General features: G+C 45.7%; 1 protein-coding gene across 2 annotated transcripts; it reads right to left on the bottom strand.

Moving 5' to 3' along the window:
* Positions 1-2,634: 2,634 nt before the first annotated feature.
* CFAP53 (cilia and flagella associated protein 53) lies at positions 2,635-36,643 on the bottom strand. 2 transcript variants are annotated; one of them, XM_077463015.1, is made up of 9 exons: positions 36,591-36,643; positions 31,645-31,742; positions 27,815-28,044; positions 23,080-23,253; positions 19,946-20,249; positions 9,662-9,880; positions 8,332-8,548; positions 5,969-6,071; positions 2,635-4,156 (listed from the first exon to the last, which is right to left on the bottom strand). In XM_077463015.1, exons 2-9 carry the CDS (start codon positions 31,720-31,722, stop codon positions 3,916-3,918), a joined length of 1,566 nt encoding a protein of 521 aa, XP_077319141.1. In that variant the 5' UTR covers positions 31,723-31,742; positions 36,591-36,643; the 3' UTR covers positions 2,635-3,915. The 2 variants fall into 2 exon arrangements, with proteins under 2 accessions (XP_077319141.1, XP_077319140.1); XM_077463014.1 differs by having other exon boundaries at positions 36,534-36,634.
* Positions 36,644-51,754: the final 15,111 nt, after the last annotated feature.

Raw genomic sequence — 51,754 nt, forward strand, 5'->3', positions numbered from 1 at the left:
TATTAACGTATATAACACGCACCCTAATTTTGAGAGGGAAGTTTTTTTTAAATACAACTTTGAAGCAAATTAAGGGCCAGTGCCCATCAATGTCCATCTGCAGCCTGATTAACCGCTTCCCGACCAACCGCCGCAGTTATACTGCGCCAGGTTGGCTGCCCTGCGCAAGCCTTCGTAGCTATATGTCGCGGGGTCGGGATAGCAGGCTCGCGCGTGTGGTCACTGCACAGCGGGGGGTGCCGACAGTCGCGATGACTGCCAGCCACGAGCGGTTGTGAGCAGGAGAGACAGAACAGGGAAGTGTGTGTAAACACTTCCCTGTTCTGTTAGGAGCGACAGATCGTGTGTTCCTATTAGCTAGGAACCACAATCCGTCACTTCCTCCAGTCCCCTCCCCCATTAGTTAGAATCACCTCCCAGGGAACACGGTTAATCCCTCAAGCGCCCCCTAGTGTTAACCCCTTCACTGCCAGTGACATTTTTACAGTAATCAGTGCAATTTTATAGCATTGATCGCTGTATTAATGCAAATGGTACTAAAGATGTGTCAAAATTGTCCGATGTGTCCGCCATAATGTTGCAGTCATCATGAAAAATCACCACCATTACTAGTGAAAAAAAAAATAATAATCAAAATTCTATAAATCTTTCCCCTATTTTGTAGACGCTATAACTTTTGTGCAAACTAATCAATATATGCTTATTGCAATTTTTTTTACCAAAAATATGTAGAAGAATACATATCGGCCTAAACTGTGGAAAAAAAAAAATGTTTTTTTTTATATATTTTTGGGAGCTATTTATTACAGCAAAAAGTAAAAATAATGCGTTTTTTTTTTCAAAATTGTCGCTCTTTTTTTGTTTATAGAGCAAAAAATAAAAACCGCAGAGGTGATCAAATACCACCAAAAGAAAGCTCTATTTGTGGGGAAAAAAGTACGCCAATTTTGTTTGGGTACAACGTCGCAGGACCGCGCAATCAATTGTCAGTTAAAGCAACGCAGTGCCGAATTGCAAAAAGTGCTCTGGTCAGGAAGGGGGTAAATTCTTTCGGGGCTGAAGTGGATAATGTCCTCAATGCAGCCTGATCAATGTCCTCAATGCAGCCTGATCAATGTCCTCAATGCAGTCTGATCAATGTCCTCAATGCAGTCTGATCAATGTCCTCAATGCAGTCTGATCAATGTCCTCAATGCAGCCTGATCATCATTTCATCAATGCAGCCTGATCATCATTTCATCAATGCAGCCTGATCATCATTTCATCAATGCAGCCTGATCTTCATTTCATCAATGCAGCCTGATTAAAGTGGTTGTAAACCCTTACAAACCACTTTGACCTCCGGGAAAGCCTAGATTAAGGCTTACCTGTAGGTCCAAGAAATATCTCCCAAACCTATACGGTTTAGGAGATATTTACCAAAAGATAGGCACCGCTGTCTACGGCGCATGCGCACTGAGCAGGCTGCAGATCACTGCGATATGCCGCTCATGTCGGCTCCCGTGCGCATGCGAATCACAGCGCCGGAGCAACGAGACCCGGAAGTCACTCCAGGATACATGGCAGCAGCGAAGATGAAGACGGAGGACCGCTTCATTCTCAGGTAAGTTATTCATAATGAGCTAGTATGCTATGCATACTAGCTCATTATGCCTTTGCCTTACAGGGTGTGTGTGTGTTTTATATTGCCTTTACTTCCTCTTTAATGCCATTTTTTAGCCTAATTAGCCTCACTATTTCTCATAAAAGCAGCCTGAACATCAGGAAATCACAGAGCCGTCATCTCCTCTCCACTCGGCTCTCACGTCACACACACACACAGTCCCGACTCCGCCATCGCATTGGACCAGCTCCTGCGATAGGTAGAACATTGGTCCAATGCCAGTGGTGGGACTGTGTGTGTGTGTGACGTGAGAGCCGAGTGGAGAGGAGATGACGGCTCTGTGAATTCCGGCGGCGCTCGTCCCACTCCGAGGTACGCTGACGACGTATAACACACACCCCTGAATAAATAAATAAATAAATAGCAGGCTCCTGAAATGTTTGGCGGGATAAAAAAAATATTTTTGTCAACAGCAAGATTGCAATGAAATATAATTCAGCTTTTTATTTATAGCTTCTGGTCCCTGGCACACAATACTATCCACAATGGTGTATGCGTTCTTTACATTTAAAGATCTCCTTTCACTTACAAGGCAGGGCAGTGACATCACTGAAAACCTCCCGGTGCCATTTATTTCCTTTATGCTGTTAACAGGAAATATTCTTGAACTATTTACTAAAGGAGGAGAGAAAGGGATTTGCTAAAACTGAAGTTACTCAGAATCTGGTGCAGATATGCATGGTAGCCAATCAGATTCTAACTTCAGCTTGTTCAATTAAGCTTTGACAATAAAACGTGGAAGCTGATTGGTTTCTCTGGACAGCTGCACCAGATTCTGCACTCTCCAGTTTTGGTAAATCTCCCACATTGTGTCAATTCACTCATAGCTCAACTCCAATCAAAACTTTATTTTTTAGTATTGAGCAGAGTTCTGCTTTAGCGCTTTGCGAGTTACCAAAGACACAGACACAGCTTTATCTGCCGTTCTACTATGACATCACAGGGACAGAGAGAACAGATAGATACTTGGATTGTGCAGGCATGGAGATATTTATTAAATAAAAATCTGATATCACTGCCCTGACTTACAATGTTGAATTTGGCTGAAAAGTAGATTTTTAAGTATAACTCGAGCCAAAACCTTTTGTCTAATGCCCCGTACACACGAGAGGGATTAAGTCTGACAGACCTCCAAAGGAGTTCCGCCGGAGTTCCGCCGGAGTTCCGACGGAGTTCTGGCGGACTTTTCGACCGAACGGACTTGACCACACACCATCACACCAAACTCCGACGGAGTCGAACGTGATGACGTACGACTGGATTCGACGTAGGAAGTTCCTAGACAGTAGCCAATAGCTGCCCTAGCGTCGGTTTTAGTCCGTCGGAGTAGCACACACACGAGCGGATTTTTCAAAGGGGACCGGGTCCGGCGGAGTTCCGTCGGGAAAATTTAAAGCATGCTTCATTTCTAAAGTCCGTCAGACTTTAGCTTCGCTAAAGTCCGTTGCAGCCCACACACGATCGGATAGTCCGCCGGACTCAGTCCGTCGGAGTTTGGATGTCGAAAAGTCCGCTCGTGTGTACGGGGCATTAGTTCTGGATAGAATGGGAGTGGTTACAACCTCTGTCAGCTTTTTTTTTTCTTTCTGTGTTTGGGAATTTTTTTCTCACTTCCCCTCTCAGTGACAACTGTTGTCATTGGGATTGCTTTTAATTAAAGTGGAACTAAACCTTCCTATTGTTTTCAGCCAAGGAAGCTGCCATCTTGGCCGAGGTTTGATCTTCAACTGCCATGGTGCTGCACATGTGATCAGTTATGACACTGGCCTTGGTTGAGTCACATATATGCGAATTGGATGCGTTTTGAACCGTCTGCAATTCACGACAATCAGCAGCCTTCTCTATGGAGCCAGTTCACATATCTGCGGGCCGGCCGCAGTGCGTTTTAAAAAAAGTCTGGGCAATTTTCAGTCTGGTTCGATATGAAGTAAAAATTTGCATCTAAAATCGCACCTGAACAGTGAAACACTGAAAACTGCACTGGATTCCCTTTTAAAAATTATGTTTAAACCGTGGCCAGACGTGTGTGTGTGTGTATGTGAACCAAGCCTGAGAACACAATACATTTTTAGATTTAGATCTGCTTTAATGTATTTGCCCTCTTGGGAGATTAAATATCACTACCTGTCCTGGTAACAATATCAGCAACAAAATTCTGACAAAGGTTCTAACTTTTCCCTACTCTATCCAAAAGGGGAAAAGAAGTGTGGGTGGAGTTGCACTTTAAATGCAGTGTGATAGGATGGGCAGGATTACTGGGGTAGCCAGTCTTTAGGGCTGGAGAGGCGTGTCCTTCTCAGGGGGTGGATGTGCTCCTGGCGGACGTACGGTCTGGACAGAATGTCTTGCAACTTCTGCTGGTATGATTTCTCCACCTGTAATCCAGATTCATACTCTCGGCGCTCCTCATCCTTCTCCACCTCCCGCAACTGTTGCTGGTACGCCACCTGAGAGAGAAGCTGCTGCTGGTAGTGTTGGGCCGTCTTCACCTTCCTGTAGGTACAGTCATCAAAACAACATCAATATAACCAAGATATATGGAATTCCTGCTGCCAAAACCAACATAAAAAAAAGTTACAAATACAGGCTTTTACACTTTTCTCAACACTTGCATTACCAGTGCTAGCTGCATGGAGTTTGTAGACTTTCACTACTCTTTGAGGAAATGCTCCTCCAGAGGAAAGGGTTCAGAGAAGGGCAAACCATTTACTAAGTGCTATGGAGGATCTCAGCTATGAGGAATGCTGAACTGAATTTTTTGATTTACTGTATTTATTCATTACAGGTGCTAAGTGCCGTGAATTTACAAAGTGCCTTACATATATAGGTGCATCTAAAAAAAAATAGAATTTCATCAAAAAGTTAATTTATTTCAGTAATTCAATTCAAAAACCTGTATATTATATAGATTCATTACACACAGAGTGCTATATATGTCAAGCATTTCTTTCTTCTGATTTTGACGATCATAGCTTACAGCTAGTGAAAACCCCAAATTCCCATTGAGATGCACCTGTATGTAGTACATTCCCTGCCCTCAAGGAGCTTACAGTCCAAGGTCCCTAACTCACATTCCTACATACATATACTAGGCACAATTTAGACAGGAAACAATTAACCTACCAGCATGATCTATTGCTCACGCGAAACTGTTGCTTGCATTGGTGCCAAGCAGGCTAATTAAACTGAGCCTGTGCTGTGCTTTAGTGCTGTCTTGTATACAGCGTTCCTGTGCATACCTGAAACCTGTTACTCTGCATCTGACTACTGTACCGACCCGGCTTGTCTTGACTACTCCTGAACTCTGCCTGGGTTGATCCCAGCTTGCCTCTGACCACACTTCTGCCTGTTCACCTTGCTGCTGCTCCATTGATCTGTTACCGACTCAGCCTACATCCTGGTATTGCTCCTGCCTACGCATCTGCACCTGATCCGTCTGCCTGTATATGACCCGGTTCGTCTGATATTTCTTCTGTCCCCATCGATGCTGTACTGCCTGCTGCGAGCCTCTGCCTATATTCCACTGTTGCCGCTCACCGCCTGCCTGCTACCAGCCTGCTCCTGTCTCCTGCTCACTGGTGTCCATTAGGTACTCCTGCTCTGCTGTGGTCTAATGACGGACTTCCCCTGCTTGATCCCGAGAGTCCGTCCAGCCCTACTGTTGGCAAGACCAATAGACACTTGTGCCACTCTGTACTCCTGCGCTACCTGTCTGCTCTATCAGGGGACCAAGTCAGAGGTGTAAGAGAGGCCTTCCTCATCATATCAGGCTCTTTCACCAGGTATGCGACACCGGGAAAGTTCTTTTGGCACCCAATCCCACTGACTTTAATTAAGCGGTATGCACGGTAGTTTGGAGGCTGCATTTAACATATTTTGCATTGCGCTGTGTTTCTTTGGATGCAATGAGGTTGATTTACTAATACCGGAGAGCACAAAATCTGGTGCAGCTCTGTGGAGAAACCAATCAGCTTCCATATTTTTTTCTCAAAGCTTAATTGAACAAGCTTAGGTTAGAAGATGATTGGCTACCATGCACAGCTGCACCAGATTCTGTGTACACCAGTTTCAATAAATAAACCCCAACATGTCTTACTAATGTGTCTTTATACTGCAGGCAAAGTATGACAAGTACAGCCTTTACTGCCCTTTGAATGCATGCATTCAAATGAAAAATGTTACGCTGGGCTAGAACGTCTGTCGACATGACCCCTTATCTGGCACTAAATAAATATGAAAAAATACATCTACACAAACACAAGATAGATCTGATGCTCTAATTTAATTTTTGTTCGATGGCTCTACCTGGTATTCCTCTCCATCTCAAGCTCTTTGTGTTCTGCCATGGCTTTTTCCAGAAGTTCCTTATCCTGGGCCAGTTCTTCCTGTTCTCTGGCATTTCTTTCCACTAGAAAAACAGAAATAGAAATGTTCAGTAACCTGCGACGCGTTTCAAGAGCAGAACAAAAGCAGTACTGTCATTAGGAACACAATCAGCCAGTGAAATAGCCAACGATTATTGTAATTGAGGAAGGACTGGTTCCCAGATGAGCAGGCGCTTTTCTCACCTAAGGGCTCAGCTGTCACCACTCTTCATCTCAGTATACATGTCATCTGCTTTATGACACCCTTAAAGTGGTTGTAAAGTCAAATCAAAATGTTTCAGTATTTGTACCACACCTCCTCCCCCCCCAAAAAAACAAGTTTACCCAAGTCCTCCCTCAATCCAGTGCTGTCCTATTTGCAGCAGCGTTCCCCTCTCTTCCTCTTCTCAAAGGACAGAGAGGCAGCAGCAGGAGCCATTGGCCTCTGCTGCTGTCAATGAAATCCTTTGAGGAGGGAGCAGGAGGCATCAATGAATGCACATAGCCCCACTTGGTAGCATGCCTGCACTAGTGCCCCCGCAGCATAGGGCTTGCCTTCTCCTCCTCAGAGAAGAGGGGGAGAGGAGAGCATCAGTGGGGAACCCCAGTAAAGGAGGTAAGGGGTGACCCTGCGCAGTGCTATTAATGCACAGAGCAGGCAAGTATAATGCCGTGTACACACGACCGGACTTTCCGGCAGACTAGATCCGACGGAATCAGTCTGTCGGACAATCCGATCGTGTGTGGGCTAATCTGATCATTTTTCATTTAAAAAAATCAGACGGACCTAGAAATAGAACATGTTTCAAATCTGTCCTATGGACTCAATTCCTATCAGGAAAACCGTTTGTCTGTATGTTGGTCCAACAGACCAAATACGACACAAGGGAAGCATTGGCAACTGGCTATTGAACTTCCTTTTTTAGTCCCGCCTTACGTCATCATGTTCAAAAGGAACCGATTTTCAAACGGACTTAGTCTGTTCGTGTGTGGCCAAGTCTGTTCGTTCGGAAAGTCCATCGGAACTCCGCCAAAAGTCCGTCAGGAAGACCGTCGGACCTAGTCTACCGGAAAGTTCAGTCGTGTGTACACGGCATAACATGTTTATTATTTTAGGAAAAAAAATGAAATAAATTACCTTTATTTAAAAGTAACAATAAAAATTTGGTATGACTGGGGAAATATGTGCCTAAAGGACATCATACATGATTTAATGGTCTCTCGTTCAGCCCACGGGCTAAAGAAGGAAAAAATCTATTGATTCCTCCATTCAGGCCAACATGTGGATGGAGGAATCTGCACTTCCAGCTATTGTGTTTAGGCAGCTGCAGCACCCATGGCTGCATAAATACAATGGTGCTGTCAAGAAGTGACTGCATCTGACATCTGACAACCATTGTGTTGTGCAGGAATTGGTATTTCATTGGAGAAATACCAATGTGTGTGCTGGAGGAGGGATATGGGTAAAGACCAGTGTTGGTGTGCACTGAAGGAGGGATACAGGTTAAAGACCATTGCATTGTGCTGTAATTTATATTTTACTGGGGAAATAACGTGTGTTGGAGGAGGGATATGAGTAAAGACCAATGTGTGTGTGCCAGAGGAGTGATAGAGGGTAAAGACCAATGTGTGTGCTGGGGAAAGGATATGGGTAAAGACCATTGTGTTGTGCTGAAAGTGGGATTTAACTGGGGAAATACCACTATGTGTGTGTTGGAGGAGGGATATAGATAAAAAATCTGAGTGTGGGGGAAACTGTGGTTGAAGTGTCATGTCACTAGGGAAAGACCAGGAAAGACCAGAACTTAGAAATTGTATACTACAGGATATACTGTATAATAATTAGTCATAAAGTTATTGTCAAGTAAACCAATGCATACTGACGTTGGTACATTTGTCATGGGCAACTTGGCGTTAAAGTGGTTGTAAACCCTTACAAACCACTTTGACCTACAGGTAAGCCTAGATTAAGGCTTATCTGTAGGTCAAAGAAATATCTCCCAAACCTACACGGTTTAGGAGATATTTAGTAAAAGACAGTGACAACTGTCTATGGCGCATGCGCCGTAGACAGCGGCACTCAGGTGCACTATCGCCGTTAGCAGCATGCCGCTGCTAACGGCGAGATGCCGTTAGTGGCGGCTCCCGTGCACATGCGCGGGAGTGACATCATCGCTGCTCTGGCGCTGTGAGTGGCCAGAGCAGCATCAGGGTTTCCTTCCTCTTTAATGACATCTGGTCATGAAAAAGTTAAAAACAGGGAAACACAGATAAAGACAGACTATAGTCAATGTATTTCCTTACACTTCTCATTGATCTGGAGTCTTCGGGTGGCCATGACATCCTTCATCAGCCGATTCCTGGCCTCCTTCTCCAGCCGCAGCTGCTCTGCCCTCTTGGCCCACGATTTTTCCAGCTCCGTCTCGATCAACTTGTCCATCTCCCTCTCCTGTCTCTTCTCCTCCTCCAGCTGTTGGGCCAGATACTGCCGGTAGATCTGCTGTTCTTTCTGCAGCTCCATCTAAATATGAAAATAAAAGTCACTTATTACAGCACTCTGGCAGGCAGTGAGCAGGCAAAAGAAATCTGGAAAATGTAAGCAGAAAGAAGTGTAGACATCTTCCTGGTTTTGTTGTCCGAGTTGTGTAAATAATCAGACTGGCTAAACAGAATATATATTCAGGTGAAGGAAACACACGGGCCGAGCAGGCTTTTCAGGTTTGCCCATCGGCAGTGGTGGCCGGTGCTCAAATTTTTTTTTTGGGGGGGGGGCGCAAACTGGAACATTCTGAAAGAAACCCCATCAATTGCAGCCTCACTGTACCATCAATCGCAGCCACTGTGCCATCAAACGCAGCCACTGTGCCATATAAAATGCTCCCACTGTGCCATCAAATGCTCCCACTGTGCCATCAAGTGCTCCTACTGTGCCATCAAGTGCTCCTACTGTGCCATCAAGTGCTCCTACTGTGCCATCAAGTGCTCCTACTGTGCCATCAAATGCTCCTACTGTACCATCAAATGCTGCCACTGTACCATCAAATGCTGCCACTGTACCATCAAATGCTGCCACTGTACCATCAAATGCTGCCACTGTACCATCAAATGCTGCCACTGTGCCCATCAAATACAGCTACTGTGCCCATCTTATGCAGCCACTGTTCCCATCATATGCAGCCTCACTGTGCCCCATCATATGCAGCCTCACTGTGTCCCATCATATGCAGCCTCACTGTGCCCCATCATATGCAGCCTCACTGTGCCCCATCATATGCAGCCTCACTGTGCCCCATCATATGCATGCTCCTACTGTGCCATCAAATGCTGCCACTGTGCCATCAAATGCTCCTACTGTACCATCAAATGCTGCCACTGTGCCCCATCAAATACAGCTACTGTGCCCATCTTATGCAGCCACTGTGCCCATCATATGCAGCCTCACTGTGCCCCATCATATGCAGCCTCACTGTGTCCCATCATATGCAGCCTCACTGTGTCCCATGATATCCAGCCTCACTGTGTCCCATGATATCCAGCCTCACTGTGTCCCATCATATGCAGCCTCAGTTACCTTACAGGCAATGGATGGGCCTCCACTGCCCATCGGTCTTCTTCAGTATAATTTAAACCTCACCTTCCTCTGGCGCTTCTCTTCTGTATCGTCATGAGAGTCCTGCATGATCTGCTCCATGATCTTCATGTCAAGTGCTAGTTCCTCCTGCTGGTCTCGAGCCAATCGCTTCATCTTCAGGCGGATGGAATGATCCAGCATGTTCCTGACCTGAGACTGTTTCTGATGCTTTTCCCGCAAAGCGCGTTCATCCTCCATCTTCATTAGCTTCCGCTGCTCCGCCTGTCACAGGAACATTGGTATAATTGTTACTGCTATCTCATTGCTGAGGAAGAACTCCACTGTTAGAGTCGGTTCACCCAAAAAGAAAAACAAAATGCTCCAATCCCCTAAAATAGTATTAGCTTTGTCTGATGGTGGAGAGCACTTATCTTGTATATTATCTACTCTCCCACTGCAAGAGAAGATGGTAAAAGTCTGCTAAAGCTACAATTAAGTAGAATTCCAGGCAAAACTAACTAGTCTTAAAAATGCCGCTTTACCCTTACTAACACCTATGCTGACTAACCTGTGTAATAAAGATGTATATACGTATATATACCTACCTATTTTCCACCCGCTCTGGTCTGGTCATGTGATCCCCTATGTCAGCCAGTAGTGGCTGCCGGTATATTGTCAAATAGCGTCCTCCATCAGATAGTGTCCCCTGCGTACTGCGCATGCGCAGTACACAGGAACACAGATTCCGAAAATTGCAGAGGATGAACGGCGCCTGCGCCGTGAGTCCAGGTTCTATCCCCACTATCCAAGTGGACATAGAGTTAGAATAAAAAAGAGCCGAGCGCAGCGAGGCTGAGCCCGAAGCGTGGCGAGCGAAGCTCGCCCGCGAGGGGCCCTCTAAAATTCACAACCCTATGTCCGCTTGGATGGTGGGGCTACCTCCTCCACTCACGGCGCAGGCGCCGTTTAGCTTCGGAGATTTTCCGAAGCTTCGTCTGCTCCGTACTGCGCATGCGCAGTACGGAGTGGACACTATGTGATGCCCGGACTCTATACGCCAGAACACCGGGAAGAGGAGAGAGCACTCAACAATGGCTGGAATTCCTGGAAGAGGTGACATCACCCATAGGATCCTAGGCCCATCCATTGTTGGCCCTCCCTCCTCTCCCCTGCAGCTGTCACTGGCTGACACAGGGGATCCACATCATGTACTAGATCAGAACGGCCTGAAAATATTATGTCTATATTTCTCTCTTATATAGGTTAGTCAGCACAGGTGTAAGGAGGGGGGAGGGAGCATTTTAAGACAAGTTGGGTTTCGGGGGCAGTCTACCCTAAAGATTTTACCTCTTTGTTTTAAAGTACACTGTCTATTTTAACCACTTCACACCCCTTAAGGACGAGAATCATTTTTACATTTCCACTATGGGCCTGTTTATTCAGCAATAGCTTTGTCATTACTCAAGATAAAATGGAAAATTTATATCAAATACTTACCGTAATTTTCCTTTCCTGATGGGCTCCATGGCAGCATACGTGTGGGTTAGCCCCGCCTCCATAATTACCCAATAGGACCTCTACTCCCATAAATCTTTGCTCCAAGCTGCTATCCGTGTTCCGTAACTAGCCTACTCCAACATTTGGGAGGGAACTCCTGCTGCCATGGAGCCCATCAGGAAAGGAAAATTACGGTAAGTATTTGATATAAATTTTCCATTTTCCTGACAGGCTCCATGGCAGCATACGTGTGGGAAATAACTCGCCAAACACACCCGGGTGGGCTAAAAATGTTGAGCAAAGAAACTAGAATTTTATTTTTCATTGTCCACTGACAATACTTGTAAACCAAAATTAACAGAAGAAAGAGCAGCTGGCTCTACACAATAATGGGAAACAAAGGTATTAATTGAAGACCAGGAAGCTGCTCTACAGATAACTTCTGGTGCGACATGTCGAACTGCTGCCCAAGAGGTCGAGATGCCCCGAGTTGAATGAGCCGTCACTGCCTCAGGAGGAACCATGCCCTTTGCCTTGTATGCCCTTTGAATCGTTTGGACCACCCAAGATGAGATTGATCTTACTGATGCTCGCATCCCTTTATTTTTGCCATGAAGAAGGACAAAAAGAAAGTCTGTTCGTCTGAACGAGGCTGTAGCGTCCAGATATTGTTTCAAGGTGCGACCAACATCCAGGGGATGAATCTCTTGGTTGTCTGACATTCTAAACATAGGTAGCACGATCTCCTGATTTTCGTGAAATACTGATGTGACTTTTGGATTTGATCCAAGCATAGGGATCAGGACCACTCTGTCCGGAAAGAAAGTTAGAAATGGTTCAACTGACCCAAGATTCCTAATTTCCGACACCCTTTTGGCTGAAGTTATTGCCACCAGAAACACCGTCTTGATAGTGAGATCTCCTAAAGACAGGGGAGCATCCAAACCTTTCCCAAGATCAGAAAGAAAGTCCAATACTAACGGAAGGTCCCATTTGGGAAACCTGGGTCTCTTTTGAGGCCTAAGCCTGATAGCTCCTTTAAAGAATTGTTGAATTAAGGTGTGATTCGCCCACGAAACTCCTGTAAAGGCTGAAATGGCTGAAACTTGTACTCTAAGAGAGCTAACTGCCAGAGACAAGTCTAACCCTGACTGAAGGAAAGACAAGATATCTTGAACTGCTGGAGAATTATATGAATTTGACCTAGAAGACATGTGGCCCATAAACCTGGCCCATATACGTTCGTACACTTTATTGGTACTCTTCCGTCTGGCACTAAGAAGGGTTGGAATCGCTTCTTCTGGGCAACCTAGAGCTTCTAGCCTTCCCCTCTCAAGAACCATGCCCTGAGGTGTAGACAGGATGGGCACGGGTGTAACAGCGTGCCTTGAGACAGTAGATCTGGCCTGAGAGGCAGGGGAACTGGGTCCTGATAGCTGAGGAGCAACAGCAGAGGAAACCAAGGCCTGTTGGGCCAGAATGGTATTATCGCAATGATTTCCACCTTCTCCCCTCTGAGCCTCCGAAGGAACTGTAGGATTACAGGAACTGGAGGGAAGGCATAGGCTCTCTGGAACTTCCAACAATCCGTGAGAGCATCTATCCCGAACGCCTGAGGATCCCTGAACCTCGAGTAGTATCTGTGCATCTTGCGATTGTACGGCGAAGCGAACAGATCGACCTCTGGAGATACTCCCAGAGTCAGAAGCCACTCGAAGACATCCCTGTGAAGGGACCACTCGTTGTTGTCTATTTTGACCCTTGACAGAAAATCTGCTTGAACATTCTGGACTCCTGGGATGTATACAGCAGAAATGTTGACCACATTCTTCTGAGCCCAGATCATTATTGGTTCTACTTCTCGTAATAGAGACCAACTGCGAGTCCCTCCTTGTTTCTTTATATAGGCAACTGCAGTTGTGTTGTCCAGTCTTAACATTACTGACGACCCTGCCACCAGATGGTGAAATGCTATGAGTGCTCGAAAGGCTGCTCTCAACTCCAGGATGTTGGAGACCACATACCGCGACGGGAACGACCACCTTCCTTGAGCTACTTCCGTAAGGCAATGGGCACCCCAACCTTTGTTGCTGGCATCTGAGGTTACTATTATCCAGGAAATGGGGACTATCGAATGATGGTTGCGTAGATTCTTCCCTTGAAGCCACCAGAGGAGAGACATCCTCATCGCTGGTGTAAGGTGTATGCGCTGTGTTTGATTGGACGAGTCCCACTGTTGCAGAAACCCTTTCTGGAAGGGACGAGTGTGCCACTGGGCCCACTTCACCATAGGGATGGTGGCCGTCATTGTGCCGATCACTTTCAAACATTGTAGAGCCGAAAGATGAGATGATTCCCAAACCTTGAGAATCCTGTCCCGGATCACACTGATTTTTTCCTCCGGCAGGGAGATAGTGCCTTTTAATGTGTCGAACTGAGCCCCTAGAAACACGATCACTTGAGTTGGAACCAGATGGCTCTTCTCTAGGTTCAGGAGCCAACCAAACGTCTGCAGAGTGGAGATGACTAAACTCTTGTGTTCCAGAATTTGATCTCTGTCCTGAGATAATAGGAGCAAATCGTCCAGATAATGATGGAGACGAACTCCTTTGACTCGTAAAAGAGCTACTATCGCTAGGAGTACCTTGGAGAAGACCCGAGGAGATGTCGTCAACCCGAATGGGAGACAGGTAAACTGGAGGTGTTGATCGCCAACTGCGAAACGAAGAAATTGCTGGAAATCCCTTGCTACTGGCACATGAAAGTATGCGTCCTTCAAATCGATTGAGATTAACCAATCCCCTAGCTGCACTGACTGTTGGATTGTAAGAAGAGACTCCATCTTGAACTTTTCCTTGCGAATGAAGGAATTGAGGTGGGTCAAATCTATCACCGGCCTCCATGCGCCATTTCTTTTCTGAACCATAAACAGAGGAGAATACATGCCTTCGCCACGTTCGTCTTCTGGCACGGGCACGGCTGCACCTTGATCCAGCAAACAACTTACGTAGGTCAATAGGACCCGTTTCTTTTCCTCTGAGCCTGGAATTGTTGTGGGAATGAACCTTAACCTCGGAGTGTTGATGAAAGTCCACTTGTGACCCGAGGAAACCGTCTTGACGGTCCAATAATCTTGAATTGAGGCCGCCCAAACATGTCGGTAGTGAAGAAGGCGAGCCCCCACTTGACATGTTTGAGCGGGCCCAATTTCAAAAAGATTTGGTAGAATCTTGATTACCTGCGGAAGCCCCCTTTGAGGTTTTCTTAAGGGAGGATTGTCTGGACCTCCAAGATCTAGAGAACTCCCTGCCAGGCCTATAACTGCGCGCTTCTCTAGCGCGATCCGAGGTCTGCCTTCTTGAGAAAATACGTTTTTGGTTTTGAAGACGTCTGTCTTGAGGGAGGAACCCAGACCTCCCACCCGTGGCCCGGGATATGGCGCTATCTAGTTTATTACCAAACAAGGAGGTACCCTCAAATGGTATACGGCACCATGCCTGCTTAGATGTTGGATCCGCCAACCAGGGACGGAGCCACAAAGCACGGCGTGCCGAGACTGCTGCCAACATAGCCCGAGACAGAAGGCGGGTAATGTCAATAGATGCCTCCCCCAAAAAAGCTGATGCCATTCTGATCTCCTGAATAGGAGAGTCTTTAGCCGTATTCACTGAGATACCTCTCAAGAACTCTTCAACATTGTCGGCCCATATTTCAATAGCCTTTGAGACTGCAGCTAAAGCCAAAGTTGGTTTACAAGCCATCCCTGAAGTTAGATAAATTCTTTTCAGATCTGAGTCAATTCTTCTCTCTAACGGATCTTTGAAAGATACCGTGTCTTCCAAAGGGAGAGTCACGTATTTAACTAAACGCATAAGTGCTGCGTCTACCAGAGGAGCTGATTCAAGGTGCTTCACATCATCCTCCTTAAAGGGGTACAATTTAGACACCTTTGATTGCATGGAGCTCTTCCTATCAATCTTGCTCCACTCTCCAGTAATGATTTCTCCCAATTCAGATAGGAAAGGAAAATGTTGCCGTTCCTTTTTGAGTTGTTTGAAAAACTTTCTTTGTTTGGGGAGGGGGGAAGAAGTGGGTTCTTCCCATTTTAAAGCTTCTTTCACTGCCTTGACAAGAGCAGGTACTAAAGCATAATCAAATCCTACTCCTGGATCCTCTGGATCCGATTCGCTGTCAGACAAGAGCACAGAGTGGTGGCTTGGTTGAGAAGATTCCCCAGTCTCTTGTAAGAGCCCTTCACCTCCTGAAGGACATAATGGGTCTGAGGGGGATTCCATAGCGTGATGAGCTTCCCTCTGCTGCAGGGATTCCTTTACCACTCTTCTCACCATAGATTCCAAGCGTTGATCCGCACCATCTCTTTCATCTGCGACTTTAGAGAAGCAATGATCACAGAGCGATTTGTCTGATGAAATGGGCATCTTACAGCCCCAACATGAATTATCTGGTCCTCTGCTTGAGTGCGAGTGACCACTGCGTTGTCCAGATCTGGAAGACCTGCGGTAACCAGACTTTGACGATGATTTGCGGTGGTGCGATTTTGACGATCCACTGCGACTATGCGCACTGTAATGCGGTTCAGACCTAGAAGGGCTATAAGGAAATATACAAGAAAGAGAGAGAGATACAGACCAGGCTGGTATCAAATGCTAAGGAATACTCCACAAATACACAGCAATCCAGCCATGCACATACCTGTTACAAGCGGGCAGGTCACTAGTAGGCAGTGAGGCATCCATGACTAAGAACGCTGACTGTAACAACAATAGACCCTCATAAGCAGCCATACAAAAACACAGGAGCAACAATACATCAGAGCAGATCGTAACCTACCTTACACCAACCAGAGAATGGCCCCGGGAAGTCGCTGAATTTTCTGCAATCATTCCCAAATTCTGACATCTCTCACTGTGTTTTAAATATGGCGCCCATGACATCATCAGCGGCGTCAGACGCGAGATGCCCGCGCGCATGCGCGGGAACCAAGCCTCGCTTTGGATTTGGGTCCGCGCATGCGCAGAACGCAGCGCTGGACCCGGAAACAGGGGGAGAAAGGCTGCTGGAACGCGGAAGCGTCAGCGCCTATGCACAAGAACCAGCTGGCATATGAAAAGACACAGATAGAAAAAGAAAAACACATAAACACTGCTGCCATGAAAAACGGAATTTTTACAGCTCACCACTCCACCAACGATCGTCTGGCCGAACAGGTTCAAGCACACACCACCGATCCACCGGGCAGATAATGGCCACCTTACATAGCAGGTAATAAGCCGTGCGCACTTTATCTTCGGACAAACCAAGCCTTCAGCGCTACTCTGCCATACACTCCATACCCATGCTTAACAGACAGGGCCTATCGGAGGAACAAAAGCTTGATAGTCGGCCGACTTGATCGTAGTGAAGATCTCTTCAGATAGGAAACACCTGTCCTATGGAGGAGGACAAAAAAGGAACACGGATAGCAGCTTGGAGCAAAGATTTATGGGAGTAGAGGTCCTATTGGGTAATTATGGAGGCGGGGCTAACCCACACGTATGCTGCCATGGAGCCTGTCAGGAAAGTATTATTATTGGCAATCCTGATCTGTAAAAAAAAAAAAAAAAAAAGTTTTTTTTCTATTCTGACCCGTTAGTTCTTTTAAAAAAAAAAAAATGAGTAGCTTTACTTAAATAAAAAGTATAGATTTTATTCTATACCTATAATAAATAAATAATTTGTCCCATTTAAAATTACACTAAAATAATGTTTCTGGTACACGGTGTGGCAAATTTGCAAATGAAAAATGCAACAAGCTAAAAAAGAAAAACACACAAAAGAATGAAAACTAGTAAAAAAAATTTAAAAAATGACCCAATTTTTTTTTAGCTAAGAGGATAAGGGAAAGAAAGGGTTAATTAAAGTAGTTGTTAAGCCACTTTGTTAAATACACGCAATCCCCTCTGTTAGAAAGCGTCCTATGCTCCAGTGTCTGTGCTTTGTAACAAAGATGCTCATTACCACCTTATTTCATAGCGCCACTCAGTGCACACGTGACTCCTCGCTGCTCCATCTACCGATCAGGAAGCTACAGTGGGAGGGACCGAGAATCCCTCCGCTGATGTCAGTTGGGAGGATAGAAGGAGAGAGCCAGACGTCAGCCGGGAAGGAGGAGAGCAGCGAGGAGTCACATGAGCAGTGAGCGGCGCTCTGAAATCAGGCAGTAATGGGCATATTTTTTACAAAGCAAATACACTGCAGCATAGGAAGCTTTCTAACAGAGGGGATTGTGTGCATTTTCTAAATTTTTTTCAGCAGCAGGAGAGGAGGGCACTGGTAAGAGCTGACAGGCAGGGAGGGGAGGGGGGAGAGGACAGGTAGAGAGGACAGAGGAGAGCTGGGGATGACAGAGGAACGCAAACTGACCACGGTGTCAGGGCTCAACAGCCATGATAAACCTTAGTCAGTTTACAGGGGGGAGGGCAGAACCAGGCAGGGTCAGCCAGGTATTTCAGGTGATACAGAGGGGGGAAATTATACAGAATCTATTTTTTTTAAGGGTTACAAACACTTTAAGAGTTATTGGAGTTAAAGCGGTAGCAAACCGCAGACTTTTCTTTTTTTTTATAAAAACCTGCAAGGCAATCTTCCCTTCTTCCATCTTCCCCTGGTTTTCCTTCTGGGTTCGTGGACTCAGGCTGTGCGAGTGGCTGGAGGCACGATGACGTCACTCCTGTGCATATGGCGCCGCTTACGGCACAGGACTCTGAAGGAATGGGGGGGGGGGGGTGTGACTGCAGCAGGGGATATGCTATAGAAACTCCATGTAATAGACTTTAGGGGCACGCCTCCTATGCTTAAAGTATAACTAAAGGCAAAACTTTTTTTTTTTTAGTTGTGAACAGAGTGGAGATGGATTAGAACACCTGTCAGTTTTTATTACTGTCTGTGTCCCCTGTCAGGTAGATTCCGCCCTCTCTATTTGTTCAGTACAGGCATTTTCCACGCTGCCGTCCAGTCCAGGGTAGTGAACAGCTCAGCCATGTAAGCATGCGCAGGACAATTACGGACATTTCCGATGTCCCGTTGAATGCCGTTCTGCGCATGCACGGCAAATTACGGACATTTCTGATGTTTTCCGTCATTTTCCGAGGCTCCGTCTGGCCGCGCATGCACAGAACGGCCGATGTCCCCCCGATGTCCGCGCAAAATAGCAGAGGGTCCCCGCAGTGCCCGGTTCATAAGTAGGAGATGTTCGTAGGTCGGGCGTTCATAAGTCGGGGACCCCCTGTATGTATACAATTTTGTACTGACATTGATTTTAATGTTTCTATTGTTAATTACTTTCTCAATAAAATGTATTCATTTTTAAATACTTTCCTCGTCTGTCCTCACAATCCTGGAGGGGTTATGCTGTGCCTTGTGCACTAGGCCTTTTTCTTGTTTGTCTGCCGGATTGGCCAGACCAGGCCATACACACACTGCCATTCTAAAAACCCTCTCTATTTGTTCTGTTTATCATTTATTATTGAAAGTCAAAGCAAAATAAAAATTCCCAAATTTTGGGTTTTCCCCAGAAAAGTAATAGGGGGGAAATCTTCCAATAAGGATACTAGTTCTGCTGACCTGGGGGTCCCGACCGGCAGCGATTTACTTTCACTTCCTGTTTTGGCTATGGGACAGAAAGTAAAGGCAAGTCTCCCCAATGGGACATAGAATGTTAAAATGGCAAAAAAGAAACTCTCAAGGATTATGACCCTTTCTTACGATATCCAAAATGAAAAAAAAAAAGTTTTGCCTATAGTTCTACTTTAAGGACCTCAAGTGGACAAAAGGTGATCATACCGAAAGCATAGGTGTAGTATTACCAATATGCAGCAGCAAAAAAACAAAAAAAAACAAACAACAAAACACCCTCCTTATGCCACGTACACACGATCGCATATTCCAACAACAAAATCCATGTTTTTTTTCTGACGGACTTGTTTTGCATACACACGGTCACAGAAATGTTGTCAGAAATTCCGAACGTCAAGAACGCGGTGACAAATGACAAGCCGTGAAAAGTTCAATAGCCAGTGCGGCTCTTCTGTTTGATTCTGAGCATGCGTGGAACTTTGTGCGTCGGAATTGTGTACGCACGATCAGAATTTCCAACAACGGCTTTTGTTGTCGGAAAATTTGAGATCCAGATCTCACATTTTGTTTGTCGGACATTCCAATGGAAAATGTCCGATGGAGCCTAAACAAAGTTGGAATTTCTGACAACAAGCTTCCATCGAACATTTGTTGTCGGAAATTCCGACCGTGTGTACGCGGCATTAGTGTGCAGCACATTTTCACTGGCACTCCAAGCATATAGTGAACATACCACCTTTGCAGTGTTCCAATAAATGCTGTAGGGCCCTATTTTTCTTAATTGTGATGCGACAACCTCGCATGGTGTGAATGAGCCCTTATGTTTCCTAAAATGGTCCTCCAACCACCCAGACTACATTTGAAAATTCAATACAGTCCCCCTTTAAAACAAAACTCTCCTTTTAAATACAAGAAAATGGATCTTACCCAAGCTCTACTGCTATGTCCAGGATTCGGACGATGGAGAGCAGTGCCCTGGCTGGGCCATTCAACTCCCACAGCAATAAGTCCACAATAAGTATAGCCAGCAACTCGGCAGCATGCTATGACGAAGGCTGTGTAAGCCGAAACACGTTAGCATTTGGGATATTGTGTCTTTATACATGTGGCCAATAAAGAATTTATGCCAGGGGCACTCCGAGTTGCTGGCTATACTTATTATGCTTTCCTTTTACATACACCTGACATCCCCTATCGGAATCACTGTATCATTACCAGTAAGTGGGCCTCCTCCTCTTTGAGCCTTTTCTCCTCCATTCTCTGAGCCTCGGCAGCTGCTCTCTGGGCTTGAAGGACATCCAGCATTTCCCGGTTCAGATCTATTTGCCTTTGGGTTTTCCTTTCCTCATTCTCCACTTTGGCCAATCGGTCGTTCTCCCAGAGCTCAGCAAACATGTTCTCTTCCTCCTTCCTCTGCTTCTCCAACTCCTCTTTCAGTGCCAGCTGTGCCATCCTCTCTGTACACACCTGGTTCTGGTGCATCCGTGACTTCAGAGCCCGTAGCTCCTCACACTGCTCCCTGAAACAAGGTTATATAGGAGTATGTATCTACATCCTGGGGTATCCAGTGTGGCAGGAGCTGCAGTGTATTACTCATTATTATTGCTATTCTCTTCATAATGCATGTCCCCAGCTTGGTGCCCCCGTCTCCACTGGGGGATTTTCCCTCACTTCCTGTCTCAGAGACACAACAGGAAATTAGTAAAAATCTCCCTAAAGTCAGATGACCTGAACCCCCACACCTGAAGAAGTGGCCAACCACTATGCTAAACATTGGGTCTTCTAAGCACCTTGTAGTTAACCGACTTATTCCTTAGCCAAAATCATTCTTTCCTCCTTTTTAGCAGCCCACTAGGTTGTTTCCAATTAACCCTTTGCACTTCCTCATTACTTTATTATTTTTTTTGTCCCGGAGTTGCTACATACCTTTTAACAACAAGCACAATGCTATGGGGGCGGGATTTACTAATACATGAGAGTGCAAAATCTGGTGCAGCTCTGCATAGAAACCAATCAGCTTCTATGTTTTATTGTCAAAGCTTAACCACTTCCATACCGCGCAAATTCTGACACTTCTCTCCTATATGTAAAATTCATAATTTTTTTGCTAGAAAATTACTCAGAACCACCAAACATTATATATATATTAAAAAAAAAAAAAAAAAAAAAACATTTTCATAAATAAAAAAACATTAATGTTAGCCCATTTTTTGTATAATGTGACAGATGTTATGCCGAGTAAATAGATAACCTCACATGTTACGCTTTAAAATTGAGCACACTCACGGTATGGTGCAAAACTTCGGTATTGGAAAATCTCCATAGGTGACTACATTGTTTTACAGGTTACAGAGGAAGTCTGGAGCTGGAATTATTGCTCTCGCTCTAACATTTGTGGTAATACCTCAGACGTGTGGTTTGGATGTTGTTTACATATGCTTTCGCTTCTGCTTGCGGGGACAGGGGCACTTTAATATTTTTTTTTTTTTTTATTTGTATTTTTTTTATTTTTACACTTTCCATTTAACACATTTTTTTGATCACTTTTATTCCTATAACAAAGAAGGTAAACCTCCCTTGTAATAGGGATGGTGCGTGACAGGTCCTCTTTATGGAGAGATGTGGGGTCTATAATCTCTCCGCCAGGCTGGAAAGTATTAGATCAAAAAAAATAATTGGTGCTTTTCCAGACGAGATCTCGGCTTTGTTTACTTCTGCGACCCGGACGTGACATCATAACGTCACGCCCGGGTCTCAGAGGATCATAGAGATTTCCGGGAACAATCTGTCCCTCGGAAATCTCTATGCCTCTCTTCCGGTAATGGCCGATTCACTCTCCCGGTCACCAATCACATGGACGGCCCCTCCCGCCACCGCTATGAATGCCGCTATGATCATTGTTATTGTGCTCAGAGTTGCCAGGTCTAAAAAACAATATCTGAATGATGCCTGTAGCTGCAGGCATCATTCAGATATCCCAAATGAAAGCCGAGGATGGCCTGCAGTATGGAAGTGGTTAATTGAACAAGCTGAACTTGAAAGCTGATTGGCTACCATTCACAGTTGCCCCGGATTCTGAGTGCACCAGTTTTAGTAAACCAGTAGCACAGAGATAAAAGGGGAGATTTATTAAAACTGGAGGAAGCAGAATCTGGTGCAGCTGCGCATGGTAGCCAATCAGCTTCTAACTTCAGCTTGTTCAATTAATCTTTGACAATAAAACATGGAAGCTGATTGGTTTTTGATGCACAGCTGCATCAGATTTTGCACTCTCCAGTTTGAGTAAATCTCCCCCAAAGGCATACCTCCTAACATTTTGAGAAGGGAATGAGGGACACCTACTAACAAACTTTTGTATGCATAAGACACGCCCCTTGCCACACCCCCTAAAAGGAGAATTAACCAAAAAAAGGTTAATTAAATCCATAAGGGCTTTTTTACCACTACTATTCCTTTATATTGGCTTTTAAAATGTACAAATGCAGCAATTTAGAAATCAGATGAAAGGTTTAGTACTGGGAAACACTTTTTGAAAGATAAAAAGTGCATTTTATATACAACTATATGGATCAGACCAAAATGAGGGACAAAGGAGGTGGAATGAGGGACAGAGGGGCTCGAAATAAGGGGCAGTCCCTTGAAATCAGGGACAGTTGGGAGCTATGCCCAAAAAAATCCAAAAAGCCCCACGCCAGGAATGTGAAGGTTATAGGAGCTGGCATTTCCATAAACTAATGTCACGGGAAGAAGTGGGCACACTACTGAAGAGATGATAAAGCGGAGCTCCACCCTAAAGTGGAACTTCCGCTCATTGGAACCCTCCCCCCCTCCGGTGCCACAATTGGCACCTTTCAGGGGAGAGAGGGGTGCAGATACCTGTATAATACAGGTATTTGCACCCACTTCCTGGCATAGATAGCCGCAGATTCTGCGGGTATTTACGCCACTTCCTGCGGGGCCCCCGCTGTCTGCTGGGAAACACACGGATCCCAGAGACAGCAGGGACCGTCCTTATTGCGTAGCACGACTCGCGCATGCGTAGTAGGGAACCGGGAAGTGAAGCTACAAGGCTTCACTTCCTGATTCCCATACCGAAGATGGTGGCGGCAGCACCCGAGAGCCGATCGAGGATCGGCTTCGGGTGCCGACATCGCGGGCGCGCGGGGCGGGTAAGTGTCCATATTTTAAAAGTCAGCAGCTGCAGTATTTGTAGCTGCTGACTTTTAAAAACAAAAAACGGCGGAACTCCCGCTATAAGCACATTCTTATCACCTTCTGTTTAGAATTTGCTCACCAACACCAACTTCTATCTCATGCCGGGCTCCGGTAGTAATGCGGTCATGTGTTACCTGAACTGCTGGTCCCGTTTTTCTTCCACCAGTGCCAGTCTTTCCTTCTCTCGTCTTTCTCGGAGGCTCCTGGCTCTCTCCCTCATCTTAGCCTGCCTCTCCAGGGTGGTCTCCTCCATGGACTCCATCTCTTGGATGTACTTCAGCTCCTCTGTTTCCAGCAAGGTCTTCAGTCTGTCTCAAACCAATAGAATGGGTCAGGCCTGTGTATGAACCTTCATTCCTTCTTGAACCTTGAGGACCCATTTCCATTTAATGGGCTGTAGTAACACACATTATGTACCACGTTAGGGCAGCTCATTAAAAATAATAGGCTGCCATCCTGGAAAATCATAGCTGGGTAAAGTAGAGGCTTTTCTGATTAACATAGCTGGTGTCTTGCAGTGTCTGAGCTAAGCCAGGAATTTTAGTTTTGCCATTTGAAAATGAAGAACAGGTTCACTTTAAGAAACCAATACACATAAATATTGAGGGCAATGCATTACCTTTAGAGTGTCTGTTATCATTAAAGTGGTAACAAACCTAAAAGCAATTATTATATTGCAGCTTATCAAGGCTTAGATGTGATGGCTGCATTCGTTTTCTTTTTTAGGCTTTCTTTCCTTTATTTTCAACTAGTGATCCAGCCAGTAAGTCCATTGTTTATCACCAGAACAAGCTGTCCTGCAGATGTATCAGTTATAGGGACGAGACAACCCATTTAACACTCACAGGGGGGCTTAAAGTGGTTGTAAACCCTTACAAACCACTTTGACCTACAGGTAAGCCTAGATTAAGGCTTACCTATAGGTCCAAGAAATATCTCCCAAACCTATACGGTTTAGGAGATATTTGCCCGAAGACTGGCACTGCTGTCTACGGCGCATGCGCCGTAGACAGCGTCGCGCAGGCGCACTGAGCGTGGCATCCTCAATAACGAAGATGCCGCGCAATGCCGCGCGTCTCGGCTCCCGTGCGCATGTGCGGGAGTGACGTCATCGCAGCTTCGCCGAGACCCACCGAGAAGATGGATGCAGCGGACTACAGGGGACAGCGGTGACATCGCTGGCTCCTGTATCAGGTAAGTGACACATAATGGGCTACTATGCAATGCATAGTAGTCCATTATGCTTTGCCTTTGCAGGGAATGAAAGAGGAAGTAAACTCATCAGGGTTTACTTCCTCTTTAACAATGATCAGCTTTTATTTATTTAAAACCTGTATCCCAAAAGGATAAAAAAAAAAAAACTGTTGTTCTAACTGCTTAAAGGGGTTGTAAACCCCCGTGTTTTTTCACCTTAAAGCGGATTTCCAACTGTATAAAAAATGTTTTTCCCAAGATTAATATCTTTGGATTAGAACTCATGTTTTTAATATGATCTATCGCCACTCGATTGTTGATTTGCAATCAAAAGAGATCCTTTATTATTGTCTCCTGGCATTTTCCATTTTGCTTGTGGGCATGTGAAGCCCACAAGCACTATCTTCCGGGATCGGGTGCAGCTGAGCGACCAGCATGCACCGCCCGTGCTCGCCCAGGAGGTACGGCTCGCAGCGCCATACACTTCTGTCATTGCCATCAGAGCGTGCGGCCCGCTGACTCCTGGTAAATTATGACAAGCATCTCCCAGGAGCACTAGCGAGCACAGGCGCCAAGGGAAATTACGCCAGGCACTGTGGTAGAGGAATGATGATGATTGAATAAATTGATAGCAGTGCAGACATTGGCCTCCACTGCTGTCAATCAAATCCAATGATGAGGGTGCCGGAGGGCGGGGCTGAGTACAGCATTCTGTGTCTATAAATGCAAGTGCTGGACTCGGAAGCGCGCCCGCAAGATAACGCCCTGGGAGAGCGATTCTCTCAGGGGTTTACCGATACAAGGAGGAGCTGCGAGCGCCACCGGGGGACCCCAGAAGACGAGGTTCAGGGGCCACACTGTGCAAAACAAACTTCACAGTGGAGGTAAGTATGATATGTTTGTTATTTAAAAAAAAAAAAAGGTTTAGTGTCACTTTAAAAATGTTAGCTGGAGTTTGGTTTTAATTTGTTAGTGTATTTAAAGTGGAGTTCTACCCTAAAACAAAAATGTTTCTCCTTCAGTGCCTGGACTCTTGACGTCACTTCCCTCGGCGCAGCAAGGGAGATCAGCTCTGATCCCTCTGACTCCTCCCTCTTGTCAATCATCTGGGACACGTGACAGGTCCCAGATGACTGCGCGGCCAATCACGGCGCGTGGCGCCGCTCGCGCATGTGCTGTGCGTGCCCGGCTGTGAAGTCACAGCCGAACGTCCACAGTTACAATGCCAGCGCCGCCGAGCGGAGGGGGAGATGAGCTGGACCCTAGGTCAGGTAAGTGTCCAACTATTAAAAGTCAGCAGCTGCAGTATTTGTAGCTGCTGACTTTTAATTATTTTTTCTTTTAAGTGGAACACCACTTTAAATTTGCCAGTACATTTAAAGTGTTACTAAACCCAGTAATATGAAAAAAGTTAATCCCCCCCCACACAGTGCCCACAGCTTATAAATCTTTTTACATTAAAATACTGCCACTATATACACTGTTACATTAGAAACTGCACCGTTTTTCCAGTGTGGAGAGTTCAGGAAGGTGGAGATTTTCACTACAGCCTGTATACACATGTGTGATGCCAATATCATGTGACCTGGCTATCTCTGAGAACAAGTAACTGTTCTCTCCAGCATAAAAGACATAACTGAGCATGTGTAGGTCGGCTACTCTGCCTGTGTTAGCTGGTTTTCCCCAGATAGACAGTGCAGGAAGGGAAGGATTTGTGCATACAGGATAAAACAGAGTTTTTACACAATGCAGAGGATTAACCCCTTAAGATCCGCAGTGAGTATAACAACCATGCTGTGCTGCATATACAGACTGATTTTTCTGCTGTGGGTTTAATAACACTAACACAGCCGCTGTCCAAAGGTATCTCTGTTGCTCCTTCATTCAGAGAGCAGGCCAGGGGTGTCCAACATTTTCACTTTCCTGGGCCACATTGGAAGAAGAGGAATTGTCTTGAGCCACACATATGATAAACCAACAATAATGCTGGGTACACACAATTCGAATATGGGCTGATTCAACGGGAACTGGCCAACATTCGGTTTGTGTGTACGGCTGCCAGTCCAACAGAATCTGGTCTCACAACCAGCTTCTTTCGAAAGGGTGTGCTGGAAAACCAACATCTGATCAGCAGCCGATCAGCGATGGTAGCCAATGGCTGCCAGTGCTGATCAGTGTGCTCCGGCAGGGTGGAGTCCCCCTGTCAGAACAGCGAGTCCCCCTCGTGTTAGTACAGCGATCTGTCTGTTTTTTTTTTTCGTTCAGCCCACTGAGCTTACATATAAGCTGATGAGCAGAAAAAATTAACGATCGGATTTCAACTATGTTTCTGTGTGGGGAGGTGGGGGGTTGTGGGCTCCCCTCTAGATCAGTCCATGTGCCACTTACTTGCCTGGGGAGTTCCTGCATTCCCTGCCACACCGATGCTATGCCAAACAAGGAATCCCCAGCATCCCTTCAGATGTGCATGTGCTAGGCTTGTCAGTGCCGGTGTTCTGCCATATAGTGTCCGGCCATGATATAGTGTCCGCCCCGTACTGCGCATGCGCAGTACGGAGCAGACGAAGCTTCGGAAAATCTCCGAAGCTGAACGGCGCCTGCGCCGTGAGTGGAGGTGGTAGCCCCATCATCCAAGCGGACATAGGGTTGTGAATATTAGAGGCCCCCTCGCGGGCGAGCTTCGCTCGCCACGCTTCGGGCTCGGCCTCACTGCGCTCGGCTATTTGATATTTCTACTCTATGTCCACTTGGATAGTGGGGATAGAACCTGGACTCACGGCGCAGGCGCAGTTCATCCTCAGCTATTTTCGGAATCTGTGTTGCTGTGTACTGCGCATGCGCAGTACACAGTGGACACTATCGGATGGGGGACCTTATATGATAGGACACCGGCCACCGCCACGGCTGCTATGCCGTGCACAGCATCCCCGGCATCCCTCTAAATATGCTCGGGCCGCATGCCCAACTCTCTTGTGCTGCATGGGGCCGCAGGTTGGACATCTCTGAATGTAGGCACTCTGATACAGTAGGTGTGTTATTGGATGGATCACCGGATGAAAACAGAGGGGGAAAACTCCTAAAAAAGAAACCTAATGCAGCCATCGCCACATCTAATGATTGGTAAGCTGCAATAAATTCAATTTTTGGTTTTAGGTTTAATACCGCTTCAACAATAAAATGTACTACATCAGTGATGGCAAAACTTGGCACCCCAGATGTTTTGCAACTACATTTCCCATGATGCTCCACTACACTGCAGAGTGGATAAAGCATCATGGGAAATGTAATTCCAAAACATCTGGGGTGCCAAGGTTCGCCATCACTGTACTACATGCATTTCAGCAGCCAAATCTTCCGGGGCTGAAGTGGTTAAATGTGGTGGCTACATTCATTTTCTTTTTTTCCAGGCTAAGAAACTTTTCAGCAAATACAGAAAATATCTGTTGATCCTGCCAGAAATGTAGTATCCTGGTGACAAAGGAAGATGTGAGTGTAGACATGAAGAGGAAGTTTGTTATTTTTAGGCTTACCAGGTGTAAATAAAGGGGAAAAAAAGTCTAAAATAAATAAAACGAATGGAAGCCCCCACAATATGGTGGTAAGCTGCAATCAGCAATATATGACATTTTTGTTCTTGGGTTTATACATTACGATTTAATGACTAGTAATAATGACCTGTCTCTGCGTTCCTCAATCTGCCTCTGGAAATCCTCCATGGTCTCATTCACCTTCCTCTGGACCGTGTTGTGCAGAATCTTGTTATCAGTCAGCAGTTCCCATTTGCTCTTCAAACCTTTAAAGTTGTTCTCCTTGGTGAAGGCCAACATCTCCTCACGCAGGTCATCCCGCTTCCTGCGCTCTAGTGTGATGTAGTCCATTGGCCTGCTGGTAGGGAATTTGGCTTTCTGCATGGAGAAGGAGAAAAAAGTCACCAATTAATTCATATCCTGGTTCACATTTGAAATAGAATTGTTGCCATAAAAAGTAGAAAATAGGCTGTGGCCAGCTGTAAAATCTTTTCTTTTTCTCAGTACACAGCATGAAGCTCCATTACTTTACCCTAACTTTTGTAAAGCTGTTGGTTCACACCGATGCGTTGCGGGAAGTCGCATGTGATTCAGACAGGAGTCGCACTGCATTCCTCTTCAAATGACATACGATTCTTTGCAGTTGCGATTTGAGCCAATTCATTTTTGTTTGGCTTAAATCGCACTGTGCATGCAATTTTTTTACTGCACTGCAATCGGATCACATCGGTGTTCATACCCATGTTACCTGATTCAGCCAATTGGATCACCTTTATAACAGCTGTGGCAATCGGGCAAAGCTTGGGACTCAATCTCCGAAGTTCTGGATGCTCCAGTATATATCCAAAACACCAATATCAAGGGTGGCACGACCTTTTAAAGCCCAAATTCAGTCACTATGTTCTCCCCCTCCCTGGACTGTTCTTTTCCCCTTGAGTACTCCCACATGGTATTTATTCTTTTTTCAAAAATATACGTAACTTTTTCCAATGTCTTCCGACTGGAGACCTGACATTCCTCTCCTTCTCCCAATATTCTCCAAAGATGGGCAGTTCTTGGAGATGCAGAGAGCAGCACTGACAAGTTAAGCTCACCATCACTCTCTGTATCAATACATTATGAATGAAGGACATCATGATTGCGCCCTCTCAGGGAATGTGGCCATGTCATATGGAAGGGATCTCTAAACTTTTGAAACAAATGGGAAGTCTACTGCCCTTCAACCCCTAAAACTTTAGGGGGTGGGGGCTAGACTATGGCCAGTGAGAGGAAAAATGGCATAGGCTTAGTAGTCAGTGCATCTTTGATCTGTCTTTGATGTTAGTGGGAGAATTATTTCCCCATCTCTGATATCAGTGGGAGGAATAGTGCCCCGTTGTTGGTGTCAGTGGGAGGAATAGTCCCCCATCTCTGATATCAGTATGAGGAATAGTACATAGTACTGGTGTCATTGGGAGAAATAGTGTCCCATCTTTGATGTCAGTGGAAGGAATATAACCCCACTATAGGTGTCAGTGGGAGAATTATTTCCCCATCTCTGATATCAGTGGGAGGAATAGTGCCCCATTGTTGGTGTCAGTGGGAGGAATAGTCCCCCATCTCTGATATCAGTATGAGGAATAGTACATAGTACTGGTGTCATTGGGAGAAATAGTGCCCCATCTTTGATGTCAGTGGAAGGAATATAACCCCACTATAGGTGTCAGTGGGAGAACTATTTCCCCATCTCTGATATCAGTGGGAGGAATAGTGCCCCATTGTTGGTGTCAGTGGGAGGAATAGTCCCCCATCTCTGATATCAGTATGAGGAATAGTACATAGTACTGGTGTCATTGGGAGAAATAGTGCCCCATCTTTGATGTCAGTGGAAGGAATATAACCCCACTATAGGTGTCAGTGGGAGAACTATTTCCCCATCTCTGATATCAGTGGGAGGAATAGTGCCCCATTGTTGGTGTCAGTGGGAGGAATAGTCCCCCATCTCTGATATCAGTATGAGGAATAGTACATAGTACTGGTGTCATTGGGAGAAATAGTGCCCCATCTTTGATGTCAGTGGAAGGAATATAACCCCACTATGGGTGTCAGTGGGAGAATTATTTCCCCATCTATGATATCAGTGGGAGGAATAGTGCCCCATTGTTGGTGTCAGTGGGAGGAATAGTCCCCCCATCTCTGATATCAGTATGAGGAATAGTACATAGTACTGGTGTCATTGGGAGAAATAGTGTCCCATCTTTGATGTCAGTGGAAGGAATATAACCCCACTATAGGTGTCAGTGGGAGAATTATTTCCCCATCTCTGATATCAGTGGGAGGAATAGTGCCCCATTGTTGGTGTCAGTGGGAGGAATAGTCCCCCATCTCTGATATCAGTGGGATAGTCTGATTCCAAAATGGACTAAATATATTATGTTCCTCAAAATGCTACAAACCATACCCCTTAATGACAACGTGAAAGTTTGTCTGAAATTTTTGAAAGCTTATTTAAAAAAAAATCCCATGTACATAAGTATTTACAGCCTTTGCTCAATACTTTGTTGAAGCGCCTTTGGCACCAATTACAGCCTCAAGTCTTTTTTGAGTATGATGCTACAAGCTTGGCACACCTATTTTTGGGCAGTTTCTCCCATTCTTCTTTGCAGGACCTCTCAAGCTCCATCAGGTTGGATGGGGAGGGTCGGTGCACAGCCATTTTCAGGTCTCTCCAGAGATGTCCAATTGGGTTCAAGTCTGGGCTCTGGCTGGGCCACTCAAGGACATTCACAGAGCTGTCTCAAAGCCCTTCCTTTGTCATCTTGGCTGTGTGCTTGGGGTCGTTGTCCTGCTGGAAGATGAACCTTCCCCACAGTCTGAGGTCCAAAGCACTCTGGAGCAGGTTTTCATCAAGGATGACTCTGTACATTGCTGCATTCATTTTTGCTTCGATCCTGACTAGTCTCCCAGTCCCTGCTGTTGAAAAACATCTCCACAGCATGATGCTGCCACCACCATGCTTCACTGTAGGAATGGTGTTGTCCAGGTGATGAGCGGTGCCTGGTTTCCTCCAGACATGACGCTTGCCATTCAGGCCAAAGAGTTCAATCTTTGTTTCATCAGAACAGAGAATTGTGTTTCTCATGGTCTGAGAGTCCTTCAGGTGCCTTTTGGCAAACTGCTTTCGGTCTGTCATGTGCCTTTTACTGAGGAGTGCCTTCCGCCTGGCCACTCTACCATACAGGCCTGATTAATGGAGCGCTGCAGAGATGGTTGTTCTTCTGGAAGGTTCTCCTCTCTCCACAGAGAAATGCTGGTGCTCTGTCAGAGTGACCATTGGGCTCTTGGTCCTTGATCATTCAGTTTGGCTGGGCGGCCCGCTCTAGGGAGAGTCCTGGTGGTTCCAAACTTCTTCCATTTATGGATGATGGAGGCCACTGTGCTCATTGGGTCATTCAATGCTGTAGAAATTTTTCTGTACCCTTCCCCAGATCCATGCCTTGACAATCCTGTCTCATCTACAGACAATTCCATGGACTTCATGGCTTGGTTTTGCTCTGACATGCACTGTTAATGATGGGACCTTATATAAACAGGTGTGTGTGCCTTTCCAAATCATGTCCAATCAACTGAATTTACCACTGGTGGATTCCAATCAAGTTGTAGAAAAATCTCAAGGATGATCAGTGGATGACAGGATACACCTGAGCTCAATATTGAGTGTCATGGTGAAGGCTTAGAATACAGTACATGGGATTTTTTTTGTTTTTTATTTTTAATAAATTTGCAAAGATGTCAAACAAACTTCTGTCATGTTGTCACTATGGGCTATGGTTTGTAGAATTTTTGAGGAAAATAATGAATGTAATCCATTTTGGAATAAGGCTGTAACATAACAAAATGTGGAAAATGTGAAGCGCTGTGAATACTTTTTAGATGTACTGTATGGTACGTGTTAGTGGAATCCAACCTTGTCATCTCCTAAGCAAATGAAAGACTTACCACAGCCACAGAATGAGGGGTGGGCCCGGTCACCTCCCTGCAGCGCAGTGGTCTGCTTCTTTGGCTTAGCATCATCATGGCTCCCTCTATTCAGATATCTACAGGAACAACAGAATTTTTCAAATATGGTGATTGGTTACAGATAGATGTGTACAATGGCAGTCAAACTGTTAGATGCTGATCAGGAATACATACAACCATAACCTAACAACTCATATTTGATCTGGGAGGTGCCATATTTCACTTGTCTAAAAAGGATCCAACTCTGGGGACATCTTCAGCCTCAAATGCTTCAGTGCCTATTGAGTCAGTGATGTCTGGAGCTCAGCAATGCCTCTCCCATCAGATGTGTCATCTCAACAATTTGCATGTGTTTTTCCTTTAAGTGCAAACCCTATCTTGTTATATTCATTTCTTCCCTTCCTTGGGTGGTAGCAGCTACATCGGCTTTTTTTTTTTGCAATGCAGAATGACGATTTTGCATTGCACGACCGCACTGCAACTGAAAGCCAAGCCTTTGTGGCGGTTGCATCAAGGTCCAATTCACTTACATGGGAGAGTTTGTCAGACAGTGCTGCCAGCCAAACTCTGCATTCAATGTTGAAATTGCCACCCTGCAATGCAACGCATCACGGCCACGGAAATGTGTATTCACTCGCTTGTAGGTAGGTGGTCAGGGAACGATAAACCACTGCAAGGAGCCTAAAGCCCAACACACACTATCAGATTGCTGATAGTGTGTATTTTCCTTCAGATTTACCAAAACCATGTAGAAGAAGGGCCTGCCTGATTGCATACAAATTGAAACTCCTACGGTTTGACCTCATATTATATGGTTTTGGTAAATCTGAAGGAGAAAAACAGCAGAAAATCTGATAGTGTGTATGGAGCTTAAAAGTATTAGTTCACTTTTACAGAAAATAAAATAAAAGGTGAGTTAAAAAAAGAAGGAAGTAAAGAAAAAAAAAACAAACAAAAAGAAAAAGAAAGAGAGAGAGAAAAAAAAGAAAAAAAAAAATGCAGCCATCACATCTAAGAATTGGTAAGATGCAATATAATAAAAGTTTGCCTTTTGGTTTAATACTGGCAATACATTCACCATAGCAGAAGGCTTCTTCCCTCCTCCTTCTGGATGATATAAAAGAAAAAAAAAAAGACAAGGACTTTGCAGGAGCCATGAGCGCCCCTCTCTGACAACACACAGGCGGGCACAGGGTATCTGTGGTTTATATCACCCTCATATTTACAGTAATACCTTGGTTTGCAAGTAATGTGGTATTCAAACACTTTGCAAGATGAGCAACATTTTATTTGTTTTTTTTTAATTGTAACTTGATATGTGAGCGATGTCTTGTAGGACGGGCAGTAAAGAGATCACAGTTTCACAGATTTTATGTTAAAAAAAAAAGTGGAATTACACTCACAATGTAAATCCTGCATTAAGGAGTCCGGTGCTCATCCATGTAAAGCCGCTGGTTTATACTGTAAAGCCGCTGGTTTATACTGTAAGGCCGCTGGTGTTTACAGTACTGTATGTGACCGGAGGTGGCGGTGGCTCCCAGCGCTTCCTGGAGAACTTGGAGACACTCCCAGCTGGGTGGGCATAATGCACATTCGGAGCACCCGGAAGTGTCAACATTTCCCGAGTGTCTATGAGTTCTCCAGGAAGCGCTGGGAGCCACCAGCACCCCCCTATCTCTGGTCACATACAGTACTGTATACTCCAGGGGCTTTACAGTATACACCAATGGCTTTACTGTATACATCAGCAGCCTTACTGTATACACCAACGGCTTTACTATATACACCAGCGGCTTGGATTCATGAAGAATCGCTCTTGCCAAACCAATCTATTAACCTTCTATGAGGAGGTGAGTTGCCATCTAGATAAAGGAAGGCCCGTAGACGTGGTGTATCTGGATTTTGCAAAAGCATTTGACACAGTTCCCCATAAACGTTTACTGTACAAAGTAAGGTCCGTTGGCATGGACCATAGGGTGAGTACATGGATTGAAAACTGGCTACAAGGGCGAGTTCAGAGGGTGGTGATAAATGGGGAGTACTCGGAATGGTCAGGGGTGGGTAGTGGGGTCCCCCAGGGTTCTGTGCTGGGGCCAATCCTGTTTAATTTGTTCATAAATGACCTGGAGGATGGGGTAAACAGTTAAATCTCTGTATTTGCGGATGATAGCTAAGCTAAGCAGGGCAATAACTTCTCCGCAGGATGTAGAAACCTTGCAAAAAGAGCTGAACAAATGAATGGGGTGGCAACTATATGGCAAATGAGGTTCTATATAGAGAAAAGTAAAATAATGCATTTGGGTGGCAAAAATGTGAAGGCAATCTATTCACTGGAGGGAGAACCTCTGGGGGGAATCTAGGATGGAAAAGGACCTGGGGGTCCTAGTAGATGATAGGCTTAGCAATGGCATACAATGCCAATCTGCTGCTAACAAAGAAAACAGAATATTGGCATTAAAAAGGGGATCAACTCCAGAGATAAAATGATAATTCTCCCGCTCTACAAGACTCTGGTCCGGCCGCACCTGGAGTATGCTGTCCAGTTCTGGGCACCAGTCCTCCGGAAGGATGTACTGGAAATGGAGCGATGTACAAAGAAGAGCAACAAAGCTAATAAAGGGTCTGGAGGATATTAGTTATGAGGAAAGGTTGTGAGCACTGAACTTATTCTCTCTGGAGAAGAGATGCTTGAGAGGGTATATGATTTCAATATATAAATACCGTACTGGTGACCCCACAATAGGGAGAAAACTTTTTCGCAGAAGGGAGTTTAACAAAACTCGTGGCCACTCATTAATATTAGAAGAAAAGAGGTTTAACCTTAAACTATGCAGAGGGTTCTTTACTGTAATGCCGCGTACACACGGTCGGACTTTAACAGACTTTCGGCAGAGTTACGACAGACTTTACGAATGAACGGACTTGGCCACACACAAGCCCACTAAAGTCCAATGGATTTGACAGTGATGACGTATGACCGGACTAAAATAAGGAAGTTTATAGCCAGTAGCCAATAGCTGCCCTAGCGTCGGTTTTCAACCGTCGGACTAGCATGCAGACGAATGGATTTTTCGTCCGGACTCGAGTCTGTGGGAAAGATTTGAAACATGTTCTGAATCTAAAGTCCGTCTGATTTATAGACAGCAAAGGTCCGATAAAGCCCACACACGATCGAATTTGCTTTGCTGTTGAAAAGTCTGGTCGTGTGTACACGGCATAAGAGCGACAAGGATGTGGAATTCCCTTCCACAGGCGGTGGTCTCAGCGGGGGGCATCGATAGTTTAAAAAAACTATTAGATAAGCAGCAGAATGACCGCAACATACAGGGATATACAATGTAATACCGGCATATAATCACACACACAGGTTAGACTTGATGGACTTGTGTCTTTTTTCAACCTCACTCACCATGTAACTATATAACTATGTAGCATTACAGTATACACCAGCGGCTTTACAAGGATGAGCACCAGACTTCTTAAAGCGGGATATTGTTTAACATTGTCAGTGTAACTCCACTTTTTTTTTTTACATTAAAATTGTGATCTTTCTGCTGCTCGTATTGCTCCCGGACCTCTGGCACCATTTATATTGTATACACCATATATACTGTACTGTATACACCATGTATACTGTACTATACACACCATATACACTGTGCTGTATACACTATATATACAGTACTGTATACACCATGTATACTGTACTATACACACCATATACACTGTACTGTATACACCATATATACTGTACACACCATATATACTGTACTGTATACACCATGTATACTGTACACACCATGTATACTGTACTGTATACACCATATATACAGTACTGTATACACCATGTATACTGTATTGTACACACCATGTATACTGTACACACCATGTATACTGTATACACCATGCATAATGTACTGTATACACCATATATACTGTACTGTGTACACCATATATACTGTACACACCATGTACACTGTACTGTATAAACCATATATACTGTATTTACCATATATACTATATACACCATATATACTGTACTGTATACACCATATATACTGTAATGTATACACCATATATGCTGTATACACCATATATACTGTACCGTATACACCATGCATACTGTACTGTACACACCATATATACTGTACTGTATACACCATATATACTGTACTGTATACACCATATATACTGTACTGTATAAACCATATATACTGTACACACCATATATACTGTATACACTATATATACTGTACTGTATACACCATATATACTGTATACACCATATATATTGTACCGTATACACCATGTATACACCATAAATACTGCACTGTATACACCATATATACTGTACCGTATACACCATATATACTGTACCGTATACACCATATATACTGTACACAGCATGTATACTGTACTATACACACCATATATACTGTACTGCATTTTGTATTGCTGTAATCATTTTTATATGAATAAATGTTTGTGGAACGAATCATCTGTGTTTCCATTATTTCTTATGGGGAAATTCGCTTTGATATACAAGTGCCTTGGATTACAAGCATGCTTCCGGAACGAATTATGTGCACAGTCCAAGGTTTTCTTGTATTTCTTAGGGACCATGCAATGCTGGTGCTCTTTATAATGATCCAGTATGCAGTAAAACCCATTCTTATTGTCATTAATGAAGGAAAGCATAATAAGGTGAGCCCAGGTCCAGCTGAACTATAAACCCCAGGTAGGCCATGCTGGCACTTGTAGTCCACCACTTGAAGGGTTGGTGACCCCTACACAGAGGAGGAGGAGGGTGTACACAGCCCACACAGAGCTCTATAATACACACACAGCTCACATACAGCACACATTACCAGAGGGAAGAGTGATCCTGAGCGTGGCCCCCTGTCTTGTTCCTGGGAGCAGCTTACTTTCAGCATCCCCCGTTTCCCGGCAACCGCCGACTCCGGAAGTGACCTCACCCGCCTCCTAGCTACAGGATGTAAACAGAGCTAGAACACCGGAGGGGCGTGTCGTTCTACAATTCGGCCAGAAGAGGGCGCCAGAGCGCCCACTTTAAACTCTTAGTCTGATCACAGCCTGGCTTGCCTACCAGGCCAATTCTGACACTTCGCTCCTACATGTAAAAATCATAATTTTTTTGCTAGAAAATTACATAGAACCCCCAAACATTGTATATGTTTTTTTTTAGCAAAGACCCTAGATAATACAATGGTGGTCGCTGCAACTTTTTATCTTGCACAGTATTTGCGCAGCAATTTTTTTCGGACGCCTTTTTTTGGGCTGAAAAAAAATAGTTTTGTGCTTAAAAAAAAAAAACAAATCAGTAAAGTTAGCCCAATTTTTTTGCATAATGTGAAAGATGATGTTACGCTGAGTAAATAGATACGTAACATGTCATGCTTCAAAATTGCACACACTCATGGATTGGCGCCAAACTTTGGTACTTAAAAAATCCACATAGGCGAGGCTTTAAACTTTTTTTACTGGCTACATGTTTTGAGTTACAGAGGAGGTCTAGGGCTAGAATTATTGCTCTCACTCTAACGTTCACGGCGATACCTCACATGTGTGATTTGAACACCGTTTTCATATGTGGACGGGACTTAGATATGCGTTTGCTTCTGCGTGCAAGCACATGGAGACAGGGGCACTTAAAAATATTTTTTTTATATTGTTAATTTTGCTGTTTTTTTTTTTTTATAGTTTGACACTTTAAAAAAAAAAAAAAAACATTTTTTTGGTCACTTTTTGATCTCAAGACCACCTACTCTCAAGCTCTCTCGTCTCCTCCTCCCATGATCGTCTCCAGGATTTCTCCAGAGCCTCTCCCATCCTCTGGAACTCGCTACCTCCACTGGTTCGGCTATCCCTTACTCTTGCTACCTTTAGGCGATCCCTGAAAACTCATCTCTTCAGGGAAGCCTATCACGTCTCCAACTAATCTCCTACCACTTCCATCATCTCATTCCCCACAGTTATAACCTTTTGTACCACCTGCCCCACCCTATTAGATTGTAAGCTCTTCTGAGCAGGGCCCTCTTAATCCTCTTGTATTTTATTGTATTGTCTGCTTTTATATTGTAAAGCGCTGCGTAAATTGTTGGCGCTATATAAATCCTGAATAATAATAATATACGCTTATTGTGATTTTTTTTACCAAAAATATGTAGAAGAGTGCATATTGGACTAAACTGATAAAGAAATTAGTTTTTTTACTTTTTTTTGTGATCTTCATTATAGCAAAAAGTAAAAAAATATTGTTTTTTTTTTTCAAAAATTGTCGCTCTTTTTTTGTTTATAGCGCCAAAAATAAAAACCTCACGCATTAGACATGTGGATGATGGAAAATTAGTTTTGTTTCGATTTGTTGATCTAGCTATTTTGTTTATTTAAATTTGGTTGATTCGTTCAATTTGTATTTGGAATTTGTTTTATGTCTTTTTCAAATTTGAATTTACTGATTTTTTTTCGATTCAAAGCGTTTGAATCAATACATTTTAAATCAGTCGAATCGAATACTTTCAATTTTTTATCTTTTTTTCGAATGTTTCAAATCTAAAAAAAATCTGTAAATTCGAAGAAAATTAGAAAAAGACATAAAACAAATTTCGAATAAGAAATTCCGAATACGAATTGAGTGAATCAACCAAATGTAACTAAACTAAATTAAACTAGATTAACAAAACCACTTTTTTTTTCGTCATGCACATGTCTAATGCACAGGTGGTATCAATCTGTGGATCCGGGGACACACATCCGCACAGCTGTCAAACAGGGACCAGCGGCTGTGTCTGTGTAGCTGCCGTGCCCTAAAAGACATGGATGGAAATGCCTGCATGGAAAACTGGCGCATTACATGGGGTGGGTAAAGATGGCCCTTTGTATAATTATGGATGAGGACTTAGGACTGCTGGCACAACACGTATTTGGATTAAAAATTTTAGCAGAGAAGTGCACGTGACACGCAATAAACACGCACTGCTCGCACTTCATTGGTGGGAATGGAAGCAAGGGCTCTAAGCCCTTGTACACACAGTCGGACATTCCGATGGACAATGTCCGATAGGACCGTGTTGTCGGATAATCCGACAGTGTGTGGGCTCCATCGGACTGTTTCCGTCGGAGTATCCGACGGACCAAGTTTTCCAGCTGGGCTATAAAATTTTCCGACAACATGATCCGATCGGACTTTGTCCGATCACGTGTAGAGAATTCCGATCGGACAAAGTGCCACGCATGCTCAGATCAAATTCCTAAACCAAAGCTATTGGCTACTAGCCTGAACGTAGTCCCGTCCTAACGAAATAACGTCATCACGTTAAGTACGATCGGATTTTCTGACAACTTTGTCCGACTGTGTGTATGCAACAGTTTCGGACAAAATCCGACGGATTTGGTTGTCGGAACTTCCGACCGTGTGTACAAGGGCTTACAGCACACAGGTGCCACAAATGTCAGGCGTTCGGGCCTTTATTTTTGTTCCGGGTGATCTGAATGCAGCCCATTGTTTTCAATAGGCCTGTACAAACAGGCATGTAAATATTAGAAAATTAGAACCGCATTTAGTTCAATAGAAAAAAAAAACTAGTCTGTATTACTGGCCAATATTTTGTACTGTATCTATACTACTGTTCTTAAAAGTTGTAAAAAAAGGTTCAACTTTATTACTTTCCAGGTTCTTATAGTTCAAACAACTCAAAGGTAGTACAATAATAAAAGGAATTTACTTAGCTGGAGTTAAAGAGGAAGTCAACTCTGATGGGTATTACTTCCTCTTTTGCCACGTACACACGATCAAACAAGCAGGTGGAAAAGTCCGGCAAACTCAAGTCCGCCGGACAATCCCCCCGTGTGTAGCCTCCGGCATACTTTTTTGACCCGAAAGCACGGCGGACTTAGAATGCCGTGTTGCACTCCAATCTTCCCGCCGGACTCGCATTTCGGCGGACAATCCGGCCGTGTGTATGCCAGTCCGCCATACTTTTGAAATGAGCGGACTTTTCCCGCCCGGAGAAAAGTCCGCTCATTTCGAGCGGGTCTCCAGGTAGGCGGGGCCCGCGTAGGAGACGTCGCTGGCCCCGCCGCCTGGTATGGACTTAAAGGGGAACCCCAACGCCGAAAAAAATTGGCGTGGGGGTCCCCCCCAAGTCCACAACAGATCCTTGTCCAAGCACGCTACCCGGCCGGCCAGGAAAGGGGGGGCGAGCGAGCGCCCCCCCCCGAGCCGTACCAGGAGGCTGCGTGCCCTCAACGTGGGGGGGTGCCTTGGGGAAGCCCCTTGTCCCCATGTTGATGAGGACAAGGGCCTCTTCCCGACAACCCTGGCCGTTGGTTGTCGGGGTCTGCGGGCGGGGGGCTTATCGGAATCTGGGAGCCCCCTTTAATAAGGGGCCCCCGGATACCGGCCCCCCACCCTATGTGAATGAGTATGGGGTACAATGTACCCCTACCCATTCACCTGTAAAATAAAGTACAAAAAAAACACAACACACGAGATAAAATAATTTATTGCACAGCTCCGGAGGTCTTCCGTCTTCGGGGGTCTTCTCGCCGGACTCCTCCGCTATCTTCTTGTAGCTCTTTTGCTAGCGGAGGAGCCCGGCATTCTTCTTCATCGCCGCGGCCTCTTCTTCCGACTTCGGGGGTCTTGTCCCCCTCTTCGGTTCTTCTGCCAGGCCACCGAGCCTTCTTATAGCTCTTTTACAGGCGGTGGCCCGGTCTTCTGTCGCCGCCGCCTTCCGTTCTTCTTCTTCTTCTTCTTCTTCTCCAGGAGATGTTGACTCGACGATCTCTCCGGCCGCAATGCCAGGGACGCGCTGCGCTGCCACTTATATAGGGACAAGGGGCGGTGTCACATGGGTTTATGTCACATGGGTTGGTCACATGGGTTGATGTCACATGGCGACAGTCCCAGCATCCTCCGGGACTGTGACATCGTAAGGGGGCGGGGTCACCATGTGACACCAACCCATGTGACATAAACCCATGTGACACTGCCCCTTGTCCCTATATAAGTGGCAGCGCAGCGCGTCCCTGGCATTGCGGCCGGAGAGATCGTCGAGTCAACATCTCCTGGAGAAGAAGAAGAAGAAGAAGAACGGAAGGCGGCGGCAGCGACAGAAGACCGGGCCACCGCCTGTAAAAGAGCTATAAGAAGGTGCGGTGGCCCGGCAGAAGAACCGAAGAGGGGGACAAGACCCCCGAAGTCGGAAGAAGAGGCCGCGGCGACGAAGAAGAATGCCGGGCTCCTCCGCTAGCAAAAGAGCTACAAGAAGATAGCGGAGGAGTCCGGCGAGAAGACCCCCGGAGCTGTGCAATAAATTATTTTATCTCGTGTGTTGTGTTTTTTTTTGTACTTTATTTTACAGGTGAATGGGTAGGGGTACATTGTACCCCATACTCATTCACATAGGGTGGGGGGCCGGTATCCGGGGGCCCCCTTATTAAAGGGGGCTCCCGGATTCCGATAAGCCCCCCGCCCGCAGACCCCGACAACCAACGGCCAGGGTTGTCGGGAAGAGGCCCTTGTCCTCATCAACATGGGGACAAGGTGCTTTGGGGCGGGGGGGCCGCGCGGCCCCCCCTTCCCCAAGGCACCCCCCATGTTGAGGGCATGCGGCCTGGTACGGCTCAGGAGGGGGGGCGCTCGCTCGCCCCCCTTTCCTGGCCGGCCGGGTAGCGTGCTCGGACAAGGGTCTGTTGTGGACTTGGAGGGGACCCCCACGCCGATTTTTTTCGGGGTTGGGGTTCCCCTTTAAGTCCATACCAGGCGGCGGGGCCAGCGACGTCTCCTTCGCGGGCCCCACCTACCTGGAGACGCGCTCGAAATGAGTGGACTTTCCTCCGTGTGTGTGGGCGAGTCCGTTCATTTCAAAAGTAGGGCGAATAGTACGGCGGACTTAGTACGCCGTATTAGTCCGCTGAAAAAGTGCCGTGTGTGGGCAAGTAGCCCGTTCGGAAAGTCCGACGGACAGTCTGGCGGGAAGTCCGCCAGACTAAGTACGTCGGACAGACGGCTACGTGTGTCCATGGCTTTTATTTCCCTGCAAAGGTAAAGCATAATGGGCTACTATGCATCCTATAGAAGCCCATTATGTGTCACTTACCTGAAACCGAAGCCTGCGATGTCACCGCTGTCCCCACTAGCAGGGATCATCCATCTTCACCCCTCTTCTGCGTACTCCGACTCTGTGACTGGCCGGAGTCGCGTGATGTCACTCCCGCGGACGCGCGCGAGAGCCGCCAGTCACGGCATGACCCCTTTTAGAAAGGGCACGGCGTGCCCTTTCTACAGTGTGCATGCGCCGTAGACATCAGCGCTCGGCTTTTTCGTAAATATCTCCTAAACTATGTAGGTTTAGGAGATATTTCCAGCGCCTACAGGTAAGCCTTAATATAGATGTACAGGGTGTACAACCACTTTAAAGTGGAGTTCCACCCTAAAAAAAATAAAAAAATAAAAAAAATTTAATTTGTAATTTATGTGCATAAAAAAAAAATTTGGAGAAATTTTTTTTTTTACTCACCTCTAAATGCCTGTTGCTAGGGGGTCCCTCGTAGTCTGCCTCCTTCAGCGCCTGGGCTCTTGATGTCACTTCCCTCGGCACAGGAAGGGAGATCAGCTCTGCTCCCTCCCTCTTTTCAATCATCTGGGACACGTCTCAGGTCCCAGTTTAGTGCGCGGCCAATCACGGTGCACGGCGCCGCTCGCACATGCGCAGTATTTGTAACTGCTGACTTTTATTTTTATTTTTTTTAAGCGGAACACCGCTTTAAAGATGTATTACAGATGATAAAAATAGATAAATAGAGCATTCTTTAAGTTTGTTTTATACCCATATATCACACCTCCCAACTTTTAGAGACAAAAACGAGGGACACCTATTAGCATGCGCCGTAGACAGCGGTACCTGTCTTTCAGCAAATATCTCCTAAACTGTGTAGATTTAGGAGATATTTCTTGGACCTACAGGTAAGCCTTAATCTAGGCTTACATGTAGGTCAAAGTGTGTTGTAAGGGTTTACAACCACTTTAACATTTTTGTGTAAATAATGAATGTGATTCTGAAACTTTTTGGAATACAAATATGCCACTGAATACAATGTTGCACTGTTTGATTGAGCATCACTGAAATAAGTGGCGCAGCTATTGCTGACCTATTTCATAAAAATACTATATGCCTGGCTTTTTAATCTGGTCCTCTAGTTTCAGTATTTCAAATTTCTGAACTGGAAGTATAGATCAAGAACCCCACATGTTTAGGGGGTGAATGGACCACCATGGGATTCTGTAAATAATGGTAAGTGTTGGTTCATAAAGCGGAATACAATAGGTTTTTAAGAGAAAAACCCTAGTCAGGCAGGACTTATTTCTCTATCCAGGGCTGCCACCATAACCTGTCGAGGCATGAACTCTACTAGACCTCTGAAGGTATGCTGTGGTATCTGGCATCAAGCCATCAATAGCGGATCCTTTAAGTCGTGTAAGTTGCGAGGTGGATGAATGTGACTTTTTTTTTCAGCACATCTCAATTGGATTGAGATCTGGACAATTTGGAGGCCAACTCAATACCTCAAACTCATTGTTGTGTTCCTCAAACAATTCTTGAATTTTTCAGACCAGGCCAACTTCTATCATATATATATTATACACGATTTATATAGCGCCAACAGTTTGTGCAGCCCTTTACAATTTATAGGGGGGACAGCCCAATTACAGTACAGTTCAATACAAGAGGGCCCTGCTCGTAGAGCTTACATTCTAAAGGAAGGGGGTGGTGGTACAAAAGGTAATAGATGCAGGGAATGATTTGATGCGGGTGGCTCAGGGACAGTTAGGTGGGTGTGGGATAGGCTTCCCTGAATAAGTTGAGTTTTCAGGGATCTCCTAAAGGTGGACAGGTTAGGGGCTGATCGGATATACCAGGGCAGGGAATTCCAGAGGATGGGAGAGGCTCTGGAGAACTCCTGAAGGCGAGCATGAGATGAGGTAACAAGGGAGCTAGAGATCAGGAGGTCCTGGGAGGAGCAGAGGGGATGATTTGGGCGATATCTGCAGGTGAGGTTGGTGATGTAGATGGGGGGATGTTGTGGATGGCCTTGTATGTTCTGGTTAGTATTTTGAATTTTATACGGTGGGGTAGGGGAAGCCAGTGAAGGGATTGGCAGAGAGGGGCAGCAGTCGTGGATCGATTAGTGAGGTGTATTAGTCTAGCAGCAGCATTCATAATAAACTGAAGGGGGGATAGCCTGTGTAAGGGTAGGCCATTAAGGAGAACGTTGCAGTAGTCAAGGCGGGAAATAATTAAAGAGTGAATAAGTTGTTTTGTGGTGTCATTAGTCAGGAAGGGTCGAATTCTGGAGATATTGTGGAGGTTAAGGTGGCAGGATTTAGCCAGTGATTGGATGTGGGGGCTGAAGGAGAGTCAAGTATTACATCCAGCACCCTGGCAAGTGTGGAGAGACTAATGGTTGTGCTGTTGATCTTATTGGTAAAGTCATGGGAGGGACTGGGAAGGAGGAAATATAACAAGCTCAGTTTTAGAAAGATTGAGTTTGAGAAAGTGGTTTGACATCCATACCGATATGTCATTCAGTAAGTTTGAGATCCGTGAGGAGATCGAGGGGGTGAGTTGAGGAGTGGAGAGATAGATCTGGCTGTCATCGGCATAGCGGTGGTATTGAAAGCCATGGGAGGTTATCAGCTGGCCCAGGAAAGAGGTATAGAGTGAAAATAGGAGGGGCCCAAGAAGAGAGCCCTGGGGTACCCCAACAGAGAGAGGAAGAGGAGCAGAGGAGATGGAGTTGTAAGTGACACTGAAAGTGCACTGATGTAGGTAGGAGGAGAACCAGGATAAAGCAGAATCACAGAGGCCAAGGGAGTGTAGTTTGCAGAGGAGGAGGAGCAGGTGGTCAACTGTGTTGAAGGCAGCAGAGAGATCTAAGAGTATGAGTATGGGCCATTGGTTTTAGCAGTTAGTGGGTCATTGGTGAGTTTTAGTAGGGCAGTTTCAGTGGAACGTTGTGAACGGAAGCTGGATTGTAGGGGGTCGAGAAGTTTGTTGTCCGTGAGGTAGCGACTTATTCGGTCATGGACAAGGCGTTCGATGAGCTTGGAGGCAAATTGGAGCAGGGAGATGGGTCTTAAGTTATTCAAACAGGTGGGGTCTAGTGAGGGTTTTGTAAGTATGGAGTAACCACCAGTGCATGTTTGAGCAGGGAAGGAAAGGTGCCGGAGGAGAGGGAGAGGTTGAAGATGTGGGTTAGGGAGTTTAGGATAGAGTGGGAAGGTGGTCACAGAAATTGTGGTGGTCGCAGAGGGGACAGGGTCCAGGGGACAGGTGGTGAGGTGGGCCATGGAGATATCAACTTCATCAGTGGTAACTGGGCAAAAGGAGGAGAGTATTGAGTGTGGTGTTGGACCTGATGTGTTGGGTAGGGGAGGCAGTTGAATGCTGGATATCTCCATGCAAATTGGGTCGATTTTGCTTTTGAAATGGTTGGAAATCTGTTGAGCAGTAAGCAAGTTGGTGGGTGGGGGCAGTTGGGGGTGAAGTAGGGAATTAAGGGTAGAAAAGAGTAGACGAGGTTTGGATGAGAAGGTTTTGATGAGAGTGTTGTAGTCGGTTTGTTTAGCAGGGTGGAGGCAGGAGTTGTATTTGAGAAGGGCAGATTTGTAGTGGGTAAAGTCTTGCAGGGACTTAGATTTACGCCATGCTCGCTCAAGAGCATGGCTGCGTCTCTTGAGACTTCTGGTATTGTCTGTTTGCCAGGGTTGTGGCAGATGGGGCATGGTTTTGCGCTTAGAAAGAGGAGCAAGTAGGTCTAGGAAGGATGACAGTGTGTTGTTGTAAATGGAAATGGTTAGGTCTGGGCAGGACAGGGGTGCGATTTTGATGTAAAGGCCATCAGTAGCAGAAGCTTTGAGGTTACAAAGGTTTCTGCGGGTAGTGGTTTGTGGGTTGGCATCATGGGACATAGCAGACAAGGAGAATGTGAAATGTATAAGGTTTATATATTTATATATATATCTCACAAAAGTGAGTACACCCCTCACATTTTTGTAAATATTTTATTCTTTTCTTTTCATGTGACAACACTGAAGAAATGACACTTTGCTACAATGTAAAGTGGTGAGTGTACAGATTGTATAACAGTGTAAATTTGTTGCCCCCTCATAGAGCCACCAATCCACCCCTCCGACAGAACCTCCGTCACTGGCCACCACCATCTTCTTTCCCCCAAACTGACTGCTTCTCCTTCTTTTCTTGTCTATCTATTACTCAGAAGTTCTCAAAATGTTAACATATAGGCATATAAATCTTTCCTCATTTCCACACATTGTAGGATTTCACTCATCTTTCTCATAACCAGACCAGACATTTCACTTAACCAGCAGTTCTGTTTACTGAATAAAGTTGTAGCCCATGTATACAACTCATCTTCAACAGTTTCCCATTATTTACATGGAAATGCAACAAGTCTCCCAGAAATGGCATTACTCAAGGCCAGGCCTATTTCTGACACTTGCTGTTTTAAAAAAAATCTCTATTTTTTGCTAGAAAATTACTTTGAACCCCCAAACGTTTCATTTAACGTTGCTTCGCCCTATGGCAACTAGGGGTGCGCGCGAGCAGGGCTGAATCAGTTAAAATTGCGCACACTTGTGGAATGGCGACAAACTACGGTACTTAAAAATCTCCATAGGTGACGCTTTAAATTTTTTTTAGTGGTTACCTGTTTAGGGTTACAGAGGAAGTCCTCTGCTAGAATTATTGCTCTCACTCTAACGATTATGACGATACCTCATATGTGTGATTTGAACACTATTTACATTTGTAGGCGTGACTTACGTATGCGTTTTCTTTGGCGTGTGAGCACGGAGAGATGATGCGCTTTAAAATGTATTTTTTTATTTTTCTTATTCATTTTTTACATTTTTTTTCAATGTCCCTTTAAAAAAAAAAAAATCTGTACACTTTTATTGCTGTCACAAGGCATGTAACAGCTCCTTGTAAGGACAGCTGAGCAGCTGCTTAGCCACATCAGTTGTTATTACTAGAAAGCTGACCGTCAGCTCTAAAAAACGGTAATGGGGAAAACGGTACTGGGGTGATGTGTGCAGCTGCAGGCATCACAAGATCTCCTACCTTTACCTCATATCAGTTCCCAATAAAAGTATAATGGTTCTGCTTCAGGATCCCACGAATGGATGACCCACCTCAGTGTATGACTATATCTCTAGTGCATAGTCCCTCAACAAGCCATAGGGCAGACACACTACAGCAAGTCAACCCTTACATTACCACACAGCAATGCTGAATAAAAAGTTTACATGAAAGTATTAGTACCTGCCTACATACATACATGCTAACTCCGCACTGGGATGGTGTGAACCCCTCATAATGGGCCCAGCAGGTATACAGACAGAGGAACTCAATATACGGATGGTGGGAACCTCTCCTAATGGGCACAGCAGGTGTAAAGACCTGGGAACTCAGCACAGGGATGGTGGGAATACCTTATAATGGGCACAGGAGGAGTACAAACCCAGGAAATCAATGCAAGGATGGTGGGAACCCCTCTTAATGTGTACAGCAGATGTTCATACTTGGGGACTCAACACAGGGATAGTGGGAACCCCTCATAATGGGCACAGCAGGTGTACAGACCCATTAACTCAAAGAAGGGATAGTGGGAACCCCTCATAATGGGCACAGCAGGTGTACAGACCCATTAACACAGAGCAGGGATGATGGGAACCCCTCGTAATGGGCACAGCAGGCATACAGACCCATAAACTCAGCACAGGAATGGTGAAAACCCTCCAGAATGGTCACAACAGGTGTACAGACCCATGACCCAGCAAGGGAAGGTGGGAACCCCTCATAATGGGCATACCAATGGGAATTGGTTCCGGATTCCGGAATGGACACAGCAAGTATAGACCCAGCAGCTCAGCACAGGGATGGTGGGAACACCTCATAATGGGCACAGCAGGTGTACAGACATAGGAACTCAATACACGGATGGTGGGAACCTCTCCTAATGGGCACAGCAGGTGTAAAGACCTGGGAACTCAGCACAGGGATGGTGGGAATACCTTATAATGGGCACAGCAGGTGTACAGACCCAGAAAATCAATGCAGGGATGGTGGGAATCCCTCGTAATGGGGACAGCAGGTGTATAGACCCATTAACTCAGAGCAGGGATAGTGGGAACCCATCATAATGGGCACAGCAGGTGTACAGACCCAGGAACTCAGCACAGGGATCATGGAAACCCCTCATAATGGGCACAGCAGGTGTACAGAACCATTAACACAGAGCAGGGATGGTGGGAACCCCTCGTAATGGACACAGTAGGCATACAGACCCATACACTCAGCACAGGAATGGTGAGAACCCTCCATAATGGTCACAACAGGTGTACAGACCCTTGACCAAGCAAGGGAAGGTGCGAACCCCTCATAATGGGCATACAGACACATGAACTCAATGCACGGATGGTGGAAGCCCCTCATAATGGGAACAGCAGGTGTACGGACCCATTAACTCAGAGCAGGGATAGTGGGAACTCCTCATAATGGGCACAGCAGGTGTACAGACCCGAGGACTCAGTACAGGGATGGTGAGAACACCTCATAATGGACACAGCAATTGTACAGACCCAGGAACTCAGCACAGGGATGGTGGGAACACCTCATAATGGGCACAGCAGGTGTACAGACCCAGGAAATCAATGCAGGGATGGTGGGAACCCCTCATAATGGGCACAGCAGTTGTTCATACTTGGGAACCCAGCACAGGGATGGTGGGAACCCTTCATAATGGGCACAGTGGGTGTACAGACCCGGGAACTCAGCACAGGAATGGTGGGAAACCCTCATAATGGGCACAGCAGGGCTACAGACCCAGGAAATCAATGCAGGGATGGTGGGAACCCCTCATAATGGGCACAGCAGGTGTTCATACTTGGGAACCCAGCACAGGGATGGTGGGAACCCTTCATAATTGGCACAGCGGGTGTACAGACCCGGGAACTCAGCACAAGAATGGTGGGAACCTCTCATAATGGGCACAGTAGTTGTAAGAGATCTCACCCATGACAAAACAAAAAAAAACAGATAGTTTAATTTGAATCTGAACTATTAATAAATGGAAGGGGAAGGAGATGACTGCTCCACTCACAAGGAAGTGACTTGGTTTGTGACGTGGGCATGGCTCACTTCCTACATCAATGGACACAACCTCGAAGACACTGACTTCATTACATTTGAGGCTGGGTTCACACCATTGCGAATTGGCTCCGGATTCCCCGCAGCCAATTTGCAATAGCAGGAGATTTTGACTGGCTCTCTATGGAGCCGATTCACATATGTCCGCTGCGGCTCTGGTGAAAATTTGCACAGGAGTCCTGTGCGTCTTTTAGTCCATTTCAAGTCGGAATTCAGTCAAAAAATTCAGGCTGCAATCAGACCTGAAACGGTGAACCAGGACGCACCGGACCCCTGCTGCATAGCTCCCAACTATTCCCTGATTTGGAGCAATGTCCCTCTGTCCCTCATTCCTCCTCATTTGTCCCTCATTTTGGTGTGATCTATATAGTTGTATATAAAATGAACTTTTAATCTTTCAAAAAAGTGTTTCCCAGTGCTTTATTTTTATTTTTTGTTTATTTTATTTCTACACGCTGCATTTGTAAAATTTCAATACCCAATATAAAGAAATAGTAGGGGTTAAAAAAATGTCCTTGCGGGTTCAACTTATGTTTTTTTCTAGGTTAATTCTCCTTTAAGGGGACGTGGCAGGGGGCGTGTCCTATGCCTACATACTTTTGCTAGTAGGTGTCCCTCATTCCTCCAAATATTGGGAGGTATGCTGCTGGGAGCGGCTAGTGTTGCTTTTTTTTTTAGAAAGGAAAGCTTTCAAAAATACAATATTGATGAGTTCTGCCTTTGTATTTTGTAAAGCATCCTTTTATAAATGCAGCGCTGAAATATAATGAAGTCAGTGTCTTCGAGGATGTGTCCATTGATTTAGGAACTTAGCCACACCCACACCAAACACAGTGTCATTGTCTTGTGACTGGGAAGCACATGACATGACTTAATTGGTCATTAGATAACGCATGACACATGACACAGGTGTTCTGCTGATCACGGCGTGGATACCTGTTATCAGCACACATACCTCCACGACAACCCCAAGGTTCAGACTTCATACTGTGCCTATCCATAAGTAGGAGCAATCACGTTTTTTATTTCATGAAGGATCTATAGAACACCAGCTGACATGCAAACGTTACCTTTTTACCTGCTGTGTCAGCATTAAAAAGAAAAGCAAAAAAAACAAATTTTAATAAAAAAAAGCAACAATTCTGAAGTTGTCCATACATATTGAACTTTGATTGTACAATATCTGCACAGTTTTATCAAAACGATGTTTTGCAACTGACCCGTTCAATCTACATTATATCGGGCAGGCCCTTGCACACAGATCTAAATAAAGCTCAAAATACACTATAAAATCTTATTATACCATAGGTGTGCACAACATATTGCATTATGCCGCGTACACATGATCAAACAATCCGGTGGAAAAGTCCGGCAAACTCAAGTCCGCCAAACAATCCCCCCGTGTGTAGCCTCCGGCATACTTTTTTGACCCGAAAGTACGGCGGACTTAGAATGCCGTGTTGCACACCAATCTTCCCGCCGGACTCGCATTTCGGCGAACAATCCGGCGGTGTGTGTGCCAGTCCGCCGTACTTTTGAAATGAGCGGACTTTTCCCGCCCGGAGAAAAGTCCGCTCATTTCGAGCGGGTCTCCAGGTAGGCGGGGCCCGCGAAGGAGACGTCCCTGGCCCCGCCGCCTGGTATGGACTTAAAGGGGAACCCCAAAGCCGAAAAAAATCGGCGTGGGGGTCGCCCCCAAGTCCACAACAGACCCTTGTTCGAGCACGCTACCCGGCCGGCCAGGAAAGGGGGGCGAGCGAGCGCCCCCCCTCCTGAGCCGTACCAGGCCGCGTGCCCTCAACATGGGGGGTGCCTTGGGGAAGGGGGGCCGTGCAGCCCCCCCACCCCAAAGCACCTTGTCCCCATGTTGATGAGGACAAGGGCCTCTTCCCGACAACCCTGACCGTTGGTTGTCGGGGTCTGCGGGCGGGGGGCTTATCGGAATCCGGGAGCCCCCTTTAATAAGAGGGCCCCCGGATACCGGCCCCCCACCCTATGTGAATGAGTATGGGCTACAATGTACCATTCACCTGTAAAATAAAAGTACAAAAAAACACAACACACGAGATAAAATAATTTATTGCACAGCTCCGGGGGTCTTCCGTCTTCGGGGATCTTCTCGCCAGACTCCTCCGCTATCTTCTTGTAGCTCTTTTACTAGCGGAGGAGTCCGGCTTTCTTCCTCGCCGCCGGCCTCTTCTTCCGACTTCGGGGGTCTTGTCCCCCGCTTCGGTTCTTCTGCCGGGCCACTGCGCCTTCTTATAGCTCTTTTACAGGCGGTGGCCCGGTCTTCTGTCGCTGCCGCCGCCGCCACCCGTTCTTCTTCTTCTTCTCCTTCTTCTCCAGGAGATGTTGACTCGACGATCTCTCCGGCCGCAATGCCAGGGACGCGCTGCGTGGCCACTTATATAGGGACAAGGGGCGGTGTCACATGGCTTTATGTCACATGGGTTGGTGTCACATGGTGACCCCGCCCCCCTACGATGTCACAGTCCCCATGTGACATCAACCCATGTGACCAACCCATGTGACATAAAGCCATGTGACACCGCCCCTTGTCCCTATATAAGTGGCAGCGCAGCGCGTCCCTGGCATTGCGGCCGGAGAGATCGTCGAGTCAACATCTCCTGGAGAAGAAGAAGAAGAAGAAGAACGGAAGGCGGCGGCGGCGACAGAAGACCGGGCCACCGCCTGTAAAAGAGCTATAAGAAGGCGCGGTGGCCTGGCAGAAGAACCGAAGAGGGGGACAAGACCCCCGAAGTCGGAAGAAGAGGCCGGCGGCGAGGAAGAAAGCAGGACTCCTCCGCTAGCAAAAGAGCTACAAGAAGATAGCG

Source organism: Lithobates pipiens, unplaced genomic scaffold (assembly GCF_037356315.1).
Source record: "Lithobates pipiens isolate NorthernLeopardFrog02 unplaced genomic scaffold, aLitPip1_a1.2 Scaffold_3, whole genome shotgun sequence".
NCBI classification, from domain to species: domain Eukaryota; kingdom Metazoa; phylum Chordata; class Amphibia; order Anura; family Ranidae; genus Lithobates; species Lithobates pipiens.

Coding starts and splice junctions, on each gene's coding strand:
- CFAP53 (XM_077463015.1), bottom strand. CDS start 31,722: ATGATGATGCTAAGCCAAAGAAGCAGACCACTGCGCTGCAGGGAGGTG. Junction 23,254..27,814: donor ATTGAGGAACGCAGAGACAG/GTCATTATTACT, acceptor GGTTTGAGACAG/ACTGAAGACCTTGCTGGAAA. Junction 20,250..23,079: donor AAACGGGACCAGCAGTTCAG/GTAACACATGAC, acceptor ACCTTGTTTCAG/GGAGCAGTGTGAGGAGCTAC.